Genomic DNA, 72089 nt, shown 5'->3' with positions numbered 1-72089 from the left:
GTAATTTAGCTTTACAGCTTATATAAAAAAAATGGTTTCAATTTTTGAGTCGTTATAGTTTGGTATCAGAGTCTAGGTTGTTAAGTTATGCAGACTCTAGTGTACAATGGAAAACAATACCAGAATATAGGAACAGAATTTTGAGAAGGATAGAGATTGGGATAGAACAGAATTTTAGTGAGTTAATGTTGGGAAATTAAAAGGAGAATTTAGGGTTCCATTCTACAATCTGGAAGCAGAAACTTTGAGGTGGTTTCTGTGATTTTCCTGGGGTGACGACTTTAGGAAAACCATAGTAAACTATCGTCGGTTCTATTTCCATATGGTAGGACTAGACCTTAAATTAGTAATAGATGGTATAAGGATATTTTAGTTAGATTAATGTAAGAATAGCATTATGAGGTTCAGATTCTTAGAATAACTTGGTATTATTGTAGGATGGACATTGGAGGTAGTAGTGCTCACGTTAGCAACAATGATGGTGCAGGGCCTTCTAGCATGGGCGACGGGGATTTAGATTCTGTTTTGTGCAACATAGCTCAACAGGTTATAGTTAAGATTGCATGAAGCTCCAGGGAGCAGGGAGGCTTGTATGTAGCCCAGAGGTGTACGATAAAGAAGTTTACCAAGATGAACCCTCCAGCATTTTCAGGAGGAGTAGATCCTGTAGTTGCTGAGAACTGGATGTAGGAGATTGAGAAAGTACTAACGGTGCTTCATTGCACCAATGAGTAAAGGGTCCTCTATGCCACATATAAGTTGACAGGCGAAGCCGAGAGATGGTGGATGGCTACGAAATTATTGGAGGAGCAGAGACTTATATTAGTAGCTATGACTTGGAACTAGTTCAGGGAGGTATTTTTCAACAAATATTTTCCTGCCACTATTAGAGAGGCTAAAGTGTAGGAGTTTCTGAGTTTGACCCAGGGGCAAATGACAGTTCAGTAGTATGCAGCAAAGTTCATTGAGCTGTCTCGATTTGCTCCTTACATAGTACCAGACGAGGCTAAAAAGGCAAGAATGTTTGAAAGGGGCTTGAGGCAAGACAACTATAAACAGGTAGCAGTTCTAAAGGTGCAGGACTTCTCTGAACTGGTGGACAGGGCTACAGTAGCAATCAAAGGGATGTGGGAACATCGAGCCAGAGGAAGAGGTCCATGCCCCAGGTATTTCAGGCGGGTTCCAGTCGGGCTCATGGAGAGGAAACCGGTACAGTGGGGGTCAGAGGCATATGATGGGACACCATGGTTTTCAGGGTGAGCAGACTTATCCCACCTATCCTAGGTGTGGCCAGAGACATACGGGAGAATGCCGGCTAAAAAAGAACGTCCGCTATCGGTGTGGGAGATTCATACATATGGCTCGAGCTTGTCAGGGACCGCTGACCCACGCACCAATTCCTAGACCATTCCAGGGAGGTTATCAGGTGCCCCGAAGAGGCCAGCAGAGGAACACAGCTCCAACGAGGGTTTATGCACTAATGCTAGGAGACGCTGAGGCTGCCGAAGACGTTATGACAGGTATTCTTATTACTTTACCATATAAAGCTATTGTTTTATTTGACTCAAGTACCACCCATTCTTTTGTGTTGTTAGGATATGTTAAATTATCTGGGGTTGAGGCACAACTGTTAAATGTTGAGTTGTTAGTAGCCATGCCGACTAGATCAGTAGTGAGATGTAGGAGGGTACTTAAAAGTTATCTAGAGGGCATTCAAAAGAAAGTATTACCAGCCGATCTTGTGGTATTAGACATGCAGGGGTTCGATGTGATATTGGGTATGGATTGGATGGCAGCTAATTACGCTAGCATTAATTGCCATTAAAAAGAAGTGATCTTCAGACCCCCAAGTGAGCAGGAATTCAAATTTGTGGGATCACGTGTGCACGCCTCGCAACAGTTAGTTTCGGCTATTCAGGTGAGGAGGCTGCTTCAAGGTGGTTGCCAGGGGTATGTTGCTTATATAAAGGAGATGCCAAAGGAAGAATTGCAACAAGTTGATATTCCAATAGTCAAAGAATTTCCAAATATTTTTCTAGAGGAATTACCTAGTTTACCACCAGATCGAGAGATTGATTTTGTCATGGAATTATTACTAGGGTCGGCACCGATATCTAAAGCACCCTACAGAATGGCTCCAGCTGAACTGAAAGAATTGAAATATGAGTTGTAGGAGTTGTTGGATAAAGGATTTATCATGCCTAGCGTGTCACCTTGGGGAGCACCAATCCTGTTCATGAAGAAGAAAGATGGACTATGAGGATGTGCATTGATTATAAAGAGATAAATAAAGTGATAATCAAGAATAAATATCCTCTTCCTAGAATTGATGATTTATTTGATCAATTCCAAGGGACCCAGGTCTATTCTAAGATTGACCTTTGGTTGGGATATCACTAGATGAAAGTTAAAGTAGAGGATGTTTTGAAGACAACTTTCTGAACCAGGTATAGGCAGCGAGTTCTTGGTAATGTCGTTCGAATTGACTAATACACCAACAGTGTTTATAGACCTAATGAATCAGGTGTTCCATCAGTATTTGGACCATTTTGTTGTGGTATTTATTGATGATATACTAATCTACTAGAATAGTTTTGAGGAGCACAAGGATCATCTGAGGCTGGTATTGCAGGTATTAAGGGAAAAGAAACTATACGCTAAATTCAAGAAATGTGAATTCTGGCTGAGGCAGGTCACTTTCCTTGGGCATGTGACCTTTGGGGATAGCATATCAGTAAATTCGAGTAAAATAGAAGTAGTGGTGAATTGGGTGAGACCGGGGAATGTATAGGAGATTAGGAGTTTCCTAAGTTTGACAAGGTACTACCGCGTTTTGTGGATGATTTTTCTAGATTATCGGGTCCACTGACACGACTCACAAGGAAAAATATAAGATTTGAATGGACCGACGAGTTTGAGCAGAGCTTCCAGGTGTTGAAGCAACGACTGGTCACTGCACCGGTATTATCTATTTCATCAGGAGAGGATGGATTTGTTATATATAGTGATGTGTCCCAGAAGGGACTCGAGTGTGTGTTGATACAGCATGAAAGGGTTATTGCTTACGCTTCTCAGCAGCTTAAGGAGTATGAAAAGAATTACCCGGTACATGATTTAGAGTTAGCTATAGTGGTATATGCTCTAAAGATCTAAAGACACTATCTTTATAGTGGAAGATGTGAGATCTTCATTGACCATAAAAATTTGAAGTATTTATTCACCCAGAAAGAATTAAATATGAGACAGAGAAGATGGTTAGAACCCATTAAAGATTATGATTGCACTATCAGTTACTACCCAAGGAAAGCAAACGGGGTGACTGATGCTCTGAGCCGAAAATTAGTGGGAGCAACATTGTTAGCAGTGGAGATTTAGCATTCAATTTAGATGGATTTGGAGAGGCTCGATGTGGAGCTACTAGAGGATGATCATCAGATATTTATTGCCAACCTAGTGTTATAGCCTACTCTGTAGGAGAGGATCAAAGCTGCTCATAGGAATGACACAAAATTGGTAGAGCTGATAGATTATGTGCGGAACGGACAGGGGGAGGAGTTCAGCGTTTTAGATGATGGAACTCCGAGGTTCCGTACCAAACTGTGCGTTCCTACAGATGCTGAGATTAGGAGGGCTATCCTGGATGAGGCACGCAGATCCCTTTACACAGTGCATCATGGAGGCACTAAAATGTATCGAGACCTTCTGAAATCCTTCTAGTAAAGCGGCATGAATAGGGAAATAGCTGAGTTCATGGAGCAGTGTTTGACGTGCCAGCAGGAAAAGGCTGAGCACCAAAGATCGGTGGGATAGTTGCAGCCACTCCACATCCCTGAGTGGAAGTGAGATCATATATCCATGAATTTCGTTATAGGGTTATCGCCGGAGTTGCATGGGCAGAACACTATTTGGGTGGTCGTAGACCGACTGACAAAGACTACTAATTTTCTTCCTATTAAAGTCAACTACTCTATGAACAAACTGGCAAAGTTATACATTCAGGAGATAGTTTGACCACATGATGTTCCAGTATCCATAGTTTCATACCAAGACCCACAATTTACATCGCGATTCTGGAGGAGTTTGTAGGAAGCTTTGGGGTTTTAGTTATCATTCAGCATAGCCTTTCATCCTTATACTAATGGGCAGAACAGAGAGGACGATCCGGATACTTGAGGATATGCTACAAGCATGCGTGTTGGATTTCGAGGGTAGTTGGACCCAGTATATGCTGCTGGTTGAATTTGTGTATAATAACAGCTACCAAACCAGCATTGGGATGGCACCTTATGAGGCATTATATAGTAGGAGGTGTCATTCTCCACTATACTGGGATGAAATGGGTGAGAGGCGACTTCTGGGACCAGAGTTGGTGCAGCAGGCTTATGATAAAGTCTGACTCATTAGAAATAGGATCAGTGCAACTCAGAGTCTACAAATAAGCTACGTAGATACTCGCCGCCGGAAGTTGGAGTTTGATGTGAGAGATCAGGTATTTCTAAGAGTAGTACCACTAAGAGGAACTATGAGGTTTGGGAAGAAGGGTAAGCTGAGTCTTAGGTTTATTGGCCCATTCGAGATACTTGAGAGAGTAGGTTCAGTCGCCTACATGCTAGCTTTACCACCAGCTCTATCCAGGATTCATGACGTATTCCATGTTTCCATACTGAGAAAATACATCTCAAATCCTTCCCACGTGATCAGCTACGAGGAGATAGAGCTTAGAGATACTTTAGCATATAAGGAAACACCAGTGCAGATTCTAGATAAAAAAGAACAGGAGTTGTGCACCAAGAAAATTTTGTTAGTGAAAATACTATGGAGGAATCATGTAGTAGAGGAGGTGTCAAGGGAGCTTAAGGAGGAAATACAACAAAGGTATCCATATCTGTTTAGTGAGGATCAATATTAGTAAAGAAAAGGAAGGTAGTAGTTCTGATAAAGCCAGTATTGTTTAATCAGTATCGAATATACAGTGTAGGGTAATTAGTATATAAGTTGTATTTTAGATTATAGGATAGGTAATGTTTTTGGTTTTGGAAGAATTTTCTTTTATATGTATACTTGTAATCTCCCAAAATCATAATTGTAATCATGGTTTTCCTCCACCATAAGTGAGGGTGATTAATAAAATAAGTAGCAAATTTTCCTCAAAGGATGGTGTATAACACATATAGTAAATTTCGAGGACAAAATTTTATAAGGAGGGGAGAATGTAGAGACCTGAAAAATTTAAATTATGAAATTAATGAAGGAAAAGAGTAAAGGAATGGAAAGAAAGGAGGAAAGAAGGAAAAAGAAATTTTTAAAAGGGGAATCTATAGGGCTTCGTCGACGAGTGCCCTGAGCTTGTCGACGAACTGCCTTCTTTGACCTGTCGACGAGGACACATGTCTTGGCGACGAAGAGATAAAGAGAGCAGGGTTTTAGAACATTCAGGTTTGGCGATGAGGTTCATGGGTTCGTCGATGAACTCCCTTCTTCGGTTCATCGGAGTTCGTCGACGAGTCCACATGTCTCATCGACAAAGCCACATGGACAACTGCCAATATATAGTTGAAAATCACATTTCAGTGAGAAATTTTGTTCCTTTTTCTATTTCTTTCTCTAGAATTCAGTTCCCCTCACTTCTCTCTACGATTCTGGCCCCGATTTTTCCCATTTTGACGATCAGAAGTTACTACGATGATCCCGGGGAGATTCTCTATAACTTAGTTGGAGTAGAATTTTGGTTTGAGAAGTTCAGGCACCATCCCAAAATCAAGATAAGTAAGTTATTTTAGGGTTTATATAGTTAGTAGGCTTTTCTGAACCCAAATCTTGTGTTAGATGGAAATATACTGCAGTTGAGTTGATTAAACTAGGGTGTTATGATTTTAGGGTTTGGGTTTCCAAACAACATAGGCATGGGTTAAGGATCCCAACGGGTGTTTTCTCAGGAACTCATATAACATCGATAAATAATTAGTAGTTTAGAATTTTATGGATAAAAAAGATATGTGAACCTGGGGAAAAGGCGAGTACAATTGTTATTTTGAGTTGGGTTGATTGAATTAGGAAATGTACATTATTTCAAGGTTTTGGAGTTTGGTATGCTGCGGGTGTAAGAATAAAGTTGGAGTTAGGCCTCCCAGTCAGTGAGGTAAGGGAAATATGCTATGTTAGTAATTTTAGGAATTTTTACCAGTGAAATATATGTATTTTGGGATATGAATTCTAGATGTTTTAAGATATGAAATTATGTGTTTTCAAGAAAATTATACAAATTATAAATTATCTTTATTATCAAAAATATAGAGATTATAGTACATGAGTTTTATTTATTTAATTGTGTGGCATAAAGAAATATCAGTTTAGTATAGAATTTACATAACTTTCATAGTATCATGATTTACAGTATATATACAGAAAGATGTTTTACAGAATTTACAGAATCATGATTTACAATATATACAAAGAAAGATGTTTTACAACATTTACAGAATACCATGATATACAGATTACAAAACCATAACATTTAGATTTTACAATTTATTCAGATATGACAGTTTACTCAAATATTACAATTTATTCAGATTAGATATTACAGTGTTATGGTTAATTCAGTTGAAACAAAATCATGGTAAAATAGTAAGATATATTAAATAGTATTATAAATTATTAGACCCTGATGGGATAGATCAGATTACAGAGCACGGTACTGCAACTACTTTAGTACAGAGTGCAACCACATATCTTAGATAGTGTGTGAATTTTATGAGTAGTCGATCGTGCCTTAGGAGAGCTTGCAAACTCCCCAGTAGTCCGAGTTGAGGTGGCTGATCTGATGATAGAGGTTTCAGTTGACTTATCTTGGTAGGCCAGCCAGTGTTAAGTCTTGCCTATGGGCTGCACAACCCTATCATGAGGGGTAAAATCATGACATATAGCCATCCTGGGAAGTTTTCACAGTTATGTATATATGTATACAGTTTTACAGAAAATAGCTAATATACTTACAGATATTAAAAGTATGCTTAAATAGAAATTTCAGAACAGATGTATTTTAATCTACATAGGTGTGAGTTATATTGTATTTTATTTTACATGTTATATCAGTTTCAGTTGATTAAAAATATATTGTTCATGTAAACTCAGTTGCCACACATTGGTAATAGCATATTTCATCTTACTAAGAGTTGTCTCATCCCAATAATTTATCACATTTCATGTGATCCAGTTAGGCAAGTATATTAGGCTCGAAGATAGAGAGGACATTTGTACTGCCTTGTCTGAAAGGTAAGTGTTTTTAGGGAGATGTGTTTTTTAGTAGATCTTAGGAGGTTTGGTGGATGCTGCTAGGGTGATATGTATATATATATATATATACATACATTTTGGGGAAACACTTAATTTTGGTATTATAATTATGGTTATGTAATTTTATGTTTTCCGCTGCATAGGTGTGTTGTCTTATGAACATGGGCTTCTGGGTGCCCACTTTGGGATTGAGATATTATAGTAGATTTTATCAGGGGTATTAGAGTAATTCAGCTTTACAACTTATATAAAAAAATGGTTTGAATTTTTGGGTCGTTACACAAGGTCTTACTAGTTGAGCACTTGGTCAAGACTCTCAGTATTTCAATCTTCAGTTCAACTCAAGAACTTGACCTGGTTGCCCCTCAAGGTCTTCATGGTCGAGCATTTGATTGAGACTCTCGGTATTTCTGGGCTCAATAAGCTTCAGTATCTCAACTTGGTCGCCCTTGAGGGTCACATGGTCAAACACTTGGTCGAACCTTGCAGCATTTCATCTTCAGTATGAACCTTGGGGTCTACAACTTTTGCCCTGGTCACCCCTTGCATTAGTTGGTCGCACCATATGATCGACCAAAGTCTTTTTCTCTTTTATGTGTGTTGAGGCATTAGGAGTTTTTTCTAGATGGCTGATTTAATCTTTAAGTATCCCAAATACTCCCTTGGCTTCTCGTATTTCTTAACTCCTCGGTTTTAATCTGTTTTTCCTAAAACACGAACAAATCTTGCATAATTCCAAAATATAATAATGAAGGGCATATACATAATAAAAGAAGAAAAAACAAAGGTAAATGAGGGCCTAAAATCATGCATTTTAAGGACTCATCACAACCCCTAACTTACACTTTGCTAGTCCTCGAGTAAGGCAAAAACTAAGAAAACTAAGGAAATCCTGTCTACCTCCTCTTTTGTGGGAAACACTGTTTCATTTACCGTATGCAACAAGGCTTTAAACCCCTAGGTTGATCCTAGTGGACGAGTTGTAGTCTCGTGAGGGTTTCCAAGGTGATAACTACAAACACCAACTCAGTGAACATCAGATAATATTGCATGCGACACAGTCATACCATTTTACGTGCAAGAATATAACCTAGTTACATGTAGGCCTTTTCATACATGACTCCATTATATACATACACCGTAGCAATTTACTCATGCAAGTCTCTACAATACCTAGCCATAAAAAACAATACACTCATAGAGAATCACCCAGCACTTACAATTCATAGCTAATATTATCATGTAAATTCAAGCATAGATAGGTTGCATCATAAGGCATATGTAAAGTGCATGATCTGCCACACTCAAGATACCCTTAGAAACCTATAGAAAAGTTTTCTTGACGCAGACTCACTAGTATACCCTAAAAAACACTCAAGAAAGATAGGTTCGCTCTTATATGTGAGGAAGAATGTCATGATCAAACATCCCACATATTTTGAAGAACTGATGTTAAGCATGGAGTAAACTAGTCTCATCAGAATGGGATCTAGCCAAACATGAGGTGTCGGGTCTTTCACCCTAGGATCTTCTCACCTACTCTCCACATACAATTTAGACCACCCTAGATTGACTTATTTATATACCAATCGTGAATACAAATCATGCATCAAACAGTTGAAGAGTCTTGTAGAATCATGTGTTGTGTCCCTAGCTTGACCTTTTCATATATAAAGTAGGTACTCTACATATTTTTCATTTCTTTTTCTTCTGCTCATTCTTTTTATCATTTTTCTTTTATGGTCAGCTAGGACATTTTTCACAACTTTTTATGTCTTCATATGACTAATGGGACTTTAAGCTCAAAGAGGGGTCCATAAACTAAGTTTGTTTCTAGGGGTGGCTCAATTTTCACATCTTGAGTAGGCTACAAGACCTAGGTTTATATTTTCCCACTAGACATCACCTCTAGGCTAGCAAATGAAAGAACCAAGACTAGCAGATAAAGAAAATCCAGAAAGAAAGAGAAAGTTGAGTTCCATAAACTCAAAGTTTGATGTCAACACTCAAGAAATGAACGAACGGTTCAACAGTGCCTCACAGGGTGTCATAGTCTCCACGGTTGTTCTCTCAGTGCTCTCAAAGAACCCTAAGTGCTACAAATCACTCAAATTTAAAAATAAAAAATTCGTTAAATTCAAATTTAAAATTTAAAAGGGTAAAATCCAATACCTTACTTTTCAAAATATGACATTTCACCCCTAAAGTTATTGTAAACTATCATTAAATTCCCCTAATATTTAATTTTATTGACAAAATGAACATTTCGTTAATTGACCATTAGTCAATTTAGTGAAAAAATTAGTTTTATACTTAAAAAATTATCAATTTACTCTTCCACTCAATTTTGATAAGATAAATTAAAAAAATACTATTAATTTAATAAATTAAGTTAGAAAAATTTGATTACAATATGTTTTCAAATTAAACTTATAAGTAAAATTGAACACCTATCAATTAAGTCAGGTCAATAAGTTGATATAAGCATGATAACATAATTAAATTATTATTTTAAAAATTAAAATTATAAAAAATAAATAAATAATACTGATAATTTTTAAAAATATTTAATAATTAAATTGTTACAAAATATTTGCGATATACATTTCATGAAAATTATTTGATTAAATATATCTCAAATAAAATATGACTTAAAAAATTGGCTCAAATAAGATGGTTGACTAAATTGTGACTTGCGTTCTTTGGGTCTGGTTGAATATCATATCTAATAACATAGTAACATGAATAAATTTGTAGGAAGCAAACCCGAAAAATAAAAGAAAAATAATATAAAAGAGAGAAATAAAGGAAAATGAAGTATTTGAGCTAGTAGGACCAAAACCGTAGACGATTTTCTAAGCAGGAGAAAAATTGTCGCCGGTTTTGGGTCAATAGGGCGAGTCAACCACAAAACAGACGATGATTTTGTGGAGACAGGGAAACCGTCGCCGGTTTTCCTCTAGGCCTGCTCACTTATAAATAAGTTTAAGCTCATTTTTTTAGAGGATCTCAAATCTCTCTCTTCCCTCTCCTAGGGTTTCAGAATTTTTTCACCATAAGACTCTTCCGAACTCTTCCTTGCTTCCTAATTGTCTCTATCATCCATCGTCTAGCAAATATACGTGTTTTCATCGATTGGAACTTCTAGGGTTTTTCCGTTTCGAGCCATTCAAGTTCATTTTTTCGTAAAAAAGTAAGGGGATTTGTTTATATCAGTTATTTTTGAAATCTAAATCTGTAGAACTGTAGGTTATGATACTATGTACGATATGACTGTTTATTTGGAAAATTTCACCAGGTGGAATAGCTGATTTTTCGATTTTACAGTTTTGGTAAAAACTAGGGTTTTGGAGTACAACCTCCATTTTTCCTAAAACTCATTTCTTTGTATTAAACCTAAAGTAGGAGGTGCGAAACTCTTTTTTTAGATTTAAATTGTTTTTTTTCGAACCATATGCTATGCTAATGCTTTTTAAACCAAATGAGTGTGACATGAGATGTTAAATGGAAATATACTGAATTGAGAAATATGATTATGAGATATGGGAACTAGAGTTCCAAATTTAATTAGAAAATGTAGAAAAGAGATGTTAGTTAAATACCGAGAGATGTATGTACCAAGGTTAAACCGAGAGCTGAGTGTGCCGGTTTATACCAATGAATCAAAGAATGAATGAATGAATGAATGAATGAATTGTGAAAAATATTGGAACTACTTAAATGCTTTATGAATGAAAACATATTACTATGCTTTCGATATAAATTGTATATATATGATATATGAATCGCTTGAGAAAGCTTGTTACCATGAAAGTACGGTATCGTTGCCAGCATAAGAGATACAGTGTAACCACACGTAATTCTTGAGTGTGGGTATCGAACTAGTCGACTTGGTAAGGAGGGCCACTAGTTGATCACAAACCAGGATGGTGTGGGCCAAGTTGGATTGAAGAGAGTAGCGTGACTAGCCGGGTGCCCCCAAGTCTAGATCAGAGCATTATAAACACACAACCCATACCATGAGGGAAGTAAATGGTATTGATATGATGTTTCAAAGCTGAGATGAGTTCATTAGGCATATACCTGATTTAAAAATAAAATTGGCAAAGTTATAGCTTTGAGTACCGAGCCAAGAGATCGTACAGTGTATGAGCCTCTACCCTACCCAACCTCGGGGACTTTCGCTTGTAATGAGTCAAATTATCTTATGTAGGATTTATATATACATATCTTCTATATTACAGGTTTGTGAATCATGTAAATGTGTAATTGATTTCTACTAGAATAAACTCATGTTGTCACACACATAATGTAATGTGATCTACCTTACTGAGAAGTGTCTTACCCCAATATACAAATCTTATTTCAGATCCTATAGGAAACCGGTCCTAGACTTCTAGAGGGAATTTGGCGCATAGTGTTTTTGCTAGTTTATGTAAGTTCTTGTATATGTACTAGGCTTTGGCCAGGATATCTTTTGAGGCTTGTAATAGCAAGTTATGTTTTTAGTAGTTATGGATGTATGCGAGGAAACAGTTAGAAACTCTGGTAAGTTTATTAGATAATGTATGTTTATGTTTTCCACTGTGTATATTCGTGAAGTTCAGTATGAAACACCCGATTTCCCTTATTTGAGTGGGTAGTATATGTATGGTATCATAGATATGCATGTTATGTATGTATAGTAGCACTCTGGGCCCACCTAGAGGGTTGGGACGTTACAAAATCAGTAAAATTCAGTGAATTTTTTTGAACATTAATCAACCAATTAGTTTAAATTTGAGTTTTTTTTTTTGTCCATTTAGCATTAATATTTTACACAGAGAAAAACTAACATCCAATTTTCTAATTTAAGTTTATAAACAATGAATTTTGAAATTTTAGTTTATCTTTTTTTTTTTAACACTATGTTTGGTAAGTTACTTGAATTTAAAATATTGAATTATGTTTTTTTTATTTTATGATGTATTCACTCATTAAATTTCTATGAAAACCACATTAATCAAACAAATATTTTGTAGTATTATAACTATTTGGTATTTTTATAATTTATTAAAACTTTTTTACATATATGTTTTAAAAAAATTGAAATAATAATAGATTTTTCCTTTTGTTATCTGATGTCAATTGATTGATTTAAAGTAATTGGACTGGATTGATCAGTTAATTTGAGAATTAATTAGGTATTCGAATCGTTTAATTAGTTTTGAAGACATTATGTTGATCTATGTTTTCAATTTAATTTATTAAGCATGTGTTATTTTAAAATATAATTTTATTATGACTAAATTTAATTTTTTCACATATAGATAATGGTTGATTAACGATCAACTAATGAAAAATTTATTTTGTTAGTAAAATTAAAATTTAGGAAAATTTGTAATAGTTTTTGAAAACACAAAAAATGAAATTTCATTTTTTTAAAAATTTAGGAGATGTTGCTAAATTTTATCCAAATTAAAATTATACACCTAACACGTGATATATAGAGATGATTAATTAGTAACCTAAACTAGGGGTGTGCAATCGGCCGGTTCAACTAATTCGGCCAATTAACCGAATTAAACGAAAAAATTTGGTTATCTATTTATCATAATTGAACCGATCGAACTACCCTTCTTACCCGACCGAATTAGATTTTTGGTTAATTTGGTTAACCAAATTTAACCAAATCAAATTATAATTAATTATGGGAGAAAAAATGAGTGTATGCTTTCAATATTTAATTCACATTTAATTATTAATCATATAATAATTATGGAACCCTAATTATAAATTATATAATTTATATTTAATTATTAATTAATTATATAATTCGATTAGATCGGTTAATCAAAATGTAATTTCTTTATAATTGAACCAAAAACCGAATAATCAATTTTACCGAAATATAAAATCGAATCGAATTGAATTTAAAATTAACCAAACTGAACCAATTAAATTTGGTCAATTATTTCAATTAATTCAAGTTTCATCGAATTATGCACACCCCTAACATAAATGATTTAAGGTTTGTTTGGTAGCGTTGTTATTTTTTGATTTCTATTTATGTTTATTCATAGTGAAAAAACAGATTGTAAAAATGCGTTTGTTTATGTTGTTACTTTTTTGTTTCTATTGATAATTTTCTGCTAAAAAACTAAAAACTAGATTTTTATAGTTTTCAGTTATTTTGACAACCTGTTGTAAAAAGTTTTAATATCTAGAAATAGTTTTTAGATTAAATTATTCATTTAAGCACTTTTAAATGAAAATCAAAATTAAATAGTCATATGAATTTAAATATAACTAAAGAAAATACATATAAATTTTAAAAAATAATAATAAAGGCAGCTACAAAATACTTTTAATATTTTTCAATTATCATGTCTAATAAAATTTTTATTATAAAGTAAAATTTGGAAGATAGGAATTAACTTAGATAATTATAATAAATTTTATTTTTATTGTAGTAATAATTTTATTATTTTATTTATATTTTTATAATAATATTTGATTTAAAGGTGAAAATTTTTAATTAAGATTTTAATTTACATTAATTTTATAAATATTAGCTAAACAGTACACACTCTCTCTGCGTCAACATTAAAAAAAAAAAATAGAAGAGGACCGTGCGGAGCTCTGCAACTGCAAGCAAAGAAAGGGTTCCTTCGTTTCGGTTAGTAAGCAGAAGCAGCCATGGATGAAGATTCGTTCCGACGCATTCTTGATCTCTTCCCCGTAGTCCGATCCCCCGATTATCATGTATCTCTCTCTCTCTCTCTCTCTCTCTCCCCTTATTTCGTTTGTTTTTGATGCCAAAGGGACTGTGCTTCTATGTGTTATTGTTTGTTTTGTTTTACCAGTACCCGCCTTTGTTATATGCTTGAATTTTCTTCACGGGTTCTTCGTTTAACACAAAATGTTTATTTCAATGTTTGTGCTGATATATGAATGGTTTTTTTGTTATTTTTTGTGTAGATTATTTTTTTTCTGGCTAATCGCAGAGCTGTAGAACCTAATGCCAGGAAGTAGTTTGCTAGATCAAAGTTGACGTCTATTTTGGCATTGATACTGTGTTCATTACTCCTTCGCTCTTTATCTTTCCGAGAAAAAATAAAAACTGTTACCCTTTGGGGAATTCATGAAACATTATTGGGGAGATGGAAATGGTGGTTGGTAATACTAGGACATCGGAGAGTGAGAATATGTTCTCCAAATGCTCCTAATAGAGCAGGGACCTTGACCTCCAAATCCCCTCTTCCGCTGTGGCTACAGAATTGAGGTTAAATTTGGTTCATCGAATGGAGTAGTGTGCAAATGAAATAGACATTGAAGGTGATATTTTAAGACAAGTGATCGTATAAAAATTAGATCTTATTTCAAATAGCATGGAATAGAGAATGAATGTCTATTCGTATGCAATTCTATCTTGATTAACACCGTCACATGGTCATTTGCCTTTGAATGACAACGCCTTTTCTCAGGAACTATAATATTCTTATTCAATAGTTATTTCATTTCCACTATTTTATTCTGCAGACCAAACATAAGATCCATAAACACTAGCGTCACAGGCCCCACTAAGATCAATTTTTTACCACTTCGTGTGACAAACTAGGACTGTACTGTCACTGACTGTCTGAACAGAATACAAGAAGAAATGTCAAGTGAGGAGGCATGCTAAACATGAGTATGTTTCTGCCAGAAGGAGTTCTGCACCCCTGTCTCCTCCAAATTTGATCTTTAACATGATCAAGCATAGGTTTTGAAGTCAGTCAAGAATTAAAAAGCAACTAGGTGTTTCATTGCTTCTGCGTCTACTTCTCATCAGCATAAATATGTTCTTCACTCAATTTCACTTCTCATAGGCCTTCTTAAGAGAAGCAAAAGACCAAGCGGGAGTCTTTTTGCCTTGTTGCGAGTCTTTTGACTGGAAGTGTTAAAGAGATAAATCATATATATATATATATATATATATATTATTTATAAAAGTATGAACGGTATAGATCATTTTGTGGACAAAAATGTTGTTATTGATTAGAAGTAAGACAAGAAATACCTCGTAACAATTAACTTTAACCAAATTTGGATAAGATTCTAATGTCATTGTTAGAAATAATAATCTTGGCTTTTAAAAGATGATTATTATGATAAATCATATATTCAAATTACTTTTCAGAAATGAAAATTCAAATTTATTTGGGAATTGGAATTGGAAGAAACTCAATAATTGACCATTAAATGAAAAATAGTAGCTATAGAGATGTTAGACAATGAATCACAATTTGCATAAATGCTTAAGTACTAATATATGAAGGGCTTGTATATTAAAAAAATTATTAGATTCTATTCATTGGCCCCTTTATACCCTTGTATACTTCTTCCTACTCATAGGCCCCTTCACCGAGAGTAGTTTGTTTAGGCAGCAAAGAAAGCACAATTTTTTGAAAGTTGCAAAATAGGTCAAGTACATAATTCTACAGCTTACTGCCACTGCACAGTCCCGCAAACAGTCTCAAAAGAACCAAAACACCCACCAAACAGTGCAAGTAGTCCACACAACCAGACAGCCACGCAGGTTTGCAGTTCTAGTGAGACTCCACCAACAGTTACGAACAACTGCTAAAAACCCACCAAGTAGTGCACAGTTGAAAGATGTAGTGTCAGTCTACAGAACTACTAACAGAACAGCCACAAACAACCACCAACAGCATCCAGAGTGTACCAAAAGCATTATCTTTGGGAGAATGAAGTGATCCGTCATCCATTAACTAGTAAAACAAAATGATCAAAACCTTTTGTTGCACTAAACTGCTCATTGTAATTAAAAGAGTCAAGTTCCAAATTCTCTGATCAGGCACAAATTCATCAAAAGTAGAAAGTTACGGAAAAGTGACATCTCACCAATAAACAATTTTATGAGGAGCTAAACAGCTTCATTCCGTAAAAAAACTAAAGCACATGGAGGTTCTTGTTGCACAACACATGATCTTTTGATGACGACATCAGCCTTAGCTGTTTTGACATCATTGACAGAGTTATGAGGCGTCTATTCTTCATATAGATTTCCTTGGATGTGTTTAAAGAGTTCTGATGATGATTTAGGTAAGAAAGAATAAGAAAGGAAGAATGAAGAAGGCAAGAAAGTGTGAACAAGAAGAGGACTAGGGGTTTGGATGCTTAATCCTGTCCTGATACCCTGCTACACCGTAGAGGGGCACATGGGAGAGAGGACTTGGGCTGGCACCTCTTTATTTTCTATTAAACAAGATGTCTGCAAATAATGATGTACCCAAAACTCACCTAACAGACCAGTCACAATAGCTCAAGAAAACTAAGGTGTAGTCCCAAGAGGGGGGGGTGAATTGGGTTTATAAAATTCTTTTAAATCTTTTTACAAATTCATAACCTTTTGTATACTTAGCAAACACACAAGAATGTTTTGATTTTAAATGCTTAATTAAACCAACCACAATCCACACAAGCCAAATACCTTTAACAATACAAATCAACCAATCAACCAATCATTCAAACACACGATACTTAACCAATTGTAAGAGCTGCAGCACTTCTTTGATTTAGTGTTTGCAAAAACTCAGCTTAGAGTTTTAAATAAAGCCCTGCATGAATGAATATTGGTGCACTTCTTTTAACCAAGACTTTCGCAAACGATTAATCAAGGTACTCTCTTTAAGGTTTCCGCAAAAGATTAATCAGCGTACTTTCTTAAATTAAAAGTTTTTCGCAATCTCAATTTTCAGCTACCTGGACTTAGAAACAAATTCCATATATGTTGAGAATTTAAAGAGTAAAGGTTAAGAGTGAGATTGAATTTTTTACGAGGTTTGGCTTATACCTAGCTTACGTCCTCGCCTTAGGCAATACCACCTAAGGATTCCACTAAAACGTTCCTTTGCGGGCGGAACAAACAATTTACAATCCCTCCTTTTGGGTGGAGCCCCCTCTCCAAGTGATACCCCACGCTCGGTACAACGATCCAATAAACCTAAACTGTCAAAGAAAATAAGGAAACAAGAAAGATTTCTTTTGTACAAGAGATGCTCTCAGATAGAGTTGGTTAGTACAAATATAGCTCAGCTAATATACTTCAAAACAAACATCAAAGAGAAATTGAATTAAAGCTCTAGAATTATTTTACCAGAATTCTTCACTTGATATGAATCAGTAACTTAGAGGTTTGAGCTCAGAGAAGAGTGATCGGAGACTCAGTATATCTCAGCAATTCTCAGTATGAATGTGTAAGCAAGAGAGCTTTGAGTGAGAAAGAGCAATATGGCTTGAAAACAGATTTTCAATTCTTGGTACTGATTTGATTTGAGAAATCATGTATTTATAGGCTCAAAAAGTGTTTAATTCGTGTTGCCCAAGTTACTGGAAGTGTTTCCCAAGTTTATACAAAGTTTGGGGCACAAGCAATATAAGTTTGAATTTTAAAAACTTTAAAATTATAACCGTTAATAGTGGTCAGGCGCTTGAGGGTTCGGGGTCAGTCTCCTGAGCCTTTTGAACGTAGTGTATATTTTCAACTTAAAATAGGGTCAGGTGCTTGAGGTTTCAGGGGTCAGTCGCCTGGACCTACACTGCATGTTCAGAATTTGTTCAGAAAAATCGTTAGGCGTCTGAGATCAAAAGTTCAGTTGCCTGAACAGTTATAAAATTTGTTTTTTCAGTTTAGTTTCAAAACTCTTAGCCATCTTGCTTTATTACTTTTAAAAAGCTGTTTCCGGGGTTTTCAAAATAAGGTCTTTAAGTCCATATCTAGGGGTGAGCAAACGGTCGGTTCGGTTAAATTCGGGTAATTAACTGAATTAACCGAAAAATTCGGTTAAATAAAACCATTAACCGAACCGACCGAATTGACGATGGAAACCGAACCGACCTCGACCGAATTGCCCATTCGGGTAATTCGGTTAACCGATTTTAACCGAAATCATTTAAAATTAATTGTTAGAAATATAATACAATTATAAATTTTTTTTAAAACCAAATCTAACTTAATTAAATACCTTATTTATTAATTTTATTAATGAAAATAATATTTTACCATAAAACAAAGAATCGAAATATGTTAATTAAACTCCTTCATGCACTTGCATAAGCAAAATTTATATTCATAAATTATATTTAAAATCTAATTAATTAGTAATTCGGTTAATTCGGTTAACCGAAATTTTTTTACCCTTAACCGAACCGAAACCGATTAACCGAAATTTTGTGGAATTATAACCGAACCGACCGAACCGGGATTTTTACCCGAACCGAACCGACCAATTTCGGACGGTTAATTCGGTTAATTCGGTTTTCACCGAATTTTGCTCACCCCTATCCATATCAACCCCTAATGAACGTCAAAGCATTTCAAAATGATATTTATAATGAAGTATTTACATAAGTCATCCTAAAGACTTAAACACTCTAAGTTTGAAGTCTTCATATATGTCTTTGCTTTAAATCCTCTTAGACTTGAGGTTCTTCTTTAAGCTTCCATATGTTTTGAACATCTTGGTCCTCTTGAGCTTTCTTTTGATCACTATGTTGATGGAGTATGGCTTTATGGTACTTGGGATCTTGAACCTTCATTTCTTTGATCCTTTTGACCTCTATCATACAAGGTTTCCTGAAATATCATCACTTACCCAACAACTTGTTAAATTAACCTTTATTTGTTATCATCAAAACAAGATTCGAAAGCCATGTTAGGCCAACAACTCATTCTCTATGTTTCATCTACTTAAGGAATGGTGATTCCAGCTGAAGCAGGTGGGGAAGAAGTGAAATATATTTGGTAGAAAAAAGTTTATATTAGAATGGGTATACTCCATGCTAGTCGGGTCCTCTTCTAAGCTCTCTAGTCACTGTATAATGTATTATTGGACAGTTGTATAATTGTATCCCAGTATTCATTTATCTCTTATTTTTCTTTTTGTTTTTTGCTTTTGATTACTGTTCCCAACTAAACTTTGACTATTGTAGGCTGACTCAGAACCATCAAGACAGTCAACTTCTCACTCTGCACAGGATGAGGTAATATCGCTGAACCTATACATTACAATTTCCTCAAATTTCTGTTACTATTTAAGTCTAGCTTGATGCATTTGACATTCAAGCTTATTCCAACAGGTAAAGGAATGGCAGGATGCATGGAACATGGGGGATAAAAAAGAAGTTGAGATTCGAGGGATTGAAAAACATGGTATTCAATTGCACAAAATTTGTTTGTATCTATTATGCTTGCGAACAAGCATTTACTTTCAACTAGCTGTATACTTAGATTAGGCAGTTGGTACTCCATTCTTTTTTGGAGAAAAAATTTACATTGAACGGGGCACTGCAGAGGATTTACAACACATTTGTGACATGTTAGCGTTGTTCATACAAGCAGGACCCACATTCTCCTGCAAGTGGATCCTAACTTGCTTGAAAAATGCTGAAGCAGGAGAATGGGATTGGTGCATTGTCATCCTACATGGTGCCCATTCTGTGCAAGTCTTTCTGCTTGGAAACCATTAATTGGAAAGCCTCAATACTGTCTAGTAAACATTTTTCAGTGATATGTTTTTATGCAATGGATTTTTTTGGTATTTTTAAAAAATGCCTGGGTAACTTTTTCAAAACTTTCAGTTCAGAAAGATCAACATCATTATGGATTCTACTAAAACTTTTTGAGATTATGGCTCATCAATTTTTAAATGAAACCTTTACGTGTATGTGTGTAGTTTTTCTTATTGCCATCCATTTTACATTATAAATTCCTGTTTCTTTTTTTTTTTTTTTAATTTCTTTGATTGCATCTAGTTTATGTCTCTCTTTATATTTATTTTATTTATTTTGCTCTAAATTTTGAAACTGCATTTGAATAACTCAGTGAAACACTGGCTAATAGTTTTTACTTGGTTGGGTATGAGCAACTAGTGTGCCCTACCAGTCACTCATTCCAGCTATAGGCAATTGAATAATCTTGCTTGCTAATGTGGATATCTTAACAGATGCTTTCTGGGATAAACTAAAGTTGGCTGCAGAGAGGAAGGTAAGCCATTTTTGTTTTTCCAATTTTGAACTGTTTATTGCAGCATGGCTGATAAAAGGAGTTGCAAATATTCAATGAGTTTTACTACAGTGCAAATTACTTTTACCTAACCCCCCCACGGCTGTGATTATGGTTCCATTTTTATTTTTTCTTTTAAAATTTCCAACTTTTATTGAGGGTTTGTTAGTTGTTCCAAGGAAATGGCTGTTATGTTGTTTTGTATATGTGCAATGAATTCTTTTTGTTATTTTTCCAAAAATATTTTATAGAAATCCATAAAATGCTATTGTTTCAATTATTTTTGCTATCATATATGATGATGACCTTTAGAAGACTGAAATTTATTCTTCTAATGTTGTGGATTATAGTCAGTGGATGGACTTTATTCTAGGTCTTAGGGAGATCATGTTCTACATGATGCATTGCATATTCTTAAATGAATATCAAAAGTTCACGGGAATGTCTTATAGTAGGTGATAAAAAATCTTGTAAGTTGATTAAAATCTTGCAGATAGAAGTTGCATTCTTAAGCATTCCATTCTCTTCCTCTTTCTCTCTCTTGCTCTCTCACTTTCCTCTCCCCCTACATATTTGTGTTTGTGTTGCTATTTAATGATTTTTTCTGTTGTTTTTGACTTGAAAACATAAAAATTAGCAAGTTCTCTATTTAGGCCTTTACAGTTTCTACTTTGTCTTTATGTACCCATTAATTATGGCATTTTTTTTTAACCATGTGGTTGGGGGTTCTAATGTGCATAATTGAATTTTATTCATTTATTGACATACCTTGTTTAGATTCTGAATGTTGGTTGGGCTTTGCAAATTTTTTTTAATAAAAAATTTCCTTTGTTTTATGCAATTTTCAAATTTTTAGATATGTTTCTCGAACATTTTTTTTTTCAATGTTCTTTCTAATGGCAACATTTTCTGCTAAATTGAAAACTATGTTCCAGTTGGTATGAAGAGATATATAGCAACATATTATGTCATTGATTAGGTGCTTTTATTTATTAACTGTTCTCAGTTTTTGAACAACATTAGTAATCAACGACATTAATAATTATGATGTGTTGCCATTAGGGGTCTTGATGTGTGATGGAAGCAAGCTGCGAAAGTTGATAGTATGATTGTTATCATGACTAGCAAAATGTCTTCTAAAGTGCAAACTGCAATCTTAACTAAAACCATGGAAGGGCTCATACACACACACACACACACACACACATTTCAAGAGAAGAAAGCTTATCTACTCAATGTAATCAACAAGATTGAAAATCTAAGGCAAGCCAAGTTGCTAACCCCAATCCCTGAGGCAAAACCACCAAGAAGCATGGAAAATTATGCAGAGGAGGTTATGAGAAGCGTACAAGTTGTTGCTGAGAGAACAATTTCTGCAAACCAATTAAAGGAGCTCATCAAAGACAAAGTTGAGAACATTACTCAAAATTTTTACTCTAATTAAGCCTTGCATTCAAATAATTGATCTTTTTAAGGATTCTTGCACAATTACCAATTGCTGAAAATCCAAAAATTTGACGGCACAAGCAATCCTTGATTGCATAGTGCATGCACTCTATTAGGACTTGCTATCTTGACACTATTTGGTTGTTGAACAACTTTTCAACATGTTAAAAGGCAATGCCTTTGATTGGTATAGCCAATCTTTGACTGCATGTACTTTTCCAGAACTTGCAACGATGTGGCACTGATGGTACTTGGTGGTTAACCAACTTGTCCATTTGTGATAGGGAAATGAGGAAAATTCCTTGTAGGCATTCATGGTTTTATTTTTTGGTAGTTTTTTTTTTTTTTTTTTGGGTGTTTGTTTTGCTAGATGTCAGGGGAAGGGCTCATTGGTAGCTTACTTTAGTTTATGGGCCTAATTCTCTTTGGCTTGGGTGTTTTTTTTTTCGTTTTTTTTTGGGAAGGAGGGGGGGGGGGGGAGTGTGCTTTTATGGTATGAGTTACTTTTAGTCTTTGGTCTTTGTTCTTCTAAATGGTGTTTAGGGGGTGATTTTAATGTCATTCATTCATATTGTAAGAAATTCAGAGGATCTAAAATCACTTCTTTAACGAGGGGCTTTGATGTGTTTATTAGGATTGTGATTTGATAGGTATTCCTCTCGCTAGTGCTTAATTCACTTGGTTTGTTGATGATAGTAAGTCATGGTTGATAGGTTTCTTATGCACCATAAAATGGGAGGGTGCATACCCTAGCTTAGTACAAGGTTTGCTTCTTAAAGTGCTATTAAATCATTGCTTGCAGTGCATGAGTCTAATCATATGAGGTGGGGCCATGTACCTTTTAAATTTGAGAATATGTGGTTTACTCTGATTTTTGTGCCCTAGTTAGAGAGTGATGGGGTAATTATGGTGTTGAAAGGTGGGGATGAGAATTTTGGGAGGGAGGGGGTTTGATTTATCTGGATGTTGAAGTTTTTTAAATTAAAAATTGAAATCTTGAATGTGGAGGGTTTTGGCGATATTCATGTTAGGAAAAGAGGTATTTTAGGTGTGGGGTTGATAGGATTAAGAAGAAGGGGCAAGGGTTTTATTAGTTGATGAGTTTGTGCAAGTTTTCTGAGAGAGGAGGTGAAATGGAGTTCAAGAACTAGAATGAAGTGGGTAAGGATGGAGATTGTAATACAAGGTTGTTTTTAGGGTGGGTATTGGGTAGTGATAGGAGGAAAGAGAATTTTGTTGAAGAACAAAACGATGACAAGAGGAGTGTTTTAAGAACATAATGAGTCAAGCTTGTTTAAGGCATTATGCTTGCTTGTGACTACTTGTCTTGTGTGCATGGGATGGGTTACCATTATGTAAATACTATTATAGGATTTATGCTTTGAGCGTGTTTATGTTTTAGTGTATGATAGGAGTATGACTCCTTGGACATTTTGATGTTTCCTTTTGCTAGAGCTAAAATAGCTTATAAAGCTCTTTAGGGGTGGGTGAGTGTTCATCATTTTTGTAAAATTCACTACCATTGTAAACACGTTTAACATACTTGCCTCCCTCTCTAAACAAAAGTTGCTTCCAAAGGTGTTTGAGAATTAGTTATGTTGCTTCAATGTTTACTATTTGATTGCCATTTGCTTTCACGTATTGCTTTTACTGCTTCTGCTTACATTTTATTTGTCTGCTGTGAATGTGTTCAGTTGGTAAATTGTGGTAATTTTTGGTTGACTAGTTAAACAAGAGTTTTTTAGTTAGTGCTGCACACAAGGTGTAAAATAATCGACCTGTGATAGTTGGTATTAGAGCTTGGTTACTATTTACGTGAATTCAATTGCCTTTGTTGTGGGATTGTGTTAAGCATTGGTTTTTCCAACCAATATCGAGAGAATTGAAGCGCTAGAGAGGCAGGCTAAGACAACCAACAATGTGGCCATGGAGATGGTCAGATTTGCTAAACATGTTGATGCTTTGGAGGGATCACGGCAACTTCTATGGTGGAAATGTCAAAGGACCTCCACCATATGGTAGAAATTTTGTAGGCTCAGAAGGTGGATTTGACTGCAAAGGTGAACTTGATGGTTCTTACTATGGGAAACTCCATTACTCCAGAGTATAGAGGAATTAGGTGCCAGATCCTAGAACGTTTGGGGGTGCTTGTGAAGCTAAGGAATTGGAGAATTTCTTATTGATATGGAGTAGTACTTTTGCACTATGAGGACTGACTTAGAATGGGTGAAAGTAATTATTGCAACAATGTACTTGGGTTGTTGATGCGAAGCTGTGGTAGCATATCAAGTACAATGAAATTGAGGATGGGTGCTGTGTTATTGATTGTTGGGCAAACTTGAAAAAAGTGCTTAAGGTCCAATTCTTTCATAATAATGTTGTGCAATGCTCAATGTAAATTGAGAGACTAAGCACAAAGGGTCAATCAAAGAGTGTGAAATAGTTTTTTGCTTTGATGCTGGATATTTAGGACATGCTGGAGAAAGACTGTTCTATTATCATGAGGGTTTGAAATCATGGGCAAGGATAGAATTTCATTGACAAAGAGTTCAAGACTTGCTTATGGCACAATCTACTGCAGAACGCTTGATTGACTATGCTAGAGAGAGAATTCCACAACGTCCAAAGAGAGTGGAGGGGGTGGAAACAATGGAAAGTCTTTCAAGAAGGCAAACCAAGAAGTGGAGGAGTCGACACCAAGACATCAACTTCAAAGAAAGCCTCGTTGTCTCTATCATTCAACACACCCAATGGTAAGGGTAAAATGACATATTTTTGATGTTGAGGCCCTTATAGAGTAGCCGAGTGTCTTCACAAGTCATCTTTTAATGCCTTACAAGCTTCCGTGGTGGAGGGGGCACTACAAGATGATGAGGATAAGGAGGAAATCCCAAGGATGGGTGCAATGCAGTTAGTGAATGCATTGGAGAGGTAGAGGAAAAGCCAAAAGTTACTCGAGTTAAAGGGTTGATGTGTGTTGACATGCGGATTAATGGGAAGAGCGCTTGTGCTTATGTACTACGAATTAATTGTTATCTACATTGTACACCATATATTGATTGTATTCTAGGATCTTCAATTGCAATTGCATCTCCAACATCTAGGATCTAGATTGTTTGCCCCAATATAAAGGATCTTGAATGGACTCATATAAAGGAAATTTTGATACTATAATAGAAAATACTCAGGAAGCTTGGTTCGATGCAAGGCCTATAGAATTGGAGAGGAGCTTCGCTTCACTTCGGTTCAGTTCAGTTATGAAAATTGGCAAACCAAACTAAATCAGTCGGTTCAGTTTTGGTTCTAAGAGGGGTTTGGTTCAGTTCCTTTCATTCACACACAAAATCGAAAAATTTTTGCCTCTTATTTTTGTCACCCCGAACCAAATGAACGGACTGATTACACAACGTTACGAATGAAGATAATGTAACCTGACAGAAGAGAAGTTGAAGTCATCCTTGTAGATGGAAAGTTGACATCAAGGAAGAAGTGGCACGAGTTATTAGTGAAGTGGAAAGGCCTTGGAGATGAATAAATTAGCTAGATTTGAGTGGAAGACATGCAATTTTTCATGGACCAAGTTGGAGAGTACTTAGCATCAAAATCTATGAGGATGTCGATTGCATAAGTGGGGAAGCATTATGAGCCAAGCTTGTTCAGAGCATTATGCTTGTCTGTGATCGTTTTTCTTGTGTGCATAGGATGAGTTACCATCATGTAAATACTAGTATAGGCTTTATGCCTTGAGTGTGTTTATGTTTTAGTGTAGGATAGGAGTATGAATCGAACATTTTAATGTTTCCTAGTGCCAAAGCTAAAATAGCATATAAAGCTCTTTAGGGGAAGGTGAGTGACCATCAGCATTGTAAAACTCACTAGCATTGTAATCATATTTAGCCTACTTGCCTTCCTTGCTAAATACACGTCGCTTGGAGAGGTGTTTGATAATGAATTACGTTGCTTCAATGTTTACTGTATTCTTGCCATTTGCTTTCATGAATTGCTTAATGCTTTCACTTACATTTCATTCAATTGCTGTGAATATGTTCTGTTGGTGAACTGCTGTAATCTTGGTTGACTAGTTAAACAAGAGTGCTTTAGCTAGTGCCACACAACCCTTCACAAGGTGTGAAAACCTTGGTCTGTGACACCTTGCTTAGTACAAGGTTTGCTTCTTAGAGTACTATCAAATCATTGCTTGTAGTGCTTGAGTCTAATCATGTGAGGTGGTGCCATGTACCTTTTAAATTTTAGAATATGTGGTTTACTCTGATTTTTGTGATCTAGTTAGAGAGTGGTGGGGTAATTGTAATGTCAAAGGGTGGGGGTGAGGTTTTTTTTTTTTTTTTTTTTTTTTCTGGGGTGGTGGGTTGGAGCGTTTATTTTATTTGGGGGTTGAAGTTTGTTAAATAAAAACTTGAAATCTTGAATGTGGAGGGTTTTGGTGATATTCATGTTAGAAAAGAGGTATTTTCAGTGTGGAGTATAGGATTGAGGAAGCGGGGGGGGGGGGGGGAAGGATTCTATTAGTTGATGAGTTTGTGCGAGTTCTTTTGAGAGAGGAGGTGAATTGGAGGTAGAGGACTAGAATGAAGTGGGTTAAGGATGGATATTGTAATACAAGGTTGTTTTTAGGGTGGCTAGTGGTAGGAGGAAAAGAATTTTGTTTAAGAACAAAAGGATGATTAAGATGAGTGTTTTATAAAGAATTTTGATTGCATTGCAGATGTTTTTACTAGTTTTAAGTAGTTTCTATAAGTTGTTAATTGAGGAAAAGGAGGAAGATTGAGGATTGGGGTGTTGGATTGGTGCCTATTTTTTTGCGGAAAAAGTAGATTTGCTTGAGAAGCTTTTTGAGGAAGAAGAGGAGAGTGGAGTAGTAGTGTTTGAGATGGATAGGGATACAACTAGGGGCTAGATGAGTTCATGATGGCTTTCTTTTAAGAGTGTTGGGATTGTGTGGAGGATGATTTGCATAGAGTATTTGATTACTTCTTTGATAATGGAGTAATGGGAAACTATGCATTATTTGGCTTATCTTTGGTGTGTGGTACAAGGGAATTTCAAGGGGGTGAGCTTTTTTGATATTCAGCACGGTTGACGTTATGTGTTGGAGTTTAATTTGTGCTGGTTTTCTCTATCTTGTTTTTAGTCTTTAGGTGTTTTCTATGTGTTTTTTATCAGGATTTTCCAGACTATGTTAAGGAGATGTCTTATTCCTCTATCTGTATATTCTTATTCTATTAATGAAATTCTTCTTTAATTATCAAAAAATAGAGTGATGGGTAGGAGTACTAATTCATTGTTTATTATTCTTACTCTAAGAAGGATTACACTACTAGTGTAAGTGATTTTTGGCCTATTATTTTGGTGCCAAGTGTGAACAAGATCTTGGTTAAAGTTCTTTCTAAGAGATTGCCTGGGATCTTGTTGGAGACTATATCCCCTAGAGTGCTTTTATTAGTGATTGTCAGATTTTAAATGCAACCTTAGTGGCAATGAGGTTGTAGAAGATGTTAGAAGAACAAAAAGAGGTGTTGTTTTGAAATTGGGCTTCCAAAAAGCTTATGATTGGTTTAGTTGGGTATTTTGGATAAACTATTGGATAGAAAGGGTTTTGGGTTGAGATGGAGGAAATGAATTGGAAGGTGTCTTGCATGTCTTATTTATTTTTATTTTTCTCGGTCTTTGCAAAAGTGAGGGAAGGTCTTGGTTTAAAGCCTCTATGTCCTTCATAAGGGGAACCATCATCCCCTTATTTGTTTATCATTGTGGTTACTATGTTGAGTTGATTGATTGATAGAGGGATTGCTATAGGTTTGGTAGGGGGCTTAATGAGGGTCATGGGGATTTATCAATTTCACATTTGATGATTACATTATTTTTCTTTTAGATGATGTGATTAGTTTCTCTAATATGTTGCCCATTTTGTAGGTTTTTTGAGAAAAAAATTTGGAGTTGAGAGTCAAATTTTTTGAAAGTCGTATTGTGGGGATTGGTATCAAATTGATTTTTTTAATAGCTTGTGAAAAAAAGGAGGGGGGGGGGGGGGTGTGGAGCCCTGAGTTGGCCTACTACTGCTTTGTCCTCTTAGATGGTAATTCTTTTGCGTCCTATTTTGGAGACTTGATGGGTGGAAAGGTGTTTTCTTCACTTTAGGGAGCATTTTATCCTTATTCAGGTTTTTTTTCCTATTCCGTCATAATATCTGTCTTTTTTTAATATTCTTGTGAAGGTGATGCAAAGTGTTTGAGAAGATGACATATTTTTTTGTGGTTGTGTGGATAGGGGCTCTCCTTTTATAGATAAGACATCCCCATGCGTTTAATGTCAAGTGCCTTTAAGTTGGAGGGAGTTGCTTGGTATTAATCTTAAAGGATTATAGCCCTGTATTATGGCATGCAGTCTTGATAACCTACAAAAAGGGAAGAGACTTAAGAGGACCTGGGGTGTATTTTGGGGGATTCTCCGATGCTTAGGTTAGGGATAGAAGAAGTGATTATAAACAAGCAATAGCGTTAAGAAATGAGTTTCAGATGTCATGTCTCCCTTAAGAGCTCTCCCTTTTCAGTTAAGATATCCTTGTGCATTTAATATCAAGTGCCTTTAAATTGGAGGGAGTTACAGAGTCTTAATTCTAAAAGATTATATCATTTCATTCTTCCTCCATAAATTAGAGTTATATCCCTTGTAGACATCCCATTTTATTTGGGGCTTATATAGTAGAATTTGTTTTTTAGGTCTAATTTTAGTGCATGTTTAGGTCTTTTCTTAGTCCAAAATTTGAAATTATTCACTAATACAATAAAATGATGAAAATACAGGGAAAAAGAAAAAAAACTGAATACATGAAAAATGAAGAAAAATTGAATACATTGAAAATGAAAATTGAAAATAAAAAACAGAAAAGGAAAAAAGTGAAACAAAAAATTCAGTGGGCCAGCATTTTCATCTTTAAAACCTACAAGCACAAAAGGAAAATAGCAATTAGACATGTGGGAATTGTACAATTTAGCATGTGAGTGAAGTCATAGTTTAAGGCAGTCATAAATAGATCTATTCAACTTTATTTGATTGATCAATTAAATTCTGATTGATCAAATCAGAGTTTATTGAATTATTCCCCCAGGCCTATAATAGCGAGCTTCAAAAGGGATATGGGGGGAAGAAAAAAAGAAGAGAACATTGCTTACGAAAGGGGTAAGGAGAAAATTTGAGATAGAAATATTGGGAGAGTTTGAGGCTTGAAGGAGAGGAGCAAAAGGGCTAAAGGGCCAAAGCAGTAAAGGTAGCAAGCTAGAAGATTGGAGGAGATAGAAGATAGAGGTTGGTTCTTTAATTTTTGTTTAATTCTGTTGTAATTTGTTGGATAATTAAATTGCAGAATTTTAAGTTCAAAATTTTGTAATTTGAATGTGAGCAGAATTTTAAAACAGAATTCAACTTTATCTAAAAGAAAAAGCCAAAGAATTCCTCCTAAATTCACCAGAAAAATTTGGATATTTAATCTGGATTCGAAAGCTCAAGTCTGCATTTGAAAGCTTGGACCCAAATTTGGATCCTCTAGATCCGAATACCCATGATACAAGTCAACTTGACCTGGGTCCAAACCTGAGACCTAGGTCAACATTGACCTTGGTCAACTGACCACATTTACCTTAAGCCCAATTAATTCAGCCCTCTTAACCAAAATTAGCGTAAGCCCATGGGTCAATTCCATGGCCCATTGGGTTGTATTAGCCCTAAAAATCAGTTAGCCCAAATCCTAAGATCCCTTTTAAAATAGCCTAAATCAAATTAGGCCCAATTGGGTTTGAATAAATTCAGCCCAAACATAAACTAAACCAAACCCTTTGGACCAAAGCCCATTAGTTCAATTAACCTTTGAGCCAAACAAAACCCAGGCCCAATTAAGTCTTATATCTTAAGGGCCAAATGGATTTAACTTAGGACTAACCAACCCAATTGGGTTTGGTCTAACTTGACCTAGCCTATTTAGACCTAACTAGTCCAGCCCACTAACTTACCCAAGCTCCAAACCCAAGTTAATCTGCCCTAACCCTAGTCAGCTTTAGTGCCTGTTTGGATTGCAAGAAAATCCATGGGAACAAGATAATAACACAAGGAAAATAAGGAATAGGAAAAAAAAGACCCAGAGCTTATCTGCAGAAATCTGGTCGGAAAGGTTTAGGAGGGATCAAAATTTTGCCTTTAGAGACTTATGCTTTTACTTGCAAAGTAAAGGATGGAATTTAAAAAAATCATAAAAAAGGAAAATAGAGAAAAAGGTCGAAGAGAGAGTAACAAAGAGAGAGAGAGATCGAAGATAAAAAGAGAGGAGCAGAGAGAGAAAAGAGAGAGAGAGAGATGAGCCGAGAAGGTGAGATGAAAATCGAGAGAGAGAGAGAGAGAAGCCGAGAGTCAAAGAGGTGAGATTGAGGTTCAGAGAGCGAGAGGGATTGAAAAAAGGAAATAGAGTAAGAGATTGAAGATAGAAAGAGAGAGAGAGATTGAAGACAGAGAGGGAGAGAGAGAGATCGAAGACAGAGAGAGAGAGAGAGGGAGATTGGGGACAGAGAGAGATATGAGAGAAGAGAGATTGTTGAAAAAGGAGGTGAGAGATCGAGGGAGAGCAGAGGTGAAATAGAGCTAAGATGAGAGAATGCAGAGAGAGGAGAGGTGAGAGACAGATGCAAAGAAAAGAGAAAGAGGAGAGAGAGAATAGGAAGTCAGAGAGAAAAGAAGAGAAAAGAAAAAAAAGGTTTTTATATTAAATTTTTAGAAAAAAAAATAAAAAAAATAAATGAGACATGTGTCACTGTACAGATGGTGACATGTGGCGCGTATAGGATCATGCGTTTGGGGAGTAACGGGGCATGATCTTGACCATCCAATGTGTGTTTTCTCTGGACGACCGGATCGCTGCTACGTAGCAATCTGTGTCAAACCTCCAAGACTTGCCGTATTTTGCAACGTGGCAGGTGATGTCAAGTTGATGTCACTCTACTATAGTTAATTAAAAAAATAAAATGAAGAAATAAAAAATATCAGTGCCACGTGTTGCCATCGCTGGTTGACACCTAACGACCTTCTTACCCAACCGGGTCAAGTTGGTTTACCTGGGTCAACCTGATTTGACCTATTGACCTAGTTTAGACCGATTGAACCAGCCTGACTCATCTTGAACTATTGATTTTTTTTTGTTGTTGTTTTTTTCTTTTGTTTAAATTTTAAAATTAATTTTTAATTGATTTTTAATTTTTAAAATTGGAAAAAATAGTAAAAAATTAGAAAAAATCAGGAAAAAAAATAAAAAAATAAAGAGGTAAATAAAAAATGTTTGAGTCATTTTGACTAAGATAACAAAAAATGGAAAATTAAAAATGCCAAAAATAAATAAAATAGAGAAAAAGTCTTTAAAAATCCTAGAGAATTGTAGAAAAATGTTGGAAATTTTTTAGAGAATCCTTATAAAATTATGGAAAAGCCTAGGAATGTTTTAAAGACTCTTTTTGCTCAAATTTGATGAATTTGTTTGATTATTATTTGTATATATTCTATTTTTATGTGTGTGCGTCCCAGTGATTAAACAAAGGATAAAGAGGTATTTTACACTTCACCTATATTTGTTCTTGAAGAGGGTTTATCTAATAAGATCCCCTCCGTTGGAGGTCTTATTAGACATTCCTAAATTGCACCTTATTTCACATTTTCTTTTAAAGTTTTAATATTTATTTTCTTTTTAAGGAGTTAATTAAAGATCACTAGATTCAGTTTAGGGACAATTCATGGTTAATTAGGTACCATTTGTAGAACAAATGTATAGAGGGCGTTAGTACCTTCCTCCCACATATGAATAATTGTTGTGTACTTGTGAATATTTTACCTGTGTATATATATCTAATATATATATATGTTATGGATGAATGGATAAGTGTGTACAGGGTATGATGATGTATTGGAATCAAGGGATAAACTTTTAAATTTATGTGAGCACACACACTCTCACGAGCATTCACCTGATTGAATGCATTGTCCTCTGTTACCTTAAAATCTATTAAGCCCTTCTTAAATACCTCATTCTAGGTTATTTTGTCTACTCCTACCCCTTCCACTATCATAAACAATAACTAACTCACTCCTTTAGCCCTCCTTATACGCATTGCTTGGCTGCGTCTCAAATGCCCAAACCATCTAAGCTGCCTCTCCTTTATCTTGTCTTCGATTGGTGCTATGCCTAGTTTATTGTGTCTATGTTTGTTCATTAATTTATCATTTAATGTTATACTACTCATCCATCTTAACATTTGCATTTCAGCAACTTTTACTTTTTGTTTATGTTGCTTCTTAGTTGCCCAACATTCTAATGTATAAAGCATGACTAAACTTATCGCTGTCTTGTATAACTTTCTTTTTAATCTTAAGGGTATTGAGTTTTTTTACGTTCACACAATACGCCTGATGCACTGCTCCCTTTTACTCGTCCTGCTTTAACCCTATGCATTACATTTTCTTTAATTTCTTCTTGTGCTTGCATAATAGATCCATGATATCAAAATCTACTAGCAACCTAGTGCAATTAGTTTCTTGATTATCAAGTTTAATCTTATCTCCAATACTTTTCCTAAGTTACTGAAATTACATTTCTTATATTTTGTCTTATTTCTACTTATCCTAAAACCTTTACACTTTAAAGCGGTTCTCTAAAGTTCTAACTTAGATTCCATTCTGCTCCTACTTTCATCAATCGAGATAATATCATCAGCAAGTAAACTATAATCTGTCAAGCCCTATACGTGTAAACTAAATATATGCTAACTGTACAAAATAATGAATGAAAATATAAGGAAATAAATGTGGGCTGAAGTAAGGAAAGAAATCTTTTGCTTTGCTGTTTGTTGTTCCGTTGACAGCCCCCCCTCAAATTGATGCAGCTTGATCAACAAGCATCGATTTACTACTTAGGAAGTAATGTCGATGATGAGTGAAAGCCTTGGTGAAGATATCCGCAGTTTGTAATTCAGTAGAAATGTGTGGAAGAGTGATAACACGAGCTTTAAATGCTTCACAGATAGAGTGACAATCGACTTCAATATGCTTCGTTCGCTTATGATAGAAAGGATTGGCCGTGATCTGGATAGCACTCGTATTATCGGTCTTAGAAAAATCTAGCTCAGCAAGCAAGCCTTGAAGCCAAATAATTTTATAACAAGCAAGAGACATCGGTCGGTATTCAGATTCCATCGATGACTTAGAAACTCTGTCTTGTTTCTTACTCTTCCAAGAGATCAATGCATCACCTAAGAACACACACCAACTAGTGATGGAGCGATGTGTATCCGCACAACCAGCCTAATCAGTATCGCTATAAGTAGCAAGGTGAGTAGAATTGCCTGCAGGGAAGAATAAACCATGGGCAGAAGTGCCCTCAACATAGCGTATGAATCTACGGACAACAGCCAAATAAAGATGACGAGGAGTCTGAAGAAACTGGCTGACTTGTTGTACAACAGAAGAAATGTCTGGTCTAGTAATGGTGAGATAGACAAGACTACCCACCAACTTCCGGTATAAACTGGGATCAATAGCTAGAATCGTACGAATAGAAGTCATCTTAGCTACAAGAGCAAAGGTCTCTTCATAATTGACACCATATTTCTGATTATTCTTTATTCCTAAGTGCAACAAGGCGAGCTTTGTAACGATCCATACTTCCATAAGATCGGACCTTGACTGAGTAAACCCATTTACAACTCAGAGGAACAATGGTGGGAGGACAAGGCTCAATGTCCCATGTGTGATTGGCCTCTAGAGCGACAATTTCTTCTTGCATAGCTTGTCGCCAACAATCATGCTTGGCAGCGTGTGAGTAGGAAGTGGGAATATCTAAATTGGACAATGCAGCAGTAAGAGCTAAAACAGAGTTACCAGAACTTGAAGACTGAAACCCATACCTCAGCAGGGGTACAGACACCTCAGAAAAGCGACGTACCAAAGGCTTTGGAAATGCTACAATTGACTGAATCTGGAGCGTGGTAGGATCAGATATCGGATAAGCTACCGGAAGAGACTGTGGGTAGGGGTGCCGCATATACACAACGCTTGGTTTAAAATGAGAACTGATAGGATGAGGATCTGAGAACTGCTCCTCAAAGGAGGGGAGAATCACAGTAGGAGAGAAGGGTATAGAGGACACAGGAAAAAAATTGTTGATTTTCAAAGAAAATAACATTTCTAGAAATGCGTGTATGATGTAATGTAGGATCATAGCAAACAAATCCCTTTTGACACACATTGTATCCCAAGAATGCACATCGAACAAATTGAGCAGATAATTTATGTCACTCATGAGGAGGTAAATGAACAAAACATACACAATCAAAGGTACGAAGGTTATCATAACTAGGTTGCTTAGCAAATAAACAAAAATAGGGAGACTCCATGAGTAGGACTTGAGAAGGTAAACGATTAATCAAGTAAGTGGCAGTTTTCAAAGCCTCAACCTAGAACAAGGATGGAACAGTGGATTCCAGCAAGAGAGTACGGACTACATCTAGGAGATGACGATTTTTCCGTTCGGCTACTCCATTTTGTTGGGGAATCGCAGGACATGAACGTTGATGAATAATGCCTTTAGAAGCCAAAAATTCCTGAAACTCAGTAGACACATATTCACCACCACAATTTGTACGTAATGTCTTAATAGAAGCAGAAATTTGATTGTCAACATACGCTAAAAACTCAGTGAAAGTACAAAAAACCTTAGATTTAGAGCGAAGAAAGTAGACCCAAGTAAATCTACTATGATCATCAATAAACGTCATATAGTATTTAAATTTTTCATGTGAACTAACTGGGGAAGGTCCCCAAACATCACTATGGATAAGCTTAAAACACCGAGAAGCTCTACTAGCATGCAAAGGAAAGGGAATAGTTTTGCTTTTACCAAGTTTGCAAGAGGCACACTCAAGAGATAAAGAAGAACGTTCTTTATTACCAAGTAAACCGGAGTTCAATACATGAGATAAGATCTGAGTATTGGGATGTGGCCTAAATGACGATGCCACACCATACTAAGATCTGAAACATTATTACAAGCAAAAGAATTAATAAAAGAAATTGGAAAACATGTTGGAGTAGGCAAAAGTAGTGGAAACAAGCGCCCCACTTTAGGTCCCTTCGTGATCAGCTCCCCTGTTACCTGGTCCTGCACAACACAACCATTACCAGAAAAATTAACAGCACAATTGTTATCAACTAATTGTCCAACGGAAATAAGATTCGTGGAAAGCTGAGGAGTAAGAAACACATTAGTGAACTTAGAAGAGACATCTTTGACAGCAATTATTGGCAAAGAACTGCCATTGGCAGTCTGAATATCAGATTGACTAGCGTAGGGCTGAACATGACACAGGGTAGTGGGATTAGAGGCACCCGAGTCCACACTCCAGAGATTAGTAGAATTGTTACCTTGGAGCTCCATTGTTGATAATGCTGAAATTAGCATATGTTGCACCATTTTGGGTGTGGAGTAATTCGCTGGAGGAGGTGCAGGAACAGAGAAGTCACCTAAAGAAGAACCAGGGGTCACAAAAGTCATTGTGGGGGGGGGGGGGGGTGTACACTAATAGAAGTTTGGAATGCCTAGGCCTGACGATTCTACGGGTGGATACAACATTCTTTGACAATGTGACCCTTCTTCTTGCAATAAGAGCAAAATTTCTTGGAACAATTAGCAGCGATATGTCCAAATTCTTTGCAGCAAAAACATTGCAAAGTGCTAGAATGCGCAGGCGGTCCTCATCGTTGATCATAAGCCACAAGGACAGACTTGGAACTACCTGGAGATTGTGCCAGAGTAACTTGAGTACGAAGCCGTTGTTCTTCACGAAGTAACTCACCAAAACAAACATCCGGAGAAGAAACATGAGAGCGATTTAGCAGAGACGAGTGAACAGATTCATACTCGGGGCGGAGTTTCATAAGAAACTGATCACGACAATTGGTCTCGTGAAGACGTTGAATAATGGGAAGAAAAGCCACAAGAACTTCTGCAGTAACCAGATCAGAATATTCATTCCAAAGAGTCAGAAACCCCGAATAATAGTCTTGGATGGAACGATTGTCATGTTGAAACATGGCAATCACATGCTCTAACTAAAAACGACGGACGTCATTATCTTGATGATATACTGTTTTTAAATAAGTCCTCATGGATTGAGCGGTGTGATAAGGTTGCAAGTTGGGGACAATATGTAGCTCAACCGAGCCAAGAAGCCAAGACATAATCCAAGCATCAAGCACAATCCATGAAGGACAAGCCGCGGACTCCTTGGATTTATCAGGATTGGGTGCACAATCCATGCCATCAATATGACCCCAAAGATCTTTTCCCTTAAAAAAAAAAGTTCAAACTGAAAAACCCACATAGAATAATTGTTGCCCGTAAACTTGGCACACACAGGTGTGGAGTCTATGCTAAATAATGGGGAAAATCGAGAAGCCCCCCAAAAAAAAGACTGTGCCGAAAGAAACAGACCAATAGGAAATATAGAAGCCCAAAATAAACAATGCAGGTACAAAGAAAAACCAAGAACGACCTCCCTGCACTAAAAAATTAAATCTTGAACCAAAAAACTGCTGTATAGAGAAGATAAGTGTCAAAAACAGCAACAGAAAGCTGTTGCCTGCTTGCCGAAGGTCACAAACAGCAACAGAAACTGGAGAAATAAGTGGCAAACCAGAAACTTGCTGTGCCTGCTTGCCGAAAGTCACGAACAGCAACAGAAAATTGCTGCCTACTTGCCGAGAATCACAAGGACATAAACTAGAGGAATAAATGGCAACCCAGAAACCTGCTGTGTCGACAGCCACGCAGCCACAGAAGTACGGAAAGAATAGAGAAAAATTCTAGAAGAGAAAACAAAACCACAACAGCCACAAAACCGAGAAGACAAAAAAATCGAGGGGAAAAAAAAACCTAGCAGTTGGCTGGCTCTGATACCAAGTCAAATATTTTGTGAATGGCCGAATGAATTGGCCTTGAGTTCTATATATTATATATAGACTTTACAAGAATGCTATACATGGAAAGTAAATAAGGTCTAGCATGATTCTAGCCCTATACAAGTAAACTATAATCTTTCAAGCCCTATACATGTAAAACTAAATATATGCTAACTGTACAAAATAATTAATGGAAATATATGGAAATAAATGTGGGCTGAAGTAAGGAAAGAAATCTTTTGCTTTGCTGTTTTCTATTCCGTTGACACAACAACATACACCAAGGAATCTCGTTTAGTGAGTTCATTAATCACTAAAGCAAGGAGATAAGGGCTCAAAGTAGAACCTTGATGTACAACTATTGTCATTGGAAATTCTCTAGACTCCCCTCTTACAATCCTAATGCTAGTCATTATTATATCATATATATCCTCTATGACCTCAGCACATCTATTGCATACTCTTTTTTTTTCCCTAGAATCTACCGAAAACCTTCCCTAGGTACATCATAGGATATCTCTAGGTCAATAAAGACAAAATGAAAGCCTCTATTTTCCCTAAACTTTCCATTAATCTTCTTAAAAGATAAATAGCTTCTATTCTTAGTTTCCCAAGCATTGATTCTCTGAAATCTTCGTTACTAGTTTTATTCTTTGTTCAATTATCCTTTCCCACGGTTTCATTGCATGACTCATAATCTTAATCTCACAATAGTTACTATTTTGAACATCACATTTGTTTTGTATAAAGGTATTAATGTGCTTTTCCTCTATTCCTATGTCATTTTCTTGATTTTTATAAAAGAGTTGAATTGATTAGTTAACCATTTACTTCTTTTATCCCTTAAACATTTTCAAACTTTAATTGGTATGTTATACGGTTCTATAGATTTCCCACTTTTCATCTTTTTTAAAGCCAACTTAATTTTAGTGACACAAATTATGGGAATAGATCTCCTATTTTTAGTCTTTTCCTCATTTGTCACTTCCAAGTTCAAGCTTTCATTTTAATTTTCATTAAACAACTTATTAAAGTATATTTGCCTCCTCTCCTTTATTTCTTCTTCTTTAGTTAAGACGTTATCATTTTTGTCCTTATCCAAACCGTTGTATTTTCTTTCTCTAACTCTAGCAAGTTTATAAGTGTCTCTTTTTGCTTCCTATATCTAGTCTAGTATATAAAGTATTATAAGCTCTATGTTTAGATTTACTAATGAATTTTTCTGCATTTTTTCTTGCCTCCTTATACTTTTCAAGGTTTTCTATATTTCAGCCATGTTTTATACAAGTTTATTTTTGTCTTAACAACTTTTTAGGCATCTTGATCCTGCCACTAACTTTGTTGCCTAAGTATCTTCTTTTGGATTCACCTAAAATCTCTTTTGCTATCTTTATGATAGAGTTGGTCATTCTATTCCACATAGTGTTCGTATCTACCTTATCCCCTATTGTTCAGTCACTCTCTTTGATCATTTTATCTTTGAACCTTACTATATTTTCTCCCTTGAAGCTCCACCTCCTAGTCTTCTTGCTTTGATTTATGTTACTCTTCTCTTCCATTTTTTAGTGTGTGTGTGTATATATATATATGAAATACTAGGACTCTATGTTGTGTAATCAAAATTTCACTTGAGATAACTTTACAATTCGTACATGATAGATGATCCTCCTTTCTAGTTAAGAAGAAATCTATTTGCCTTTTATTTTGCCCATTCTTGAAAGTTATAAGTGTTCTTCTCTTTTTATAAAGTAGCACATGACAAAATCTAAAATCATCTCATCGACCTCATTCTTATCTCCATGTCCATAGCCTCCATGTATCCACTCATAACCTATATTGTTCTTTCAAAAGTGTCCATTCAGATTAGCTCTGATGAATGGTTTTTTAGACTCTAGTATCACTTGTATAATACCATCCACATCTTTCTAAAATTGTTTTTTAGATTTTCTTCTAAGCCTAGTTATGGAGCGTACGCACTCATGACATCTACTATCTCTAGTCCTAGAGCTATCTTAATTTTAATGATTCTATCCCCTATTCTTTTAACATTTTCTACATTATCTTTTTGGTCTTTTTCTATAATGATTTCCATCCCCTTTTTATGCTTCTATTTTTCAGCGTACCAAAGTTTAAATTCTGTTTTTTCAGCTTCTCTAGCTTTCTCCCTTACCCGTTTCATCTCTTGAAGGCAGATCAAGTTAGTTTTCCTTCTGATCTTTGTATCCACTATCTCCATGCTTTTGTCTGTAACTCTCCCTGTATTCTAAGTTTCTAATACAATCCTAGTTTCCTGTACCAACTTTTTAGACCTTTCCTGTCTATAATGACCCAGTGTAGTCCACAATCATCCATTTTTCACTGCACTGAAAAAACAAGTTTGATTCTTTCTCTGAATTTGCAAGTTTCAAATTTTAGAAGAATACTATTGTGAATCAAAGTGCATCCAGCTCAAAAGCATTTGGCAATGGTTGCAGTAGCCCATTTGGTTCATAACTTCATGTACTTGTATATATATTTTTTTAAAATTTTGAATGTGGTTATTTGGTACGTAACAGAGCACCATGCTCTGCAACTGATGTCCTTAGCTGCTTCACTCTAAGCAGCTCTACTCGTATGTCAGTGGATACTGGCTCTCTACCATCTAATAGTAATTTTGATGTTGCCCATGATGAGCTTTCTGTAGGCTGTTTCACTGTCTAAAGGCAACATTCTATAGACACTGGCCTTGTGCAACCAGCTACCAACAACTTTAATCTGACCAACAGGTAGCCCTTTCTTTGTTGAGGTCTCACTCTTGTGCTAGTTAGCCCCTTCTTCTTCTTGAGGCAGCTCTTCATCAGCTCTTGGTAGCCATTTCGATGACATTGGCCAGATTTGTTTAAGCTGCTCTGGTACAAAAGTTATGAACCCAAAACGCTTCCAACTAAAATCTAATTGGCAATGAGTGGCTGGCCCATTAGATTCATATTTTATATTTTTATCTAGTTTTTCAATGTGGAATTTGGTACATTAACAATATGAAGATCGATTTTTTGTTATCACATGATTACTTCGTCCTATTTCTTTTCTGTTTTCAATTCGAAATTCAGTGCACATTTCTCTCCACCATTATAGAAAAACTCAATTAGCCCAACATCTATGCTTTGTATCATTACCAAGTTCCTTCTCCACCCTTAACATTCACTGTGCACCTCCTTTTGCTAAGATTCAAGGAAGCTTCACATTCTTTTTCTCTCTATAATTTATAGTGCATACACGTTTCTTGTTAAGATTTGATTTAGATTTAATCATTAGCTATATGTAAATTAATGATTTGAGAGAAAAAAATGCCAGTTGTGTTGTTACTGAGCTTTTCCTGTTACCTATGTTTGTCTCTCATGGTTGTAATTTATCTGTTCTTTTCCCTACCTCCAAAAAAGGCAGAATTTATTCCCAATAATTTCTTTTAAGCAGATGCAAAATTCCAGATTTGTTTCTATTTGTGAATGGACTGATAATCTTCGGAAGCATGTCAATTTTCTCCTGAAAAACATTGGTTTATCCCTGAGTTACTATTGTGAGTTATGGATTGATTTTAAAATTGATGCTGTTTCTAAGTTATATTTTGGACAGAGTAATCTCATCTGCTTTGTAACTGAACAGAATACATTGTTGAAACCTCACTACATTTTGGACCCTGAAATTTCTTTCTCCTGAGAACTATTAGGAGCATTAAGGAAGAATCAAACAGAAAAATTTTTAAAAAAAGTGATTCAAGAGGTGGAGGAACTCACTGTGTCTTACTGGCTTGTCTACTGTAGGTGGCAGCAGCTGAGGCTGAAAGATTTTGCGAGGCTCTTCAAAGAATTCATGAGAAGCTTGTATGCATATTATAGTATTCTTGCATAAAAACTTATCATTTAACAAGTTTCTGTTTCACACTATTGATCAAATGAATTTTTTGTTTTTTACTTGATGAAACTTTCTCCAGGTGAACGAACTGAGTTCAGATGCTGCCCAGGGCTTTGCGAGTGCATTGCACCCTCAAGATTGTTGAATGGTGTACTGTTTTATGATTGGCGTCTACATCCTGTTTATTTAGTGCACAAAATTTGATTTTTAACAGAAATTTACATCACCAAGCAAATTGTACATTTGAAATTGCCATTTTTATTTCCATGCAATGATGGTTAGAGCAAAAGAAAACCTCCCCACCGTTCACTACCTCTGACGTCTTACTTTGGGTTCACATTAAATATGTTCTTCATCAGTTCACATTTCTGTTGTGCAGATTGTCTCTTTAGAAGTAATCAAGGTTGCTTTGGACGTAAGTTGCATATATATATATATATATGGATCCATCCGGTTTGTTTTGCCAACTTTCCTTCAGGATAGTGTTTAGAATGCCCATGCCCCCACAAAGTTCCCTGGCGCCATATAAACTAATTGTAATACGTAAGAATGGAATAGATTTTGGAGTAATGGAATTGAATTTTTTCACTTGATTTCATTGTCTCATTGAAATTTCTATTCTATTATATTCTTATTAAATTTCATTCTGCAAAGTAAACATGCTCTACTAGTTTCCACTCAATGACATTTTGATGTACAGTCCATAAAATAGGCGATGAAGAGCCATACCCTTTCTAATTTTATTAATCCCTTGTCGAGCACCGGCCATAGAATCCATCTGCCGATGCCCCTGCTTACCATGCTTGCTTAATGATCATAAAGAACTTCGGCTCTCTGAGAATCAATGGATTCTCGACCTTCAACAAACCTGGTGCAATCCCATTCTTGACACCTTTTAGACGTAGGTTATGTTTGGTCTGTGAAGGAATAGAAGAATTGTAATGAAATGATAATTGCATGGAAAGTATGATAAACAAAGTTTGGTTTTACACTATTAATGAAATAGTCATAAGTATAGTGGGGCATTAATATGTATATATATATTTGATTTTACACGTTAGTATTTCATTTTCTTTAAATATTTTTTTAATCATATTAGATTAAGTTTTATTTTTAATAACATTTGATATGGAGAGAAGACACGATTTTTGTCTCATTTTTCTTTTTTTTCTTTTCTGAAATAAAATACTTGATTTAGAAAATTGTTAGTAATGTTTGGGAGTATATATTTCAAGATCTGGATTTGGATTTGTGCGAATTTAGAAAAAAAATTATAAATTTTTCTATTATATTTGGTCAATTATATATAAATTCAAATTTAAGGTCCAAAATTTATGCTTTCATACTCAAGGTTAATGTTTTTTTTTTTTGGTTAAATTATTATTTTTACCAGGAACTTATTCTTCTTTTTATAAGTTTCAAACATGGCCTCGATGCTGCTCAAGCTTCAAAGGGAGTCGTCTTTGAATATAAAACCACACTAATCTTCTGAGGGAGTAAGACTGGCCTTGATACGACATGGCGTTGACATGGTGTTGATGAGATTTGTTCTGCTTGGCCTTTTCCTCATGATAAGGGAGTTATGAGTATGACATCATTCTGGCTTATAGGAGGCATGGAGCAACCGTCACAAAGGCTGTGGACAAGGTTTGGAGAGGAATTCACGTTTGGCTCTAGGTTGATGAGGGCATTTCGTTCCCCTTAAATTCAACCATCTCCAAAATAAAAAGTTAAAACTCTCAACCATTAGAATATTTTCAAGAGACCCACTTCATAAGCATCTCACTCCATAAAAATCCATACATAATGGAGACTCTGAGAATTAAAAATTCCACCTTTAAGAAATCCAATCTGTTTTGAGTTTGGCAAGTTAACATACATGATTAAGCATTGTAGAAAAGACTTTGCAACATGCAGCACATACCCAATAAAAAAACAAGGACTTCAAAAAGTTAAAATGGCTGGTGGTAGATTGGCTTATGGTAGGTAGCATTGCAACTGCTGGGTGTGGGAAAAGAACTGGATGAGTTTGAAAAAATTGAGACCAATGATGCTTCCTACTTAATTCATTAACTTTTGCTTTCAGTATCTGGTTGAAAAGGTTGACTTGTGCGTCTAATTATAGGGTTTTCAAATTAAAGCAACCTACCGTCGTGCAGAGTGAATGCAATGATTGACAAACAAGTTGCAACCTATTAGTGTTTATATTGATATCATACATATTTTCACCACTCGTAGTTGAGATTTGTTTTGACTTATCTGTCATGTGTAGGGCATGCCATTTGACATTTGATTGCATTTATATTACTTGATGAGTACTGCGTCATTTACTGTGTCTTCCCTACGAGGCTAAGAGTAGATTACCCATGCATGCAGCTAGCTGATTCACTTGCTAAGTACATACATAATCATGAGTTTTAATTTTAAAAGAGAAAAATTTGTGAGCGCCGATTTCTTCTATATAAGCTTTGGAATCATCAGTTGTTACATGTTATGTACAGTTGAGTTCATACAATTAGTAAGAGGTATGAAAAATTCATACCTTGGGGTATAGATTAGTGTAATTCCAATGAAGTGGGTTCATATTATTTTGCTGTGTCCAATTATTAGTATAACAGTTTGTGATGGGTAAATTTTATACCTTATATTGATAAATTGTTCATTACAAATTACAAGCATTTTTCATTTTGAAATGTTTGTATTTTTTGTTTTGGTTATAAAGTTGGTTATGATGTTAATAATTTGAACATTATTTTTTTTCTAATACATTTCATGAATTTGATACTATTGTCCCTAAAGATTAACTACTTGTCTAAATCATTAAGTTTGCCTTTGAATCTTTCACTTAAATTCTCTATGCAAGGGAACATGATGGCTAGAATGTGTTGTGATGATATATGCTATTATAGATTAAAACAAATTATGAACTTAATATTATTTAACTTCCTACTAAAAATTCGATTTTCCCTCATTGGTGCTTGAATATTTGTCCATTGGAATAATACCTCTAAATATAGAATTATTATTTAAATTTTTAATTTTTTTTTTAACGAAAATCCTAATTTTATTGATAGCCCTCACTTATGACAAAGGAAAACTGTGGTTAGAAACAAGTCATAAGGGATTTACAATTAAACTAGATTGGTGTACTTCCTATTGGCCTAACATGACTTTTGAATCTCGTTTTGATGATAATAAATGAAAGTTGATTTAACATATTGTTGTTAAGTGATGATGTTTCAGGAATGCTTAAATGACAAAATTCAAAAGATCAAAAGAAATGCAAGTTCAAGATCACCAAGGACTATAAGGCCACACTTATCTTCAAAGTGATCCAAAGGAAGCTCAAAAGGACCCAAAATAATTCAAAGCATATGGAAACCTAAAGTTGACTTAAGCTCAAGTCTAAGAGTACGCAAAGAAAAGACTTATATGAAGACTACAAGCTTAGAGTGTTTAAGGCTTTTGGATTACCTATGTAAGTACTTCTTGCTAAATATCATGTGGAAATGTTTTGAAGTTCATTACGGTTTGTCTTGGACCTAGAGTTTTGTTTTAAAACCCCGAAAAATGTTTTTATAAGTAACAAAGTAAGAGAATTAAGTGTTTTTTGAAAACTACATTGAAAAATAAAAAATATAACTGTTTAGGCTACTGAAAAATAAGCTTAGGTGCCTGAAGATTTTCCTCAGGCGACTGAAGAATAAGCTTAGGCGCCTGAAGATTTTCCTGGAGAATTTTTGAAGAGGCAGTGTAAGATCAGGCGACTGACCTTTGTCACCTCAGGCGCCTAACCCTATTTTTAATTGAAAATTCATAGTTTTATGGAACCTCAGGTGATTGACCCCGAGACTTCAGGCGCATGAGCACTGTTAACGGCTATATTTTTAAAAATTTTTAAAATTCAAATTTAAGTTTCTTGTGACCCAAATTTTGTAAAAACTTTGGAAACACTCCAAGTAAACTTGGGCAACACGAATTGACCTTTTTGAGTTTATAAATACATGTTTTCTTTAATCAAACACACACCAAGCATTGAAAATCTACTCTCAAGCCTACTCTCTTACTCTCTCAAAGCTTTCTTGTTCACTCTTTCCAACTGAGAATTGCTGAGTTTCTCTAAGTCTCCAATCAATCTTCTCTGAGCTCTAACATCTGAATTGCTGATTCTTATCAAGAGAAGTAATCCAGTGAATTTGTTTTTGAGCTTCAATTCTATTTCTTTTGATATTTGTTATTGAAGTATATAGTGCTTTCAATTGTACTAACCAGCTCTATCTGAGAGCATTCTTTATACAAAAGAAATTGTTTCTTATTTCTTGTTTCTTTGATGGTTTAGATGATTGAATCATTGTAACCGAGCATGGGGTATCGCTTGGAGAGGGGGCTCCACCCTAAAGGAGGGTGTTAAATGGTTTGTTCCGCCCGCAAAGGAACATGTTAGTAGAATCCTTAGGTGGTCTTGCCTAAGGTGAGGATGTAGGCTGGGGATAAGTCGAATTTCGTAAAAATCTCACTCACTCTCTACAATTTTCTATTTAAATTTCAACATATACAAATTGCATTTAAAGTGCAGGATTGCTGAAAATTGAGATTGAGAAAACCTTTTAATTTAAGAAAGTATGTTGGTTAATCGTTTGCGGAAACCTTAAAGGGAGTACGTTGATTAATCGCTTGCAGAAATCTTGATTAAAAGAAGCGCTTAAAAAATCATTCATACAAGGCTACAAACTAAAATTTGGCAAACGCTAGAATAAGAAAGTGTTGTAAGCTTTCACAATTTGGTTAAGTATTGAGATTGGTTGATTGATTATTGTTTGGTTTGTGATTGGTATTTGACTTGTGTTTGGATTGTGGTTGATTTAAAATTAAGTCATTCTTGTGTGTTTGCTTAAGTTTACAAAAGGTTGAAAATTTGAAAAAACATTTAAAAGAATTTTTATAAACCCAATTCACCCCCCTCTTGGGACTACACTCTGACTTTCAATTGGTATCAGAGGCTAGTTATAGAAAATCCTAATTAGAAGCTATATAAAGGTCTAAATGGCACACCTAGGTGTATCCCCTTTTGGTGAAGGCCAATCTTCTACTAGACCACCTATCTTTTGTGGTTTAAATTATATATTTTGGAAACAAAGAATGAGAATATATATTCAAACCATAGATTGGAAAGCATGGAAGGTTGTCACACATGGTGACTACATTCCTACTAAACTCGTAGATGGTAAAGAAGTCCCTAAAGAAGAAAAAGAATTGACTGACAATGACTATAAAATGATGCAAGTTAACTCTAGTGCTTTAGACGTAAATGAGTTTAATAGGGTCATGACATGTAAGTCAGCCAAAGAAATTTGGGACAAGTTAGAAGTAACCTATGAAGGAGCTATAGATGTTAGCGATAGTAGAATTGACATGCTCACTAGCGAGTATGAAGCCTTTAAGATGAATCCGGAAGAAACTATCACTAGCATGTATACTAGATTTACTCACATAATAAATTCTTTAAATGCATTAGGAAAAAAATTATACGACATATGAAATGATTAGGAAAATCGTAAGAGGACTTCCTTCAATATGGGAACCAAAGGCCATAACAATAATGGAAGGTAGAAATATGAAAAATACCTCCCTTGATGAGTTAATTGGATCCCTTCTCACATATGAGATGACAATGAATGAATGAAATTCAGAGAATAATAACGAAAACAAGAAATCAATAGCCCTTAAGGCTGGTAAAGAAAGTTCTAGTGATGAAAATGAAGACAACGAATTGGATGATGAAGAATGTTGACCTTATTGGTTACATCCTGTTTTGATCATGACAAATACCTTGATATTTAATGTCCTTTAAGTTTATGTGCAGGATCATACTAACTGGATCATATTGATAACATGCGGCGACTTGAAGAGAAGCGAAGACTCGATATATTTATTCATTGTATTTTCTATTTGCGTCTGTAATTTTAATTAAGAAAAGGCCTATAATAATCTGCATATCATGCATGTAGGATCTATAAGCTCAAGACCTTAGAGAGACCTTAGGGATCACCCATGGTTGACCAACGCTAGGTTTTTTGGCATACTTAAAAAGGCCTTAGAAAAGACCCTATGTCCCTAAACAAATGCACAAACAGTCCCCATATCACTTACATAATCAGGGGAATCAATTGGTTTAAAATTAGACTTAAAGGAGCAAAATATGTGAGAGGTCGGGCGACCGAACCCCAGGTGTTCAAAACACCTCGAGTGCCCGAATCGTTGGGAAGTCAACGGGTTGACTTAGTTTCGGGCAACTGAACCAAAAATGAGCATATCATCTTCGCGTTCAAAAAGGCCTTAGGCGACCGAACTTGTTAGTTCAGTCAACTGAACTTAGCTTCGGGCACCCAAACCGCAGACATATTGTTTTCGAATTTTGTTCAGCCAACTGAAACTAGACTCGAGTGACCAAACTTCTTAAATGCTTTTTAGAGCTAAGTTTATTTGGGCGACCGAACTAAAGTTCAGCCACCTGAAACCTCACGGATTGCTTAATATATTACTGTGGTTAAAATTAAGTAAACAAGGTTAATTTTCTTAATGGGTTTTAAAAAAAATTTAATAATACCTTTGGTGTCCCCAACGGTTATAATTTGGCCTCTCTATATATATAGGGGCTCATTTTCTTAGATTAGTGGTGATTAGCAAATAGGATTAGCCAAAAATTCTCTCAAATTTCCTAGACCCTATTTGTTCATTCTAACCCCACAACACTCAAATACCTTCATTCCTTTGAGAAATCTTACTTTGTGAGTGTTTATTTATTGTTTATTATTGTTAGATACTCTCATCATATTCATTGTTGTTTGATTTTCAAAGGGAGAGTAAAGCATATATTTTTTCCTCGATTTCATTTAATAAATCTTTGGTTGGGAAAAATCATATAGTTAAGTGAGTTTGCATTATCATTGCAATACTCATTTGGGCTTATACTTTTGTGTGCAAAAATATTTTAAAAAGTTAGATTTCAAACAACTTTTGTGCTAGATACATTTGAGAAAATATTTTTGAGTTCGTTTGAATATTATTGCTAGTATCTTTGAAACACTAATTTGATATTGGTTAAGATTGTTTGATTATACTCATTACAAATTTTTGAAACCCCAGATTGTTATTGAGAAATAAATTTTATACAAAATTTCAAAGATTAGCTTATTGATACACTCTTATGCTTGATTGTTTATAGACATAACCTTGAGTGTTGATTGCACATGTAAAGCACTGAGCTTATAGTTCATACATATTGATGTGCATTGATTATATTGTGCTGAATCGGTACATATAAGCTTGTGTAAGAAGCATTTATCTATACGCAAATTTTTATATACATTCGTTGTATTCCAAGCGTGGGTCTGAAGAGGGAGACTAGCCCTGTTGAATAGTCCCGGATTGGCTTAGACCCGGTTAGAAAAACTAGGTGCACCATCCTGGTAAGGTGTGGTTAGGTTGAGGTCAGCCCCATGAATTGACCCGATTGTAATCGGTGCCGCTCCACCCATTAAGTGAGCATTAGTGGAATCCTTGTGTTGGTGTAGCCAAGGCGGGGACGTAGGCAATATTGGCCGAACCCTGATAACATATCATGTGTTTGTTTATATTTCCGCACTTTATATTTACCGCACGTGTATGTTATAGTATGAATGATGTGCATGATTTAAATTTATGCATATTATATTTACCTACGCATATTGGAACTGCATAGACAGACCCTAGGTTTGTGTAATATTGGTTGTTGGATTAGTTGAACCTAGGAAGAAAGTTTAAAATTCCAATTCACCCCCCTCTTGGGAATACACCAAAGTCAACAAAGAATTGACCTTTATCACTAAAAGACTTGGAAAATTTCTCAAGAAGAATAGAAAATTCCCTCAAAAGTTTAAAGGATAAAAAACTAAAAAAGGAGAAACAAATACAAAGGAAACTAAAAATGACCCACCTACATGTTATAATTGTAAGAAGGTTGGACACATTGAACCTGATTGTCCATAGTTGAAGAAGGACAAAAAGAAGAAAAAAAAGGCAATCAAAGCTACGTGGGACGACATAAGCTCAAATGAATCGGAAGATGAATCAAGTGAACAGGAAGTTGCCAAAATGTGCTTTATGGCACACAGTGCTAAGGTAAACTCTTATTATAGTTCATCGGAAGAATCTAGTGGAGAGTCTAATAATAATTCATGTGATAGTATGCCTTCATACAAGGAAATCCAAGCTGAATTATTCAACTTACACAATAGGTTCATTAAAGTGTTTAAAAGAAACATAGCCTTGCAAGAACAAAATGAAAATCTAATTTGTGTAATTAAGTGCATGATTATAGGTACTCGTTCTAGTATAGATCCCATGCAATGCACAATAATATCAAACTAAACATTTTTCTTTTGTAAAGTTCATTACTCTTTTTTTGTATTCCAAATCCTCTCATCCCAATATCGAAATTCTAAATTGATTTAAAATTTTAACAAATCACAAGATGGTGCTCTATTAAATCGCTACGAACTTGGCACTTGGGCAAGTGTCACTTGTACAACTAAAACCCTATACTAAGATTTTAAATTTTTTGAGTTTTCCTGAAGAGCCACAATGATTAAATTTCAATTATTATGGTTATTAGGATACGACTAGCATAAACTAAATGTTAGCTTACAAGTTTTTCGTGGAGAGAGATTAAATTAATTAAACCCTATACTAAGATTTCAAAAAAGGGTATAAGCTTTCGGGCTTCACGTACCCCATTTTTGAGGGAATATATATTATATATATATATATATATATATTTGTGTGATTTATTTCTTTAAATGTGTATTTCAAAAATTCACTAAAAGGGAGTAATTTTAAAAATCTATTAAATTAAATTTGGGATAATTCTTGATTAGTTAGGTACTGTTTGTAAGAACGGGCGTATAGGGAGTGCTTGTACCTTCCCCTCGCGTAACCGAACTCTCAATCCCGGTTTTGGTAGGGCAGACCAATTTTACCCCTAACTGGGTAGTAATTAAGTGTTTTAACCACACTAAAAGGTTAGTGGCGACTCCATTCCTGTTTTTCTCGAAAATTTGAATCACAATTTTTATTTCGCCACCCCGGGGCACCCACGCTCCGGGACGTCGCGACAGCTTGGTAACTCCCCTGGGGATGTTTAAAAGTCGAGCCAATAATTAGTAAGGAATTATCCGAATTTAAATTTATTAAGTCTTTTAATTACTCCATTTTATTTTGTAAATAGAATACTACCATATTTGAATAAAGTGGTTTGTGAAAGTTATAGCATGTTTGACTTAGTGAAGACATATGTTTCCATAGTTGTAAACATCCTTGAATTAATATTTGTAAATATCCTTGAGTAATGTTCTCATATATGAAGATATTCTTGATTAATGAGAATATTTAGTTTACATATATGTAGATATCCTTGATTAATGTGAATATTTAGTTCCCATATATGAAGATATCCTTGATTAATAAGAATATTTAGTTCCCATATATGTAGAGATCCTTGATTCATGCGAATATTTAGTTCCCATATATGTAGGTATCCTTAATTAATGAGAATATTTAGTTCCCATATAGGTAGAGATCCTTGATTAATGTGAATATTTAGTTCTCATATATGTAGATATCCTCGATTAATGAGAATATTTAGTTCCCATATAGGTAGATATCCTTGATTAATGTGAATATTTAGTCCCCATATTTGTCAATATCCTTGATGTGATGTGAATATTTTCTCCTATACTTGTAAATATATATTCTAGATTTAAAGCGAATATTTAGTTCCCATATTTAAAAATATTCCTGATTTAATGAGAATGTTTGTTTCCTTGTTTGTTTGAATAAAACATGTGAATATATTTCATTAATTATGAATATTTGTTTAAATAAGCATGTAAATATCTCTCATTGGTAGTGAATAATTATTTCCATCCTTGTTTGAATAAGCATGCGAAGATCGGTTTTTTTCTATATCTGCTTGTATAGCTTTGAAGATTTGATTGTATGTAGGTTTGAACAAATACTTGGGTATAGTTGATTAACTTGTAAATACTTGTTATATCATGTGAATAAATGTGGGGGATAGAGGGATTAGGCTAAGCTTATAAATTCACTCACTTTCACACATTCTATACTCGGGCTTCCTTGCTAGGATTAGATAGGAGTGTAATAGCATCAGTCCCTTCGTGGCAGAGCTTGATGGGACCCGCGAACCACTCTGCTCAGTTTGAACTTTGTCCAAACCCTTTTTGGGCGAGGATGGAGGTTAAATTGGGAACCTTTTTGTCAATAGGGGTTAGAGCCTAGCCACACATTGTAATGCACCCAACCTGGGTCTGCCAGGGAGCACTACATCTCTCCTCCTCCACCTGCACCAGACAACAAGGGGGCAGGCCTTATCGGACTAATGATTGGCCCCACAGACCAACACGTGTCCTTTTTAGTGTGTTTTGTCCTCACTCACACACTTTCTGAGAAAACTTCCCAAAATGTCATCCATCCCAAGATTACTCCAAGCCTAGCACACTTAACCGTGAAGTTCTTATGGGAAGGCTTTCGAAAAGAAAGGTACACTTTGTTGATATGGATAGTAACATCTAATCCTTTTAAGCCTTTCTTCCACGGGGTATCACATTCTCCCCCACTTACAGAACGTAACGTCCTCGTTGCGAACCCACATTTCCAAACCCAGGTGATGTGAATCTCATTAGGATGGAGGTTAGATTGGGAACCTTTTTGGCAATAGGGGTTAGAGCCTACCCACACATTGTAACGCTCCAACCTGGGTTTGCCAGGGAGCACTGAATCTCTCCTCTTTCACCCGCACCAGACAATAGGGGGGTGGGCCTTATCGGACTAATGACTGGTCCCACAGACCAACACGTGTCCTTTTCTGTGTGTTTTGTCCTTACTCACACACTTTCTGAGAAAACTTTCTAAAAGGTCACCCATCCCAAAATTACTCCAAGCCAAGCACGCTTAACTGTGGAATTCTTATGGGAAGGCTCCCAAAAAGAAAGGTACACCTTGTTGATATGAGTAGTAACATCTAATCCTTTTAAGTCTTTCTTCCACGGCGTATCACATTCTCTCCCACTTACATAACACAATATCCTCGTTGCGAACCCACATTTCCAAACTCAAGCGATGTGAATCTCATCACTCTTCCAGCTAGGTAATTGCTCTGATACCATTTTGTAACGCCCCAACCTGGGTCTTCCAGGGAGCACTGCATCTCTCCTCCTCCACTTGCACCAGATAACAGAGGGGGCGAGCCTTATCAGACTAATGACTGGCCCCACAGACCAACAAGTGTCTTTTTCAGTATGTTTTGTCCTCACTCTCACTCACACACTTCTTGAGAAAACTTCCCAAAAGGTCACACATCCCAATATTACTCCAAGCCAAGCATGCTTAACCGTGGAGTTCTTATGGAAAGAGTCCCAAAAGAAAGGTGCACCTTGTTGATATGGGTAGTAACATCTAATCCTTTTAAGCCTTTCTTCCACGGGGTATTACACACATACTTGTCTATAGTTTTCCCTAACTAGGACAGAGCCATGAAGAAACCTTATAAAATAGGCGTATCTACCTTGGGTTGGGATAGGATCCCCATCCTTCTCCATGTGACTTAATCCATGTCTTTTGTATATATATGCTTTGGATTGTGTTATGCATCTTGCATCCATTTTAAACATGCATACTACTTAGCCATCATTCTAGAAAAGCCCAATAATGAGACCATGGCTTATCCTTTCAAAAAAATAAAACACTTGGTCTAAGCATTTTAAAAGATGGGTCAGTCCAATCCTTTTTAAATAACTTGGACCCAACTCTTTTTAAAAAAAATTTAGGCCCGACTTTTTTTCTAAACAAAAAATCCGGCCCAGGCCTGATTTTCAAAAAGGGCCAAACCCATATTTCAAAAGGGGGCTTCGACCCTATTACTTAAAAATCCAAGCCAACATTTTTAAAGCAATCCAAGCCCAACTCTATTTAAACTCGAGCCTTGACCCATCAGAAAATAGCTTGAAGCCGATATTTTGAAACACCCGAGGTCCAAGTGCACATCAAAGTCCACAAGCCTGCGTTGAACCAACCCAATGGGTTGACTTGCCCGAGTTAATCCCAAACCCATATCATAACCTGATCTTTCGTAGGATCTAAGGTACATGGATCATCATCAAGGAAAGGAATGGTTGAGGGAGTAATTGAATTGAATTAGTGGTCCATCAATGGTCGGCTTAATCATGAAACTTTTCATTAGTCGATAGAGATTTTTCTAGAATTCTGGCAAAGTAGTTATTTAGGTTACATTGCATTTATGTATTCATGCATAATTTCACGCATAACTATGCACAATAGGCTGCATGCATGTGTGTTAGGTGTTATTATTATTATTAGATGTGTGTATCATTATGATGATGATTATTAGAAATTTTTATTATTACTATTATAATGTGTGTTAGGTGTTATTATTATTATTATTATGGCAGGAAACATTCATATAATTATAGTATTATTGTTATTATTATTATTATTATTATTATTATTATTATTACTATTTTTAGTATTTTTGTTATTTGGCCTTATAGGTACTATGGTATTTATTTTTACAAAAGTATTTTCTTAATTTTATTCCTATGATTTCAAAAAAGGGTATAAGCTTTCAGGCTTCATGTACCACAGTTTTGAGGGAATATATATTATATATATTTTTGTGTGATTTATTTCTTTAAATGTGTATATCAAAAATTCACTAAAAGGGAGAGGCGACTCCATTCCTATTTTTTCCAAAATTTAAATCACAATTTTTATTTCGCCACCTCGGGGCACCCCCACTCTGGGACGCCGCGACACACAACATTCACAATATTCACAAATTTAAATGAACCATTCACAACATACACAGTAAATATACTTCAATATAAATATGCTTGAAAAGTAAAAAGATAAGGGAAAGAGTGACACCGGGATTTTTTTACAAGGTTGGACAACTATGCCTACGTCATTCCCTTAAGGAACTCGCTATGAGAATTTCACTAATCCCTCTCTTTAATATGTGGAGCACCTCTCTCCGTTTAATAGGTGGAGCACCTCCTTTCAATAAGTGGAGTACCTCTCTCCTTTAGTAGGTGGAGATACCTCTCAAGTAAGAACAACCCTCTTACTTGTCAACGATTCATACCCGAACCGTTAGTTCACAAATAAACCAATAATAGGTTTTGCATAAGAAGAAAACTCTCTTAACAGAGCAGATTTGTGCACGTTAAAATCACTATGATACTCCCAAAAATATTTGCTACAAAGCTCAAGAGTTTTGCTGGGTTTTCTAGATTGAAAGCTTTGAACTTTGAAGTACAAAACCAGAAAAATAATTTCAAAGAAAAGGAACAATGCACAATAGTTTTTCAAATGTAAAATCAATATGTTTATGTGATGTATCGTTGCCCTTACACGATTAGGGTTAGCCTTTTATAGTTAGGTTTGAAATCTGACTGTTTGTGCAAATTTTGGTAAAAATATATTTCAAAATCGAAAATATATTGCGATGTTCACAAAATATATCGCGCGCTTTGGCCCACTGAACTGGGAGTTCGGTCGCCCAAACCTATCAAAATTATGAATTTCGAAGCAGGCAGTAGCCTTTCGGTCGACTGAAATTTATGTTCGGTCACCTGAACCCGTTTGGTCGACTGAACTCTCAGTTTAATCGCCTAAACCAACACTGTCTGGACTATAACAATGACAATAGCCATTCGGTCAACTGAACCATAGGTTTGGTCACCCAAACTCTCTAATGCCAAACCAAGTAATTTAGATTCCTGCATTCGTTCGACTGAGCATAAGCCTCTGGTACTCGAACACCCTGAAATTCAATGTTCTTTTAATTTTTTATTCCAAAACTCATTTGTATCATTTTGAAAAGATATTTGGACTTTGTAAAGATATTTTCCAAGCGATTCAAAAGGTCTCTAGGTCCAATAATTAATCCTAAGAGTTTCATAAAAAAAATACTAATTTGAGAATTACTTATGTAATGACCCAAAGAATAATGGTATTTAAATAATAAAAAGAAAGGGAAATGGACACAGGAACAGAAGGAGGCAGTCGATGACGTTGCATTTTGGATGGGGTAATCCCAAGAAAATTTTCAGGCCTCATCAATGAACACAAGGGTTTCGTCGACGAAGGTTCTTTAGGATCTCGTCGACGAAGTTTCATCTCGTCGACGAGAAGATACCGAGAGATGATTTTTGGAAGTCTGAAATTCATCGACGAGGGTTGAAGTTCGTCGACGAACTTTCTACAAGACTCGTCAACGAGGTGACGTGGCTCGTCGACGAATCCCCTTGTATAAATAGCCTAAAACTTCATCTAAACGCACAAAATTCAGAAATTCTCACACACTCTCTCTCCTCTACTCCCCTTCTACCTTCTCTCTACGATCTCAGGCCGAATTCTCACGGTTCGATGATCTGAAGCCACCACAATGCTCCTGGGAAAGTTCTCTGCAAGTTTGCCAGAGCGGATCGTCGGTGGGGCTGAGTTGGAAACCATCCCAAATCTAGGGAAAGACTTTCTACTCAACATTTGGCTTTTTGACAGTTGTAAAAAGCGTAGTATGTATAGAAATATTGAACTTTAGTTATGAGGAATATTGTTTTCAGGGTGTTGAATGGGAAACCCTGCGGGTGCAAGAGTATTTCTCTTAGGGGCTTTTCAGGACTCAGGTAAGGGGATAAACTAAGCTAGTATTTTATGAAAAATATGTATATTGTTATAGCATTTGTGTAAGAACCCGAAAAATATAAAAGGAATTTCTACAGATTTTGTCGATGAAGCCAGATTTCGTCGACAAAAGCAGTAGACTTTTCATCGACGAAATTCAGAGGTTCGTCGACGAAGAGAAGCCGAGAGGTCTGGAAAAGTTTAAATATCAGACTTCGTCGACGAGGCTGCCGACATCCGCGACGAAATCCTTGACTTTTCGTCAACGAAGGTACTTTTTGTCGACGAAAATCGGGCAGGTCAAAGGCTTAAAAAGGGGATATTTGGTTTCTTCTTCATTAAGTTTCCTCACATCTCTCTCTACTCTCTCTCTCTAAACTCTCTCTCTCTCTCTCTCTCTCTCTCTCTCTCTCTCTCTAGATTTCCTTGCCGGTCGTTAATAGAATCGAAAATCTGAGGTTACCACGAGGATCGTGGAGGGATTCTCTACAACTTCTATGGATCGAAATCTTGGTTCGAGCGTTTCGGGTTTCGGGCCAAAATAGAGGTAAGACTTGGTTTTCATTTCTGATTCAATATATGTGTAGTAGTATGGATTATAAGCATGTTTAGTATTGTGGTCTGTAGATTTTGGAGTCTCGGTTCGTAGTTTTAAGGGCCGTAGAGTTCGTGATTTGGTTTCAGGTTGAGGTCAGGGGATTCTGTTTATATCAGTTCATTTTCGAAATTAGGTTCGGTAAGCCAGTAGGCTACGATCGTATGTATGTTTTGACTACTTATTTAAGGAAATCTATCGGGTGAAAACACGAGATTTTTAGATTATAATTTTCGAAAAAATTGGGGATTTTGGGTATCATCTCTAATTTGATTGGAAAACTGTTTATGTTATTTAAACTGTATTATTGAGGTGACCGTAATCCATATTTTCATAAACTGTATACTTGAAATTGTAAACGATATGATTTTTCGTAAACCAAATAAGTATGGTACGTGTGTATGTATGTAAATGTTCCAGGTATTTGTGAAAAACAGCTATGTGGCGGCTTATTAACGTACGCTGAAATGTATAGAGACGTGAGTTCCAAAGTGATTCCAGGTTTTGTGAAACGGCTAGGGGAGGCTAACTACTGTACGCCAAAACGTCTAGGGGTGGCTAACTACCATACGCCATAACAGCTATGGGCGACTAACTACCGTACGCTGTAACAGCTAGGGGCGGTTAACTACCGCACGCTGTGCCCTGTAACGGCTAACTACCGTGGGCAAGAGTGGCCGACTCTATATCCGGGGTGCGAAATATCACCAGTATGATTTGGCTGGTCACCAAATGTAGCAATGGACCACAGTGGGCCTAGGTTGACCCAGCGTAGTTTGCACATGGTAACGTAATTGGGGTTAGACCAGGTGACCTTGTGTAGTTGCATATGTAGCAATGGATTCACTAGTGGGCATGAGTCGGAAACCTTTGTAGTTTAATGTGTTGAATCGTAACCGCTGTGAGACTAGGTGACTTGTGCAGTTGTGAGTAGTGTGATGACACTGACTATATGTATGTATGTATGTATTTAAGTATGGTGTAAACTAGAATGGATTTTGTGGAAATACTGGAACTATATGGAATTGTATGGGAATGTATGGAACTTGTTTTGAAACTGTATGTATGTGTTTCAAACTGTATCGTATGTATGTGTTATGAAGTATGAAAATGACACTAGTATGCCACACACTGATATAACCTGTTTTCTCCCTTACTGAGAGGTGTCTCACCCCGAATATATAGAAATGTTTTTCAGGTCCTTCGGGTAGCCAAAACTAGCATCCTAGCATCCGGAAGCGGGGTGTGTTTAGCTACTGTTAGTACCTGATAGGTACGAATTTTGTAACCGGGTTGTCCTGATGGATTTTGTAGACACGCGTGGTATGTATGGTATTTGTAGGTATGTTTAACCCTGTATGGTATAGACTTTGGTATGGTACAGTTTGATGTAAAGAAAGACCGTATTCCGTTGCGTATATTGATGAGTATGGACATGTATTTTATGTATGTATATAGGGCATTCGTTACCCCACAGGGTCGGACCCTCTTGTATATGGTATCATGTATGTTTTATATTGATACAGAGACAGGTTAGGTTACTTAATTCACCCCTGGGTCCCATTTTAGGGTTCGGGGCGTGACAACTTGGTATCAGAGCTAACCAAGTTGTTTGGTCTTGTAGACTTGGTTAGGAGTATTGATGTGTACATACCAGAATATAGGATGTGGATATGGGTAGAGTTGGTTGTGGGTTGTTTGGTTGCTAGACCGAGAATTGTCGACGGTATTCCGTATTTTTCCTGGGATGACGATTCCAGTAAAAGCAGGGCAGATCATTGATGACTTTCGTGTTGGTGTGATAGGACAGACCTGGACTTGGCAGGAAGTAGTTAACATGATTAGTGTAGATCATTGTGTTAACTATATGGGTTGTAGGGATTCTAACCGATTCCTATTCTGTTTTCAGTATGGAGCCCAAGGACAATAACTTGGAAAGTGGCTCCGAGGAGATGGCAAGTGATGAGTCTCCTTCTGTATCTCGTAGTATGATAAGACAGGTGATCCGGGAAATTAGGCGGAGTGTTAGGAGACATGAGAGCTCTCCTACTGGTGCGGGGTGTACCATCGAGAGGTGCACACGCATGCACCCTCCGACATTTACGGGAGGATCGGATTCGATTGTGGAAAAAGATTGGATTGAGAAGACCGAGAGGATTTTGGGAGTCCTCCACTGCACTGAGAAGTAGAAGGTCTTGTACGCTACCTTCAGTTGGCTGGGGAGGTAGGGTGATGGTGGACAACGGTGAGTCTGCTTGAGAGGCAGAGAGTTGGTTCATCTAAGATGACGTGGGGCCGCTTCAAGGAAATATTCTTCGAGAGATACTTTCCGGTCTCCACTCGGGATGCGAAGGCTGACGAGTTTGCAGGCCTGATGCAGAGGACTTTGTCGGTGCAGAGATATGCTTCCAGATACATCGAGTTATCTCGATTTGCACCATACTTAGTTCCGAATAAGCACGAGAAGGCTCGGAGGTTCGAGAAGGGTATGAGGAAAGACATCCGCCATCTTGTGGGGATGTTGCAAATCCGTGAGTTTTCTATTATGGTGGATAAATCCACCATAGTTGAGACCGACCTTTGAGGAGATGAGGTTGTACAGGTACAGGGGAAGAGGTCAGTATCTTCTGGTCCCCAGAGTAGTTCTCGGTAGGAATTGCAGAAGAAGAAGAAGAGCTATAGTTTCGGGTATCGATAGAACACCAAGCGGTTGAGTTCTCAGGGGGATCCATCCTTCGCATTGTGCGCAAAGTGCCATAAATGACACGAAGGCAAGTGTCAGCCATTCAGAGGTGTTTGCTTCAACTGTGGCCAGTCAGGCCACATGGCGAAGTATTGTCCGGAACAGAGAAGGATTATGCCTGCACAGAGCCAGAATTGTGGGAGTAATCAGGTGCCTCGGGGAAATTATCAGGAAACCACGGCTCCGGTAACGGCTCCGGCGAGAGTATATTCACTTACTCCAGTAGATGCGGAACATGCTGGGAACGTGGTGACAGGTACCATGTTATTGCTTTCGAATAAAGCTATTGTTTTATTTGATTCGGGGGCAACCCATTCGTTCATATCTGCTAGTTTTGTGAAATTATGTGAGGCAGAAACCTGTGTGATGAATGAGATGTTGTCTGTGATTACGCCAACTAGGAGTGTATCAGTTTGTAGTAAGATGTTAGAAAACTGCTCAGTTGTGATTCAGGTAAGACTGTTACCAGCAAACCTTGTGGTGTACGACAGGTTAGGTTTTGATGTTATACTGGGAATGGATTGGTTATTCTCCAGTTATGCGGTGATAAATTGTCGGAAGAAGGTAGTAGTGTTCAGACGTCCTGGGAAGCAGGAGTATGAGTTTATGGGATCGTGTGTGCGTTCGACGCCACAGATCTTATCGGCACTACAGGTGGGGAGGTTACTCTTGGACAGATGTTAGGGGTAGTTAGCTTGTGTGTAGGAACCTCCGCGGGATGAGTTGAGACTCGAGGATATTCGAGTGGTCAGCGAGTTTCTGGATGTGTTTCTAGATGATTTACCCGGTTTACCTCCAGATCGTGAGGTGGAGTTTGCGATTGAGTTGCTGCCTAGCAAGGCACCAATCTCTAAAGCTCTGTACCGGATGACTCTAGCAAAACTTCGGGAGTTAAAGGAGCGGTTGCAGGAATTACTGGACAGGGGATTCATTCGACCTAGTGTTTCGCCCTGGGGAGCTCCAGTATTATTTGTGAAGAAGAACGACGGGTCGATGCGTATGTGCATTGATTACCGTGAGATCAACAAAGTGACGGTGAAGAACTGTTACCTTTTTCCTCGTATAGATGATCTATTTGACCAGCTGCAGGGAACACAGGTCTTTTCAAAGATCGACTTGTGGTCAGGATATCATCAGGTGAGGGTTAGAGCGGGGGATGTAGTGAAGACTGCTTTTCGAACCTAATACGGCCACTATGAATTCTTGGTTATGCCATTCGGGTTGACCAATGCGCCGGCAGTGTTCATGGATCTAATGAACAGGGTTTTCCATGAGTACCTAGATCGATTCGTAGTGGTATTTATTGATGATATTTTGGAATATTCGAAGAGTTTGGAAGAGCATGAGTACCATTTGAGGTTAGTGCTACAGAGGTTACGAGAGAAGAAGTTATACGCTAAGCTGAAGAAGTGTGAGTTTTGGCTAAATCAGGTCGCGTTCTTAGGCCATGTGGTGTCTGAGGGCGGTATCTCTGTTGAACCAAGCCAGATCGAAGCTGTGGTCGACTAGGCTAGACCAAAGAGTGTGCAGAAGGTTGGGAGTTTTCTCGAACTAGCGGGTACTATCGTCGGTTCGTGGAGGGATTTTCTAAATTGTCTGGACCTCTAACATGGTTGACTAAGAAGGGGGTGAGGTATGACTGGATTAGTGATTGCGAGCAGTGTTTTCTCAAGTTGAAGCACCGGCTGGTTACTGCTCCGGTGTTGACCATTCCTTCGGGGGATGAGGACTTTGTGATTTATAGTGACGCGTCTCTGAAAGGTTTGGGATGTGTGCTTATGCAACAGGGTAAGGTGGTAGCTTATGCTTCTCGGCAACTTAAGGAGTATGAGAGGAATTACCCTACGCATGACTTAGAGTTAGCTGCTGTTGTTTATGCCTTAAAGATCTGGTGACACTACCTGTATGGTGTACAGTGTGAGATCTTCACTAATTATAAGAGCCTCATGTATTTCTTCACGTAGAAAGAGCTAAATATGAGGCAGAGGCGGTGGCTAGAATTGATTAAGGACTACGATTGTATGATCATCTATCACCCAAGAAAGGCTAATGTGGTAGCAGATGCGTTGATTCGTAAGTCAGAACATGCAGTAGTATCTGCAGTTGTAGCTCAGCATTATGTCTGTAGAGATCTGGAAAGCCTTGGCGTAGAATTGGTGTTTAGTGATTATCGGCCTTTCATTGCCAGCTTGGTAATCCAACCGACCTTGTTGAAGTGTATTAAAGCCGCGCAGGCTAGTGATATGAAGTTAACTGAGATAGTAGAGAAAGTACAGCAGGGATTGGCTGCGAATTTTAACATCTCTGACAAAGATGTGTTGAAGTTTGGGACCAGATTGTGTGTTCCAAATGACAATGAGATCAGAAGGATGATTCTAGAGGAAGCGCATCGTTCTCTATATACGATACATCCGGGTAGTACGAAGATGTATCGGGATTTGCACGAGTCCTTCTGGTGGGGTGGTATGAAGAGGGATATTGCCCAGTTTGTGGAGCAGTGTTTGACGTGTCAACAGATGAAAGCTGAACATAAGAGGCCGGCGGGGCCGTTGCAGCCTTTGCCTATTCCAGTGTGGAAATGGGAGCATATTTCCATGGATTTTGTTACTGGATTATTGACAGCACTTCACGGGCAGAATTCTATTTGGGTAATTATGGACAGGTTGACGATATCTGCTTACTTTATACCAATGAAGGTTAGCTATCCTTTGGGTAGACTAGCTGAGATGTACGTGCGTGAGATTGTAAGAATGCACGGGGTACCGGTGTCCATTATTTCAGATCGGGATACGAGGTTTACTTCTCGATTTTGGAAGAGCTTGCAGGAAGCATTGGGGACGAAGTTTACTTTTAGTACAACGTTCCACCCCCAGACTGATGGACAGTTAGAGAGGACGATACAGATCTTGGAAGATATGTTACGGGCTTGTGTATTGGACTTCGGTGGTAGTTGGATTCAGTTTCTACCACTAGTGGAGTTTGCCTATAACAATAGCTTCCAGGCTAGTATAAGGATGGCACTGTTCGAGGCTTTGTATGGTCGGAGGTGTCGATCTCCTTTGTATTGGGATGAGGTCGGTGAAGGTGGGTTTGATTCGGGAGAGGATTAGATCAGCTCAAAGTCAGCAGAAGAGCTACGCGGATGTTCGCTGCTGTGAGTTAGAGTTCGAAGTGGGAGGTAAGGTTTTTCTACGTATTGCTCCAATGAAAGGGGTGATGAGATTCGGCAGGAAGGGCGAGTTGAGCCCGAGGTATATCAGACCATTCAAGGTACTTAAGCGAGTGGGTCCGGTAGCCTACAGAGTAGCATTACCTCCAACACTTTCGAGGGTCCATGATGTGTTTCACGTCTCCATGTTAAGGAGGTACATGTTGGATCCTTCACATGTTATCAGCTACGATGAGTTGAGGCTTGAGGATACTTTAGCGTATGAGGAGATACCGATTCAGGTTCTGGACTGTAAAGTTCAGAAGCTCCGTACCAAAGAGATACCATTATTGAAGGTATTGTGGTGAAACCACGAGGTAGAGGAGGCTTCTTGGGAACTAGAAACGGAGATACGCCGGAAGTATCCACAGTTGTTTGAGTAGTATTTTGATAGCAGGGTAGTATGAGTATATATGTATGTAATACTCTATTATCGTATGGTATTAGTGGTTAGTCCTTGGGTGGGTCTTGATGTATTGTGAACTCCTGAGACTTTGTATGTATGTAACCACGGTATTTTCCTCTGCCATAAGTGAGGAAATGTATGTATGTATCGTAACGGGGCTGCGTATAAATGGCCGCCATATTTGTAGAGTATGTATGTATCGTAACAGCTGGGTATCATGGTCACCGTATTCTCTTGAGTGTGTATGTACGTATTGTAACGGGGCTGCGTATAAATGGCCGCCGTGTCCTTTAGAGAATGTATGTATGGATGGTGACCGCTTAGTATCAGTATGTATGTATTGTGACAGCTTGGTACGTATGTGTCTGTCATGACAGTTTGGTTTTGCTTTAGAGTGAGTATGTATGTAGTAGTATGAATGTGTTGTAATGAGAGATTTCAAATTTCGAGGACAAAATTTTTATAAGGAGGGGAGATTGTAAGAACCCGAAAAATATAAAAGGAATTTCTGCAGATTTCGTCGACAAAGCCAGATTTCGTCGACGAAGGCAGTAGACTTTTCGTCGACGAAATTCATAGGTTTGTCGACGAAGAGAAGCCGAGAGATCTGGAAAAGTTTAAATATCAGACTTCGTCGACGAAAACCGGGCAGGTCAAAGGCTTAAAAAGGGGATATTTGGTTTCTTCTTCATTAAGTTTCCTCACATCTCTCTCTACTCTCTCTCTCTAAACTCTCTCTCTCTCTCTCTCTAGATTTCCTTGTCGGTCGTTAATAGAATTGGAAATCTAAGGTTACCACGAGGATCGTGGAGGGATTCTCTACAACTTCTGTGGATCGAAATCTCAGTTTGAGCGTTTTCGAGTTTCGGGCCAAAATCAAGGTAAGGCTTGATTTTTATTTCTGATTTAGTATATGTGTAGTAGTACGGATTATAAGCATGCTTAGTATTGTGGTTTGTAGATTTAGGAGTCTCGGTTTGTAGTTTTGAGGGCCGTAGAGTTCGTGATTTGGTTTCGGGTTGAGGTAAGGGGATTCTGTTTATATCAGTTTATTTTCGAAATCAAGATCGGTAAGCCTGTAGGTTACGATCGTATGTATGTTTTGACTACTTATTTGGGGAAATCTATCAGGTGAAAACACGGGATTTTCGGGTTATAGTTTTCAGAAAAATTGAGGATTTCGGGTATCATCTCTAATTGATTGGAAAACCGTTTATGTTATTTAAACTGTATTATTGAGGTGACCATAATCCATATTTTCATAAACTGTATACTTGAAATTATAAATGATATGATTTGCCGTAAACCAAATAAGTGTGGTACGTGTGTATGTATGTAAATGTTCCAGGTATTTGTGAAAAACAGCTATGTGGTGGCTTATTACCATACGCTGAAATGTATAGGGACGTGAGTTCCAAAGTGATTCCAGGTTTTGTGAAACGGCTAGGGGAGGCTAACTACCGTACGCCGAAACGGCTAGGGGCGGCTAACTACCGTACGCCGTAACAGCTAGGGGCGACTAACTATCGTACGTTGTAACAGCTAGGGGTGGTTAACTACCGTACGCCGTGCCCTGTAACGGCTAACTACCATGGGCAAGAGTGGCCGGCTCTATATCCAGGGTGCGAAATATCACCAGTATGATTCAGCTGGTCACCGAATGTAGCAACGGACCACAGTGGGCCTAGGTTGACGCAGCGTAGTTTGCACATGGTAACGTTATCGGGGTTAGACCAGGTGACCTTGTGTAGTTGCATATGTAGCAATGGATTCACTAGTGGGCCTGAGTCGAAAACCTTTGTAGTTTAATGTGTTGAAACGTAACCGCTGTGAGACTAGGTGACTTGTGCAGTTGTGAGTAGTGTGACGACACTGACTATATGTATGTATGTATGTATTTGAGTATGGTATAAACTGGAATGGATTTTGTGCAAATACTGGAACTGTATGGAATTGTATGGGAATGTATGGAACTTGTTTTGAAACTGTACGTATGTATTTCAAATTGTATCGTATGTATGTGTTATGAAGTATGAAAATGACACTGGTATGCCACACACTGATATAACCTGTTTTCTCCCTTACTGAGAGGTGTCTCACCCCGAATATATACAAATGGTTTTCAGGTCCTTCGGGTAGCTGAAACTAGCATCCTAGCATCCGGAAGCGGGGGGTGTGTTTAGCTACTGTTAGTACCTGATAGGTACGAATTTTGTAACCGGGTTGTCCTGATGGATTTTGTAGACACTCGTGGTATGTATGGTATTTGTAGGTATGTTTAACCCTGTATGGTATAGACTTTGGTATGGTACAGTTTGATGTAAAGAAAGACCGTATTCCACTACGTATATTGATGAGTATGGACATATATTGTATGTATGTATATAGGGCATCCATTACCCCACGGGTTCGGACTCTCTTGTATATGGTATCATGTATATTTTATATTGATATAGAGACAGGTTAGGTTACTTAATTCACCCCTGGGTCCCATTTCAAGGTTCGAGGGGTGACAATTTGATTTCAGGAAAAAAAATATATTTATATATGATTTATATTTGGGAAAATGCTATTAAAGGTGATGATATGTTAAATATACGAAAAACCTTTTTAGTGTGACATAAGTAGAAATTAATATGAAATACTATTTTCTAGGAATGTGTTAATGATACAGACTTTTATAATGGAAAATTGGCGTACGATCTGAGATTTTGATATGTTTGCCGGTGTACGGGCCGAGCTATGTGTATGATTTGCCAGCTTACGGGCCGAACTATGGAAATGATTTGCCAGCGTACGGGCTGAGCTATGTATATGATTTTTCGGCGTATGAGCCGAGTTATGGATGTGATTTGCCAGCGTACAGGCTGAGCTATGTAAATGTTTGCCGGCATACGGGCCGAGTTATAGTAAAATGTGAAATACCGAAGTACGGGGCGATGATTTTCATGATATACGTATATATGCAAAATGAGACGATTGATTTAATAATTAATGATATGAAATATCCCTGTATCACAGTTTCAGTATATGTTATATGATATCAGAACCTGGTTGACTTGGTTTAGGCTAGCACTTGCACGGTATCGTTGGTATGTGTCCATGATCATCATGATCATGATATTGGTGTTAACGCCGCTATACTGAGTGATGTGAGATTAGATGGTCGATGTGGTTTTAAGAAGTGTGTGAGTGCCCTTGGTGTACGGACCAGGTCTGGCAGACCCATCAGACTTACAGACTATACTTTTGACTTAGCAGTGGTCAGCCAACCATTGTCAAGTCCGGCCTTCGGACGACACAACCCAGTCATGTGGGGGTAATATATGACAACATGCAGCTAACCTACCAGGATTGTTTTCTTATTATGTTATACGAGATGGATTATATTTATGAAAATCACGTATGTTCTGCAATGATTTGAAAATATATGTTTCCCAGATATGATACAGATAGTTATACTAATATGTTTATGTATGATTTTATATAGAACACAAAAATGCTTATGTTGCCACACACTAGTGTTAGTTTATTTCCCTTATTGAGAGGTGTCTCACCCCAAATTTTATAAACATTTCAGGAGCCCCTGATAGGGGAGTGGGTAAGGCCCCGTTGATCTAGTACGGTTGATCTACCCTTCTAGAAGGGTAAGTGTTTTGATAGGGTCAAATGTGTTTTGTGAAAATGGCCCCAAGGTATCTTTTGGGTTGAGTATTGTGTATATATATATATATATATATAGTGATTGTAGTAACTCTGGTATTGTGATGTATGGTATAATGAGATGTATATGATTATATGTTTCCTACTGCTTAGGCTTCTGCTATATGTTCTGATGTATTCCTGGTATCCACGGGTCTAGGTGGATTATGATCTGCGGAGTTTTGTGATATCGATTTTATTATAATATTATGAAAAAAAAAAAGGTGAAAATTAAGCAGGTCGTCACAACTTACATGAGACTTATGTTACAATAAACATGGAATACTATCTAAGTCTTCATGTCTTTAAGGTTGATCATCATCCAAACTCTTCTTCAATAGACATTCTTCATTTTACTTGTGTTCTTCATGACTTTACATCGTTCGTTGTGCTTGTAATCTATAATACCTGTAGGTACACTTGATAGCACAATTAGATTCCTTAGTATGTTAAGCCTTGTTAGGCCAACATCTTCGGCACTTCCCTTCCTTGTTCCTTCTTCGAGAGTTTGGGTGAGCGACAGATCGAGTCTTCTCCTCTTCCCTCTTCCCTGCGTTCTCGCTTGGCCTCTTCCATTCTCTCTTCGAGTGATCGAGTCTTTGGCTCTTCCCTTTGTAAATAGTCAGTGATAGTGACTCGGCAAGTTTGATTTTAGATTCAATCTTTGCCTTCGAAGTTCGAACTTCGGTTTCCATGGTTTCACCTTTCGTCCTTCAAGTTTTGCAAGAACTGTGACTGAACTAATTTTCAGATTTTATGGAATATTTCAATTTGCAGTTCATGCTTTATACAACAATCACTTTTTGTTTTTAATAATTAATTTTAATATTATTTGGTTAAATTCGGTTAACCGAATTACCCAAAAAAAAATCAGTTCGGTTGGTACGGTTCGGTTACCATAGCTAGTTCAGTCGGTTCGGTTAGGGGTTATGTTTAACCAAAAATTTCGATTAATTCGGTTAATTAACCAAATTTGGTCGAACGGACCGTTTGCCCACCCCTACTCATAGAGGCATAGAGGTGTGCACCGCCATGTTGAGAGAGAGAGAGAGAGAGAGCATGTGTTTGAAATAACTACTCTAACAAAAGTGCTAATGTCAACCAAATATTTTCAAAAGAATTTATATATACATATATATATTCATTGCGAAGGTCTAATTTATGGTCATTACTTTTAGAATGTTGGTAAAAATAATCTTTTCTTGAAAAGGACTAAGTGAACAAATTGAAAATTTAGTCTATTTTTCAAAAGAAAGCATATTTTGTTGTGGTGAGAGCCTTAGTTATCATTATATTTGAAAAATAAAAAAGAAAATTGGTCCATTGTAGCCAATAAGGCTAAAGTTATAAATAAAAAAGCGAAATTACCTATTAAATATTCTGTATCAATTTTTTTAAGTTACAAACTGAGATCAACATTCTAATGTAGCCTTATCGTGTGCCCGTGACATGCTGCTTTTTTAATGTTGACATATGAAACATCTTTCTAACGAAAAAGTACGTGAAGCGAATAATTTGAATATAAAAAATCCAGAACAGAATGTAGGCACACCGAATTGCTCTCCAAATCCAAAAAGGGATGCAAAGCTTCGCCCTCAAAGACGGGGTAAAGAGGAATAGAGAGTGGTCAGTGGAGGGGAAAAGTGAAAAACTGCTCCAGTATCTGGACAAGCTCAAATCAGGGCGGCCCTTGAGGTAAAAGAGAAGCTTTCCCAGTCCCAGGAGAGGAGGCTTGGCGGATAACCAACCAATTTGGATTGGATACCTCGCATAAATTTGCACTTCGCAGTTCGCCCATTTCTTCACATTCTTTAGGCTTTTTCCCAACCGAATATGCCTTCCCCTGCGCTTATTCTCCTTGTACTTCTCCTCTTTTTGTTGAGCCTCTCTCTCCAAAGCTCAACAATGGGGAATTGCCTCGCTCATCAGCAGATTCAGCACTCCCCTCCCCCATCTGCGAATGACCAAATCTTCATAACTCAGAAGAATATGCCCATTGATGCTCCATTCCACCTTCCTTCTCCATTACCCATATGGCCAACTGGTACAATCAACCCCCACCATGCACCCTGCAATCACATTCTCTCTCTCTCTCTCTCTCTCTCTCCGCTTTTAGAATTTTGTCTGCACTGAATTCATTAACTTCTTGCTGGTTTGGGTTGCAGGGGGAGGTTTTGCAAATGAGACCATTGATTTGGGAGGAGGGCTGCAAGTGCGTCAAATTTTATCTTTCACCAAAGTTTGGGCTGCCCTGGAAGGTGGTCCCGACGACCTTGGCGCCACATTCTTCGACCCGTCGCCGATTCCGGCTGTCGACGGATTCTTCATGCTCGGTTCTTATGCCCAACCCAACAAAAACTCTCTTTTTGGGTGGGTTCTCGTAGCCAAGGACGCCACTCCCGGCGGCGGAGCTCTGAAGCCGCCTCTCGACTACTCCCTCGTTTGGAACAGCAGCTCCTCGGGAATCAAGACAGACGGCGACGTCGGCTATCTCTGGGAGCCGAAGCCGCCCGCTGGCTACTCAGCCGTCGGTCTTGTCGTCACCGCCTCGCCGCAGAAGCCTCCCCTCGACAGAGTCCGGTGCGTCCGGTCCGACCTCACGGACGTCGCCGAGACAGACGCGTTTATTTGGGGACAAGGCGCAGCCATTAACGTCTCTAGTTCGAGACCCAAGAACAGAGGAACACGAGCTCAGGGCGTCCCGGTAGGCACATTCGTTGCCACAGCCGGTAGCAATCTGGCGAACTCCTCCATAGCCAGCTGCTTGAAGAACACAAACCCGAATAATTTCTCTTCCATGCCCAATCTCGACCAAATTCATGCTCTGTTCCAAGCTTACTCTCCATTCGTCTACATGCATCCCAAGGAAGAATTCCTTCCTTCTTCGGTACCCTGGTTTTTCAACAACGGTGCTCTGCTTTACACCAGAGGACAAGAATCAAGCCCCGTCCGGATCGACCCGACGGGTGCCAACCTCCCGCAGGGCGGCTCCAACGACGACGCCTACTGGCTGGACCTCCCCGTCGACGGAGCCTCGAAGGAGACGGTAAAGAAGGGGGATATACAGAGCTTCGAGGCTTATGTCCACGCAAAGCCAATGATGGGGGCGACGGTCACCGATTTGGCGGTGTGGCTCTTCTACCCTTTCAACGGCGCCGGAACTCTGAAAATCGAGTCGTTTGATATCCCATTAGAAAACATTGGGCAACACGTCGGGGATTGGGAGCATTTGACATTGAGAATTAGCAATTTCAATGGGCAATTACAGAGCATCTACTTCGCGCAACATAGTAAAGGGGTGAGGGTGCCGGCGCCGGAACTTAAGTTCGAAAGCGAGAACAAGGCTGCGGCGTTCTCGTCCTACCATGGCCACGCTTCGTACCCGCAAACGGGGGAGTTTTTGGTGGGGAGTAAGCTGAAAATTGGGATCGAGAACAGAACCGACGAGAGCAGCCTGGTTGTGGACACGGGGGTCAAGTATACGGTGGTCGCCGCCGACCACTTGGGGGCAGCCGTGGTGCCGCCGCCGCCGTGGCTGAACTATATGAGGGAATGGGGTCCTATAATCAGCTACGACATTGATGAAGAGGTCAGAAAAGTGGAGAAAGCGTTGCCGAAATGGATAAGAGATGAATTTGAGCAGATTGTGAAGAAGCTGCCGCCGGAATTGTTGCAAGAGGAAGGGCCGACAGGGCCGAAGGGAAAAGGGAACTGGGATGGAGATGAATTTGTTTGAGGGTTCTGTGAATTGATCCTTTGCAATGATAACGATGGCTCTAGCAAATTGCGAGTGCAGATCATATTGTATTGCAATTCTGTCGGATCAAATAATTAATCTATTACGAAAAGACCGTGAAGTTATGGACGCGTTGAAAAGCGTCGAATGCATCTCTTCTCGTTCTAAGCTAACTTATTTTTTCATCTGTTTATTTTTTCTTAATAATGGATGGGCTTAGAATACAAATTGTGATTTAAAATTTTGAAGTGGCTGTAAAATAATTTCTTTTGAGGTGTAAATTAAAATCGATTATATAATTTTATAGATGAAAATTTAATTACATAACAACATTTTTTTTTTTGACTATGTGCTTTATTTTTTAAACAATTATATCGTACTTATTTTAAATTTCTATTAGTTAGTTAGATATATCATTTATTTTTTAAAATTTTAATAAATTAGTGCGCACTAGAAAATTTTAGACTTCAATCTCCTTTTTTATCATTAAGAAGTCGAACAAACACTCCTTCGAAGATCTTTAATAAAGAGACAATGACCTTTCTGAACTTTTAAAAATTTTATTAATCTTCTCTTAAGTTTCAAAAATGTTACAAACTTCCCTTCAGATTTTTCAAAAGCACACAAACCTTCACTTGTATTTTTACAAAAAAGTAAGTTTATTAAGTACAGGTTTGTATCTTTTGACATACGATTAGTGAAAATTTTGAAATCTTAAGGAATTAAAGGTCGGTATTTTTTAGCCAAAATATTATTCACTTTGACCCATAAGGTTTTACAATTTTTTTCTTCCTATATAAATGGAACATTATAAAATTTAGCTTAAAATCATTACATAGCCAACATTTTTCTCACCACATGATCGAAATAAAATCGTGACAAGTAATATGAGTGGTATTCTCATACCGAAAAGCTTATATACCCCAAAATATCGAATAAGTTCATGTGTATTTCATTATGATGTGTAGTTATGTGAGCCCATCTATTTATTTTTAAAGTTTTAATTACTATTTTTAATTATTTTTTATACCTTTTTTTGGCCTTTTTTGATATCTTCATAAAGAAGGATCCAAAATGTTCACATGTTCACTGATATAGAAGTGATATGATAACACTATCTCATGACATAACGGCTCAGGCCATTCTTGCTTAGATATTTATATTAGTGGGTCCATTTTCAACTTTTTTATTTTTTTATTTTTATTTTTTATTTACATCTTGATAAAAAAAAAGTCATGTGCCCACGTGTCATTTTTTATTTAAAAGACTTACCTTTAATTAAGTGATAGTTTTGAGAGAGTTTTTCTATACCCTCCATTTTATTTTATCTTGTAACCACGGTATTCTTTCACCAAAAGTGATGATATATTAATAAATAAATGAAGATACCATCATCTTTAAAAAAAAAAAGAGTGATAATCAAAAATCATCTAATTTTTTTTTTGTCAAAAGATATTAGCTAATAGATAAAAAAGAGTAAAAACTATATTTTAAAAAGTGAAAGAAATATGAAAAGAGAACAAGGTTGTCTTCGTTGACCGGCCTATCAAATAATTAATTTTTACTAAAGGAGTAAAGTGACTTTTGTTGATGTTACGAACGAAGTTTAGGAGTTACGAAAAATAATTATTTATTTTAATATTTTAAAATAATCACAAAAATTGAATTTTTTTTTTTTTTACTTTTTAAGATTTGTATTGAAAAGAAAGGTAAAGAAATTGACTAATTGTATCAAAATTATTTTTCATTTTTTATTTATAGATTTTAAACTATGGTTGCAAAAAAAAGAAACTCGTTTTCTATTTTTTAAAAATTATATAAGATAACATCTAGGAGTATGAATTTTGGAGGTTTGGATTTTAGTTTTTGTATTCAAGATAAATTCATACATAATTTTATAATATATTTTATCAGAATTCTCGCAAACTCAAATTCAAGGTTAGTATTCCATGCTCTGAAATGTAAGGTGAGAAATCAAAAACCTAGAAAATAAAAAATAAATATTTTCAACTTTCTAATATAAATTTAGAATTTTGAAAAAAAAGTAGTATTCTTGTGGTTAAAAAATAAGAAAAAATAAATAAAATTAGTCAACTTTTTGTGATTCTATAGTAAACAAAAAATATAATTTGAGGACCATGCATCAAAATTATTCAAGGATAGTTTAAACAAACATTTTTAAATAAAAATAATAAGATTTAGTGTGAAAAATAAGATTAATAAAAAATAACTGTCTTTTAATCGTAAAG

At 36.8% G+C, this 72089-nt stretch overlaps 2 protein-coding genes across 2 annotated transcripts; both read left to right on the top strand.

Annotated features, from left to right (window-relative positions):
* Window positions 1-13868: 13868 nt before the first annotated feature.
* On the top strand, window positions 13869-40999 carry LOC131148602 (uncharacterized). Its single transcript, XM_058098430.1, has 6 exons — window positions 13869-14040; window positions 19273-19323; window positions 19420-19492; window positions 20286-20326; window positions 40597-40656; window positions 40767-40999. Exons 1-6 carry the CDS (start codon window positions 13975-13977, stop codon window positions 40830-40832), a joined length of 357 nt encoding a protein of 118 aa, XP_057954413.1. The 5' UTR covers window positions 13869-13974; the 3' UTR covers window positions 40833-40999.
* A 26462-nt stretch (window positions 41000-67461) lies between these two features.
* On the top strand, window positions 67462-69995 carry LOC131149672 (hypothetical protein At1g04090-like). Its single transcript, XM_058100316.1, has 2 exons — window positions 67462-68148; window positions 68270-69995. The coding sequence occupies exons 1-2, from the start codon at window positions 67938-67940 to the stop codon at window positions 69838-69840; spliced, it is 1782 nt and encodes a 593-aa protein (XP_057956299.1). The 5' UTR covers window positions 67462-67937; the 3' UTR covers window positions 69841-69995.
* The last annotated feature ends 2094 nt before the right edge of the window (window positions 69996-72089 follow it).

Source organism: Malania oleifera, chromosome 2 (assembly GCF_029873635.1).
Source record: "Malania oleifera isolate guangnan ecotype guangnan chromosome 2, ASM2987363v1, whole genome shotgun sequence".
Taxonomy (NCBI): domain Eukaryota; kingdom Viridiplantae; phylum Streptophyta; class Magnoliopsida; order Santalales; family Ximeniaceae; genus Malania; species Malania oleifera.
This window is presented reverse-complemented; position numbering and strand designations above follow the sequence as displayed.

Coding starts and splice junctions, on each gene's coding strand:
- LOC131148602 (XM_058098430.1), top strand. CDS start 13,975: ATGGATGAAGATTCGTTCCGACGCATTCTTGATCTCTTCCCCGTAGTC. Junction 20,327..40,596: donor AGTTGGCTGCAGAGAGGAAG/GTAAGCCATTTT, acceptor TGTCTACTGTAG/GTGGCAGCAGCTGAGGCTGA. Junction 40,657..40,766: donor AAAGAATTCATGAGAAGCTT/GTATGCATATTA, acceptor AACTTTCTCCAG/GTGAACGAACTGAGTTCAGA.
- LOC131149672 (XM_058100316.1), top strand. CDS start 67,938: ATGCCTTCCCCTGCGCTTATTCTCCTTGTACTTCTCCTCTTTTTGTTG. Junction 68,149..68,269: donor ATTACCCATATGGCCAACTG/GTACAATCAACC, acceptor TTTGGGTTGCAG/GGGGAGGTTTTGCAAATGAG.